Source organism: Hydractinia symbiolongicarpus, chromosome 3 (genome assembly GCF_029227915.1).
Source record: "Hydractinia symbiolongicarpus strain clone_291-10 chromosome 3, HSymV2.1, whole genome shotgun sequence".
Taxonomy (NCBI): domain Eukaryota; kingdom Metazoa; phylum Cnidaria; class Hydrozoa; order Anthoathecata; family Hydractiniidae; genus Hydractinia; species Hydractinia symbiolongicarpus.
In genome coordinates, this window is record NC_079877.1 from 12,335,569 (window position 1) to 12,396,516 (window position 60,948).

Here is a 60,948-nt window from a genome sequence, read left to right on the forward strand (position 1 = left end):
GCTACGTCCCGTACAGGAATCAAGAAATATTTATAACTAGTTATTTAAACCCGTGGAATAATCCACTTAAATATATTTTATTCGTTCGTTTTAAACGAAATCCCGCACAGATATCCACTCAAAAATATTAAAATTTATTCTATGTTTTTTATCACAAAATCATTGGTTGTCAGTTTCATTTTAAAGACGCAAACAATGAAAACTTTTAAACAAAATTGACAACTATAATAACAACGTTGGTTGCCTGTGACTTTACTCGTATAACAATTTATAACAAAGGACCCGTCACGGTAAATTTAAATCGCATGCAATAAAATTCCCAGCTAATAAAATCACTTTATTTTATCACATGAGTTGTTTTAGCTAAACAGCGAATTCATTGTTCTTTCGTCAAAACGTTTTTTGTTAATTCCATTCAAGCGGGAATAAATGAAACCAATATGTTATAACAGTAGACAATAGACACGTGCGTAAGGGAATAATAAAAATTAATTACCCGTGACTTTGTGTATTGAAGTTTACATCGTCACAGAAAGGTTTTTTATGAGAACAATAAAATAAATTAACCGTGACCTTTTTAAATCAAAAATTTTAAATCAATATGAAAAAGCACAAAAAAGACAGAATAAAAAAAAGTTTAGCAAAAGTGACATGTTACTGCGGCTGTTTCTTTAGAAAAAACAACACGTCCACTTTGCCTGTTACAGACACACGGAACTGGCGTATTATTATATAGATGCACACCAATACCAAATGCGATATATTTTTGTCCACTTTATTGTGACGGGTAAATTTAAAGGACGGGCGAGCCCGTGAATTATTCGGGTGTCTGTCACGCCAAATGGTAGCTTAGCTGCGCAAGTAGCGAGACGCATGCAATGTGGTATAAAAAGGCCGGACGAACCCGTGGATTTTTCCACGGGCTAACGACTAGTGATTAATAAGCGCCAATAAATCTGCAACAATGAATTCTCATATCAGGCCGATATTCAGCAAGGCAAAGTCGGAATCCGTAATTATTTAGTCGAGCTTGTGATTTTCGAATCGAAGCGGAGTCAAGTATAAACAAAGCAAGACTTAATAATTACGATATCCGATTTTACCGCGCTGAATATCTGTTTTATCATACACTATTGAAAAAGAACCATTATCTAAAGTGGCGAACCTCTCCATTTTTTATTATATTAATTTTGCTTTGTTTTTGTCTTCTTCGTCGTTCTTGTTTCTTGTTATTTAAGCTTCTTGTTATTTTAAGCTCTCAATCTAATTGCTTATCCTTTGTGTACTACAATCGAGAACAATTAAGAGTGGAGTGCGATATAATACATCTTTTGTTTGATAACTTTTTTTATTTAGTTTTAACTCTTTATCTGACTGACTTGCGTGTAGTTTTTTAAAGGAACTGTATATATAAACAAAATAAAGTGCCACAGAGACTATCAAATATCTCGAGCAGATATTCGATATCGGATCTGCTCAGACATTTGACTTTCGGCTAACGACTGCACGAATATCCAAAAATATTCTGTCAGACGCTCCAGCCTGAGGTGCATGAAAATAGAGATTAGTACAATCTCCTATCAAACATTAACCTCGACGGAATGGCGAAAATCATACTAAAAATGTTTCATTAATGTCGTCTCGACCGTTGACTGACAGTTTTCAGTGAAGATAATTTTAACAGTTATCTGGTTTTGGTAAAAGTATGAAATATGCACGAGTGCGAGACTTTTTATCAAGGGAAACACAATTGATGATGTGTTAATTATAATTTTTAGAATTTGATTCAAAACTTTTCACAGTTTTCATTTATAACACAACTCCTACATTCATTTTCAGCATCTTTTTTTAGCATTGGGCAAAGACCTTGAAGATTTGGACTTATAAAACTGCATTTTTCTACTTTTAATTTTAGCCAGAGCTAGCTAAAGAGCTAGCTAGATAGTCACAACACCATTATGAAGAAAATAATAAATACCAAACTGAATAAAGAATTTTAAAGGAATAAGAATATATAGCTCGCTTGTGTAAGTAGGATGCTACCTCGAAATATACGTTTGTAACTAGCCAAAATCATAAAATTGGTTTGTTTAAAATTTATACACACATACGTATTTAGAAAGAAGCCTACAAACCTCACACCATCACTTCCAAACCAAAACGGCCTTTGTAAGCGTAGCCTGTTTTGTTTTCCGAATCTGTTTGGGAAATTCGTGAAAATTTGTTTCTGTGCAATTTGATTTTTTCCCCTGTTCGGAAAACCATTTACACTGTTGATTTCTTCTGATTTTTTTTCCGACCTAAAATCATAATAAAATCTATGTAAATTTTAATGTCAAAGCCTTTCCCAAAACAGAACAAATTGAGAAACGGACTGTCATCAAATCCTTTTTCGCGAAATTTAACTCTCGCGGGACATGCCAAGTTTAGCAACGTGAAAACATATCTTGCGAAAATCAAATTTAAGTTTCACAAAATTCTTGTTAAAATATCTTCCCGAAATATATTTCTGGATATCGCGAAAGTAAAGTCTTTCACATATTTACCCCTTCCCCTTGTCGCTTGTGTATTTGAAATATTTTTTAAGATATATGAGAAAGTTTTGTTTACTTTTGTAACGTTATCACATCTGTTATTAAGATTGAATATAATATTTATGTGTGTGTATCATCAATTTCATATTACGCAATTAACAGATGAAAAAAAAGGGAAGAAACTTCGGTAAAAGTTTTTCATTTCTGGTTATGATTTTTAAAACAATTCATCAATTTGTTTAGTAATAGCTTACCAGTCTCTTTAATAATAGCCGTATTTTGTCTGTGTGTCCGCGAAAGCTACGTCCCGTACAGGAATCAAGAAATATTTATAACTAGTTATTTAAACCCGTGGAATAATCCACTTAAATATATTTTATTCGTTCGTTTTAAACGAAGTCCCGCACAGATATCCACTCAAAAATATTAAAATTTATTCTATGTTTTTTATCACAAAATCATTGGTTGTCAGTTTCATTTTAAAGACGCAAACAATGAAAACTTTTAAACAAAATTGACAACTATAATAACAACGTTGGTTGCCTGTGACTTTACTCGTATAACAATTTATAACAAAGGACCCGTCACGGTAAATTTAAATCGCATGCAATAAAATTCCCAGCTAATAAAATCACTTTATTTTATCACATGAGTTGTTTTAGCTAAACAGCGAATTCATTGTTCTTTTCGTCAAAACGTTTTTTGTTAATTCCAATCAAGCGGGAATAAATGAAACCAATATGTTATAACAGTAGACAATAGACACGTGCGTAAGGGAATAATAAAAATTAATTACCCGTGACTTTGTGTATTGAAGTTTACATCGTCACAGAAAGGTTTTTTATGAGAACAATAAAATAAATTAACCGTGACCTTTTTAAATCAAAAATTTTAAATCAATATGAAAAAGCACAAAAAAGACAGAATAAAAAAAAGTTTAGCAAAAGTGACATGTTACTGCGGCTGTTTCTTTAGAAAAAACAACACGTCCACTTTGCCTGTTACAGACACACGGAACTGGCGTATTATTATATAGATGCACACCAATACCAAATGCGATATATTTTTGTCCACTTTATTGTGACGGGTAAATTTAAAGGACGGGCGAGCCCGTGAATTATTCGGGTGTCTGTCACGCAAAATGGTAGCTTAGCTGCGCAAGTAGCGAGACGCATGCAATGTGGTATAAAAAGGCCGGACGAACCCGTGGATTTTTCCACGGGCTAACGACTAGTGATTAATAAGCGCCAATAAATCTGCAACAATGAATTCTCATATCAGGCCGATATTCAGCAAGGCAAAGTCGGAATCCGTAATTATTTAGTCGAGCTTGTGATTTTCGAATCGAAGCGGAGTCAAGTATAAACAAAGCAAGACTTAATAATTACGATATCCGATTTTACCGCGCTGAATATCTGTTTTATCATACACTATTGAAAAAGAACCATTATCTAAAGTGGCGAACCTCTCCATTTTTTATTATATTAATTTTGCTTTGTTTTTGTCTTCTTCGTCGTTCTTGTTTCTTGTTATTTAAGCTTCTTGTTATTTTAAGCTCTCAATCTAATTGCTTATCCTTTGTGTACTACAATCGAGAACAATTAAGAGTGGAGTGCGATATAATACATCCTTTGTTTGATAACTTTTTTTATTTAGTTTTAACTCTTTATCTGACTGACTTGCGTGTAGTTTTTTAAAGGAACTGTATATATAAACAAAATAAAGTGCCGCAGAGACTATCAAATATCTCGAGCAGATATTCGATATCGGATCTGCTCAGACATTTGACTTTCGGCTAACGACTGCACGAATATCCAAAAATATTCTGTCAGACGCTCCAGCCTGAGGTGCATGAAAATAGAGATTAGTACAATCTCCTATCAAACATTAACCTCGACGGAATGGCGAAAATCATACTAAAAATGTTTCATTAATGTCGTCTCGACCGTTGACTGACAGTTTTCAGTGAAGATAATTTTAACAGTTATCTGGTTTTGGTAAAAGTATGAAATATGCACGAGTGCGAGACTTTTTATCAAGGGAAACACAATTGATGATGTGTTAATTATAATTTTTAGAATTTGATTCAAAACTTTTCACAGTTTTCATTTATAACACAACTCCTACATTCATTTTCAGCATCTTTTTTTAGCATTGGGCAAAGACCTTGAAGATTTGGACTTATAAAACTGCATTTTTCTACTTTTAATTTTAGCCAGAGCTAGCTAAAGAGCTAGCTAGATAGTCACAACACCATTATGAAGAAAATAATAAATACCAAACTGAATAAAGAATTTTAAAGGAATAAGAATATATAGCTCGCTTGTGTAAGTAGGATGCTACCTCGAAATATACGTTTGTAACTAGCCAAAATCATAAAATTGGTTTGTTTAAAATTTATACACACATACGTATTTAGAAAGAAGCCTACAAACCTCACACCATCACTTCCAAACCAAAACAGCCTTTGTAAGCGTAGCCTGTTTTGTTTTCCGAATCTGTTTGGGAAATTCGTGAAAATTTGTTTCTGTGCAATTTGATTTTTTCCCCTGTTCGGAAAACCATTTACACTGTTGATTTCTTCTGATTTTTTTTCCGACCTAAAATCATAATAAAATCTATGTAAATTTTAATGTCAAAGCCTTTCCCAAAACTGAACAAATTGAGAAACGGACTGTCATCAAATCCTTTTTCGCGAAATTTAACTCTCGCGGGACATGCCAAGTTTAGCAACGTGAAAACATATCTTGCGAAAATCAAATTTAAGTTTCACAAAATTCTTGTTAAAATATCTTCCCGAAATATATTTCTGGATATCGCGAAAGTAAAGTCTTTCACATATTTACCCCTTCCCCTTGTCGCTTGTGTATTTGAAATATTTTTTAAGATATATGAGAAAGTTTTGTTTACTTTTGTAACGTTATCACATCTGTTATTAAGATTGAATATAATATTTATGTGTGTGTATCATCAATTTCATATTACGCAATTAACAGATGAAAAAAAAGGGAAGAAACTTCGGTAAAAGTTTTTCATTTCTGGTTATGATTTTTAAAACAATTCATCAATTTGTTTAGTAATAGCTTACCAGTCTCTTTAATAATAGCCGTATTTTGTCTGTGTGTCCGCGAAAGCTACGTCCCGTACAGGAATCAAGAAATATTTATAACTAGTTATTTAAACCCGTGGAATAATCCACTTAAATATATTTTATTCGTTCGTTTTAAACGAAATCCCGCACAGATATCCACTCAAAAATATTAAAATTTATTCTATGTTTTTTATCACAAAATCATTGGTTGTCAGTTTCATTTTAAAGACGCAAACAATGAAAACTTTTAAACAAAATTGACAACTATAATAACAACGTTGGTTGCCTGTGACTTTACTCGTATAACAATTTATAACAAAGGACCCGTCACGGTAAATTTAAATCGCATGCAATAAAATTCCCAGCTAATAAAATCACTTTATTTTATCACATGAGTTGTTTTAGCTAAACAGCGAATTCATTGTTCTTTTCGTCAAAACGTTTTTTGTTAATTCCAATCAAGCGGGAATAAATGAAACCAATATGTTATAACAGTAGACAATAGACACGTGCGTAAGGGAATAATAAAAATTAATTACCCGTGACTTTGTGTATTGAAGTTTACATCGTCACAGAAAGGTTTTTTATGAGAACAATAAAATAAATTAACCGTGACCTTTTTAAATCAAAAATTTTAAATCAATATGAAAAAGCACACAAAAGACAGAATAAAAAAAAGTTTAGCAAAAGTGACATGTTACTGCGGCTGTTTCTTTAGAAAAAACAACACGTCCACTTTGCCTGTTACAGACACACGGAACTGGCGTATTATTATATAGATGCACACCAATACCAAATGCGATATATTTTTGTCCACTTTATTGTGACGGGTAAATTTAAAGGACGGGCGAGCCCGTGAATTATTCGGGTGTCTGTCACGCAAAATGGTAGCTTAGCTGCGCAAGTAGCGAGACGCATGCAATGTGGTATAAAAAGGCCGGACGAACCCGTGGATTTTTCCGCGGGCTAACGACTAGTGATTAATAAGCGCCAATAAATCTGCAACAATGAATTCTCATATCAGGCCGATATTTAGCAAGGCAAAGTCGGAATCCGTAATTATTTAGTCGAGCTTGTGATTTTCGAATCGAAGCGGAGTCAAGTATAAACAAAGCAAGACTTAATAATTACGATATCCGATTTTACCGCGCTGAATATCTGTTTTATCATACACTATTGAAAAAGAACCATTATCTAAAGTGGCGAACCTCTCCATTTTTTATTATATTAATTTTGCTTTGTTTTTGTCTTCTTCGTCGTTCTTGTTTCTTGTTATTTAAGCTTCTTGTTATTTTAAGCTCTCAATCTAATTGCTTATCCTTTGTGTACTACAATCGAGAACAATTAAGAGTGGAGTGCGATATAATACATCCTTTGTTTGATAACTTTTTTTATTTAGTTTTAACTCTTTATCTGACTGACTTGCGTGTAGTTTTTTAAAGGAACTGTATATATAAACAAAATAAAGTGCCGCAGAGACTATCAAGTATCTCGAGCAGATATTCGATATCGGATCTGCTCAGACATTTGACTTTCGGCTAACGACTGCACGAATATCCAAAAATATTCTGTCAGACGTTCCAGCCTGAGGTGCATGATAATAGAGATTAGTACAATCTCCTATCAAACATTAACCTCGACGGAATGGCGAAAATCATACTAAAAATGTTTCATTAATGTCGTCTCGACCGTTGACTGACAGTTTTCAGTGAAGATAATTGTAACAGTTATCTGGTTTTGGTAAAAGTATGAAATATGCACGAGTGCGAGACTTTTTATCAAGGGAAACACAATTGATGATGTGTTAATTATAATTTTTAGAATTTGATTCAAAACTTTTCACAGTTTTCATTTATAACACAACTCCTACATTCATTTTCAGCATCTTTTTTTAGCATTGGGCAAAGACCTTGAAGATTTGGACTTATAGTTGTAAATGCACGAAATAAAAGTTTACGCAAACTTTAATTTATTTAACATGTTTTTATTTGGAGATTTGGTATGTCTAATTAGATTTTCGTTTGTTTGTTTTCTTTTTTGATACCCATTTACCAAAACGTCGAAATCATGTTCTGACAAGAGCTTGAATGAAACTGGAGTTACAATGTCAGCTATGGCAACGTATTTTTACCGTTGGTTCAACATTGAAATGCCCACCCGACGGTAAAGAATCTTGCTTTCTTAACTATGGTGAATCTATCTAGCATTTTGAAATTGATTAGAACCTACTCTATTCTAAAATAGTTTGAATATTCTAGTTGAGAAACAAAAGCGTTAAACAATGTTTAACTTTATTTCTTCCTAGGCCGAAACAGTCTAAATCACAACGTTCGTTTTTTAAAGAACCGAACCAATTAAAATTCAATTCAACTCGATGGAAAAGTTTGTCAAAATTGAATTTCAGTTTTTTATCGCGTTTTTCAAACTGAAATAGAGATATAGCTACCACCTCTTCGCTATCGTTTTGATTAAAATCGAAATATATCAAACACTGGTTGAATAAACCAAACGTGATTTTTAATTCTTCATTATTTCAATCTCACGTGAGATATAGATAAAAATCACGTTTTTATATTGAGACTCATTGAGGAGTTTTATTAATAACGATTTTTTGAGGTGTGACCGCATTAACATTATTTAACAGAAACAAATTTTCACGAAATTCCCAAACGATGATATATTGTGCTATAAACCTTCGCAGTGTTATACGGTTAAGTTAAAAACAACAGAAGGAAAAATGCAAAGCAATTATCTGCTTGGTTATTGTTTGGTTTTTGTTAGTTTCAGAGGTTGCTTTTCATTCGAAGGTAATGAAAAAGTTCGTTCTGCATATCCTACTCCCTGGGTTAAATTGGTATCTGAAACATCCGTTTTTGTTTCGATATAAATGTGATAAATCAAATGCCAATAAATTTGGAAAAGGCAGGAAATAATTGTTGGCAAGTATTAGGTTGATTTTTTGGCTTGATCACAAAGATAACTTGAGTGATTGAAACATGCTACTTATAATCCTAGTGAAAATATTACTATTGCTTTGTACCTCTTTTTTTTGACAATTTTATTTATTTACTTTATTTATAGTTTTATTTTATTTTTTCCGTTTATGCTGTCCTAAAACTAATTTTTTTTTTATTTACATGTATAAAAAATAGGTTTTAAATCAAATAGCTACCTGTCTTGAATTGTCTATAAAGTTTTTATTAAATCTCATTTACAACTTTCTTACAGAGCATTTCAAGCAACTTGAGGATCGATGTGATGACGTCAGTCTGTCTAAGGAATGTCCTTACCAACCATGCTGCGATTTCATTAAATTCTTTCCGTCTTCTGTTCGGCGTAGGATTCAAACAGTTACGGGTTGCACATGCAACAATGATTGTCAAAGGTTTGGTACTTTTTCCTTTTTATCCCCTGTTTAATTCATAGGCCAGAAAAATATTTTTAAAATTTGCTTTTGAATTTTCTAAAGTTAATTGTCGCCCTTTTAAACAGCCAGGTGTAGCTAAACGCCTATATATCAGTCATCTAGAGCTATATAAGAATCCATAAGAAGTCCTTAGCTGTAGAAAATTTATTAAAATCCACTCGTGGTACGATCATTTTTTTCGCAGACCGAGGATTTAAGATTTAAAAAAAATCCCTGTTAACGTGATATCCAGCTCAAATTTACATAATCCACGCTGTTTATAGATTCCTGTTTCATTCAAAGCTATCTATTGAATCATTAATTGCCATTAAGATCGTGGCAATATATTTCTAACAATGTTATCACCTTCAGTCACAATTGTTTGAATATTTAATATGCTGTAAAGATACCGACGTTTTCTGATGCACAAGCAAAGAATCGAAATGATTTGACACAAGAATTAAATTTTAAAGTATATGTTATGAATTCTGAGCGATTTATACTTGTGAAAATCAAAGTTTATTCATTGTGTTCAACTTCATTGAAAAGCAAAGGTGAATCATATAAAAATCACTAAATGATTGAACTCGCATATAAAAAACAAAAAAATTTTTCTGTAAATAAAACTGTTTGTTGACTAATTTTTGAAGTCATTTTTTTTCCAAGACAAGCGCTATTTGATATCAAAAAATAAATGCAAAAAAAAAATATGCATGCAAAGAAGATTACAATTTTACTGCCAAATTTAAACTAATAATAATCAGATATTGTATCTTCTTATATTTGAAGCATTTTGGTTCTTAATATAAAGCAAAAAAGCTAGAATCGGTAACAAATCTTAGCCGGCAAAAATGGTCATTAGATATTTTGGTCATTAGAATAAATTAAGTAAAATTTTAATCAATAAAAAATATTAGTAAATGAGCCAAAACTTAGTCAATTTTTACCGATCTATTTTACCAATAAATTATCGAACATTTTCCCTTAAAATGTTACCCACTTCTGGTTCCCACAGTATGTACAATTACAGAACACGATTGCTTTGAAAATACGGTCGGTGTGTACAGAAAAAAGTATTAGGAAACGCTTTACAACAGAGGCATTCTTAAAGCTGATTTTTTTAAATGAATTTTACTAATTGAGATATTCACCTGAAACTTACAGTGTAGTCTTTTCTTGTATAGAAAACGCATTTTGTGCAAACATGGCCGATGCGACAAGATCAGTGGTAAATGCATATGTGAAAATTGTTGGAGTGGTTCGCAGTGCGATCAATATAGTAAGTTCAGTTCACATTAAACTATTGTTTATCTTAATTTTAACATTTAAATTTATAAACCTATATGTATTTTAACACAGAATAGCGAATGGTTTTGTAATAAGCCTATAATAGGCCCTCTTTGTATTCAAAACATCAACTAGATCGCACAAATGTGTAGGTTCCATGAACATCTTCTGACAAGTTTAATCACTCAATCTCCGAAATATGATCCCTAATTTGACTTGACTTCTCCTAAAATGACTCCTCAGTTATAAAACGCTATGAATAACTGATAGCTATTTTCAACCTGTTTATACGAGAAATACGTAGCACTGATTGGCTAACACATTTTAACGATGGGCATTATAAAGCACGGTATAACTCATAGCAACCAAAATTGTAGCTAAAATGTAAACAAATAACATTGCCGGAGAATCGTTAAAATATGGCTACATACATACAGACACAAAAATCAAGCTACAGTAAGTCCACAGTCTCGAGTCACTTCGCCAAAAAAACAGCAAGAAATGTGTTGATATTTTAAATTCACTGCGTTTTTAATATCAAATCGTAACGAAGAAGAATCTTCGTTTCTAAAACTTTTAAAACAATTCTATATATGGTCATTCTTATTTCCTTTTTTAAAAAATGAACCAATAAAATTTGAATCTAACGTTTTCTTTTTTTTAACAAAACCTGTTTTTTACAACCTTGTCACAAGTTAATCTCTATATAATAATCCTGGTTTTAACAAACAGTTAGTTGTTAGTTAATATCTATCTTTTCCGAGAAATTTTCCGTTGGTCAGCGCATGAGCCTTGGGCGATATCATATTTAGTTTGTTAACGCACAGTACCGGGTAAAGTGCATATTTCAGGATCGAAATATATTTCAGCGAGTGAAATATATTTCAGCCAGTGAAATATATTTCAGCCAGTGAAATATATTTCAGCCAGTGAAATATATTTCAGCCAGTGAAATATACGAGAACAAAAAAAAAAAAATAAAAAAAATATGACAATGCATTTCGAGAACAAGTGTGATAACTAGTTTGTCATATAAACCGAGCATAAATCATTGTAATTTGATATACTCGGATAATATTCATGTTAATTCAATACAAATTTGTTAAAGTGAAGTTAAACAATCGAATAAAACATTAAACTCTTGAAACGCGCCATAGACATATCCTGACTAATCTAAAGTCACAGTTAAACTTAAAGCCTCTATGGTAAATAGCGAACTTCTTCTTAATGATTATATTGAAACAAAAGAATAATTGAAATGTGAATATTTATGATTGATTGTCATAGTTTGTTTCGCAAAATTAACTTGTGTTTTTATGAAGAGAAGATTACCAAAAATTTCTTGTTTTTCAAGAGAACAATAACTTTATGAGCTTTTTTCACGCTATTTCAGTCAATCAGAAAAATATATAAGCTGTTTGCACTGAAGAATTGAAAAATAAGTAAAAATTGCACTCCGTAGAAAACAAAAATATAGCATATATTTTGTGTAGATTAGCCAAGCACGATGTGAGAAGAACTCTAACCATATGATAACAAGCAATACCACATGATATCGATTATATCAGAATACTGGTTATATTCACAAACTACTAAATAAAAGTACATATTTTCTGAAAGCTAAATAAATATACTATCAATTAGTGTTTTTTTCTTTTTTACTTAAAATAATGAACAGGGAAGACGGTAAAAATCATCGAACATCGTTTGTTCCATTTGCGAAATCTCCAGCATAAAAACCATAAAATTTTCTCACAATGTGTAGATCTACTTGAGCAATTTTTAAGGTTGAGCTAGTTTAGAATTTATATCGAACAATTGCATTTCATGCTGCTCTGTTTTTTATACTGTGATAATATCCTAACAACAGTTTGAAAGCTTCACAGAACCAAAATATCTTAGTATTGTCTCCATTTTCATAAGTGTTTTTACCTTTTAGCCAAAAAGACAGGGTTGTAGCTAGCAAAAATTTGTAATTAACATAAATTAAGTTTTATTGCAAAAAAAGTTTGAAAAGTGTTTGTTGTTTCGTATTTACGTTTTTTTTATCTTATTGCTTTCATAGTATTTTTTATTTAAAATAAATACTCTATGTTTTTTAAGTTTGCCAATGATATACGCAACGATTACGGTCCATTATTACTACTAACATAAAAAAAATGACGAAAAATTAGTTAGAATGTTTTTAAACGCTCTAGTAACAGTATTTTCATTAATTTTAAAATGACTAAAGACGTCACACAAAGAGGTTGAAGCATTTGTTTTTGGGAAGCAATCGGGGAGATTTATTTACACTGAGGGACTTACTATTGACCAGTAAAGTTTCCAAAGGTGGAAGAGTTAGAATTTCCAGGAAATCAGAATACGCTACTACACAGGCATAACTAAAAATATACACGAATATTCCATAATTTTTAACATGCATTTGTATTTCTTTTTCACTAAAGCAGGATCTCAATAGAATGTTTATATATAGTTACGTATTTCCTTTTTCCTTTTTCCAAATTCATGAATTACAAACACTAATGAAGGCGTCATTTACTAAAAGTTTGATATAGTATAGTTCAAAATTACAGTCATTTTCTCCCGGCTCTTGTATGTTTTTCCACTAGATAGTCTTAAAAGAGATATAAAGGGTCACGTGCTACATAATATGTCACATTTTCAAATGGGTTTTATTTATACTAGATCAAGGATCTATTGACACATAAGAAAAAAAGGCAGATGTGCAACAATCATTCGTTCTTTTGTTTTTATAGCTTTTTTTTACATAAAGATGTCCGAGATGTAACTGACAATGTGTGTTAATTTCAGCAAACAAAAACAAGCCTAAACTTTTCACTAAGAAGCTACGCGTCCACATTGAAAATGTGCAGCCACTCTACAAGCTATTCACGAATGTGAATGCATATGACGAGGATAAGAGACTATGCTCAACACAAAAACACTGCCCTTGTGGAGACCTGGGGTATCGTTTACTTGAACCTTCAAATGTGTTTCACATCGACCGAAGAAATGGTTAGTATAAGATCAACATTTTCGTTTTCAGATAATTTCTATATTCTTAGCTTTTTGACAAGATTAGAATTTTTCACCGTTATATGTTTTCAGGTGGATTGTCATTGAAGCAGCCGCCACAACTTCCTAAATATAATTTGATAGTCGGTGTTGCAAACGTAGGTGATAAATATCCTGACAATGAAACGAAAGCATCATTGGAAGTTATTATAAATAACGTTTCGCTTGATCACTTAGCTGTGGTGCACCACCGGTCAAGAAGAACGGTAAGGATATTTTCCTCTTAAACTCTCTCATCTTCTTTCCAATTTAATAGCACCTTCACATCACATCATACGGTGGTACTACAATCTTGGACAAAAATATAGAGAAAATCAGTTTTTCCTTTTTTTTTCATATATGGACAAAAGTGTCAAACAATCAGTCCTACAGCCGGCAGGCTGCAAATTTGTACTTTTGCACGCACATAGGCCAGGCAGACAGCGTTAAGAAGTTACTACTCACTTTCTATAGCACGCCCTCAAACCGAAATAATCCACATCCACAGCAACAATTAGCACATTTTAAAGGAGAGGCGAACAAAAAATTATTTCGTGGCAGCCAGAAAATAAATTTCAAGCGAGAGAAAAAAAATATAGATTTCTAAATCCTAAAATCTGCTGAGGTAGCTCCTAAAATCAAAAATAAGATCTTTGACTTGAGATAAACAAGAATATTTTACGTTCTATAATAGCAACAGCATCTTGTAACCTTCGTTTAAACTTCTCTAAACTTAATAAATATCTGTTATTACCAACAACAATAGTGTTTTTCTCTGCTCCATAAGTCTATCTGATCTTCAAAACAAACACAGTCATCATGAACTTTAATTTGGCTGCTGTGCCGTGCACAGTTTGCCTCTCCGTTAAAAGATTGGATTTCGCCAGATAGCCTAAGTCGGATCTGAACATTGACAAGTGGACTTTACAAGTTCAAAATGTGCGAAATTCACAATTCGTTGTCTTGTCTGAACATATTTTAACCAGGATTGTAGGTCTATTCTATTTATAGGTTGCTTTGATAAGCCAAATAATTTTATTAATAGGTCACAGATGGTATATATGTTGCAATCACTCCATATTTGAATATGCCTTCATCTTACATTGATACAAACGACGAAGTTAAATTTCATATGCAACTTGTGTACAACATCACAATGGGTGCAACTCTTTCAGCTACATTAACTGTCTCCAGTTCATTGCTTAAAGTAATCGATTGCAATGCAAAAGGTTGGCCCGTTTATCTACATTTTGATGGGATCATGATAAAATCTAGTATTGAAGCTGGTTCGACATATAACGCTAATTTTACAACTAGGATAAAAGAAAACGTTCAGCCATACAGCCGTTTAATTGTAGATATTGAAGCTGTCTTCATTTATGACTTTAACTATGAAACTAAATTCTATAAGTCAACTCCGATTGTTCGCGCAGCTGTTCCATCGATAAAATTCAGAGAACTTATAGGGAACAGTAAGTATATATGCAATGCTCATTTCAATTATTCTATTCACGTTTGTACTTTAAACAACTGTCTAAACTTAGCGACCAGTTTTGAACACCTTAACCATATTCCTAATGGGCCTTTTAGGGGCTCCTCAATGATGGGGGGGGGGCTGATTCGACCCCCTGCATAATTTCTACAATTGTTGTCCGTTGGACTTGAAACTTACCACAAGTGTTGTCCAGGTATTAATAAACAATTTGGTGAGAAAAATTGATGATGCTAGCCTTTTTTTAGTGTTAATATTCGGTGACATGAAGAAAAAAGCACTAATTTTGAATTTCGTTAGTTGTTGTATAATTGCGATGAATTAAGTAAAGTATAAAGCATTTAAAAACATGTAAAAACATTGCTTAGCAAAAAAAAATTATTTAGAATTTTCCTCAACATAAAAAAGTGTTGCCATGGCAACACTTTAGCATAATTTCAAAAAATCTTTTTGGAAAGCTAAATAAAAGTTAGAAAAAGTCACCACATTTGAAGGTTAACTAAAGTAACTAAAAGTTATTAAATAAAGTTGGAGAGGGGGCTGAATCAGCCCCCCCCCCCCCAGCACAAATAAGGTTAAATCACATAGTTATGTAAAAAGCTTTAATCAAACATGTTTCAATGAAATTCTAACCATTTGATCTACTGTAGTTAGTCAAGGGTGACAGAAATTGCATATCTTCAATGACAACTAGACAATTCATAAACAATGTATGAAAAAGTAAGCTTATATAAAAAGCAAAGATACTGCGGATCTATTATTTTATTAGGGGCGAGCGCCCATTATAAAGTTCAAATACTATTTCGTTAATGTAAAAAAAATCAAGAAGAATATCGAAAAGGATAACAAAAATTAGAATAGGCATAGATACGTACGAAAATAAATAAATAATTTAATAATACTGTTTGCTTTAACCCTTTTCCGTCCGGGGGTGAGGGGAGGATTCCGTTCTTCCTCTCATTTCTTTATAAAAACTCTATTTTGCTATGCTGCAAGGTTATCAAACTTACTGATTTTTCATATTTATTTATTAGGCACCTGCGTGTCAAAAGTTTAGGTTCAATACGCCCCCACGCAACTTTATTTTAATAAAAGGAGTTAAATTCTTAACACATGATAAATCCGAGGTCCTATTATTCTTGGGCAACTTGAGACTTTAAAAAGAATGTGAAAATTCGCTCTACATCTAAAGTAATTGAATTTTAAGCAAATAGTGGTATTCCGGCCAAATTTCAAGCTTTCTATGACTGCCATAACAAAAATTTATTGGCACCATTTGGTTCCTTTTATGACGTATTATAAGTGTGGTAAGTTTGATTCAAATTGGACAAGCCTATAAATCCCGGACCGAATAAGCCTTAAACATATTTTACGTTCCGTGTTTTTTAATTTTTTAGATGTTAGCGTTAATGCTCAGTTTGTTATGACGATAGAAATCATATTGCCTTTGTTACCTGCCTTTACTTTGCGCTCTGAAATCACCACGGATAATGAAGATTATGTTTTCATGAGTATAGACAATGTTACAGTAAGCTTCATTGGCTCTGGTATAAAGTTAAATGGAAGTCAAGTAGTAAAGAATAGTTCAATTCAAGGATATGGAAATATAGATATTGTCAAAGGAGCTACAATTGATTTTGGCAACGTACAGGTAAGAAAGAAGTTTCAAACGCTACTTTTTAAACCTTGTAACTACACTTTGAATTAATATTATAGATTTCAAATGAATCAACTATTTCTCAAAGAACTATTCTTGTGTCGTGTGTTATCAAAGTCAATCCTCACCCAATGTTAATGGAAGGAAGTAGCCATTATATCGGTTTTGGTGTCCAAGCGGGACCAATATTTTTAGTAGCAAAGAATAAATCTGTTATAATTCAGGCAGTAAGTTGTTAATCTTAAAGTAATATTTTGTTAGCAGTCATTAAGCCCGCAGGTCCTTATATTTTCTTGCATCACTAATTTTTTGCATCTTTCTCCGCCTTTTAGCACGATGTAATGATTTTTTCTGGATGGGGGTTATTACTATAATTATTATATTATAATGCTGTTTTTAATTTAATGACACCTTGATTTCTTAAAAAATTCGCGGAAAGAATATAATATAAACTACCATTTTAAACAGACGGACAAAATAAGAAAGTATTAATATAGAGGCGTTTTTTTGTCAGAATGCGGAACGAGATTTGTATTTGATGATGGAAAAACCTGCAAATAGATCCTCTTGGTTATTTAGTGGTGACAATGTGAATATAACATACAAAATTGGTTATACAACAAATTCAATAGTTGCAGACAATCTTTTAGCAATTTTTTCAACGAAATATTTTCTTCTTACAAATGTATATCAATCTGGTGTTATTCCACCGTTTGGTTCAATCAATGCAACAGCGTACAAAGTTGATCTAGGCACCACACTAAAACAAGGTACACCTACGAAACGTTACATTAAATACTTTAAGAGTAGTTCTGTACTAAATATTTAACTTTTCTAACAGGTGATGCATTTCAAGGTGAATTAGAGTTGACATTAAAAAGTAACATTAGCCCGCTTCTTAAACTTTCAACTACAATGACTTTATTTTACGATAACAACAAAACCGCCCAAGATCCGATAGTTACTACAGCCGACTTATTTACCTCTGGCACACCCGTGGTTACGTATGAGATGAAAGATCAATCAAACATAACTTCTGGAATGAAAAGGACATTGTTTATCACAATTTTACTCATTAAAATGAGCTCACCAATAAAAGTAGAGGTATAGCCGGATTGTTTTTTACTGCTTTCGATTTATTTAAACCTGATTGTAACAAAAAGCCGCTTAACCTGCTATGCAACTAAGTTAATTAGTTTAGCATAATGGACTTATAATCATAAGGTTGCAAGTCCAGCTACTTCAGACGCACTTATGTCAGTCCATAAGGAGACATCTACGCGGCGTACTTGCTCACATAGCAGGCATTAATTAGAGCAATGCTATACATATCCCCAACTGTATTAAAATCTAAAACTCTATAAACATTTGTGAAAAAGTCATTTTTTTTACCTATTACTTAATATATCCAAGCAAAACTAACTGGATAGCACTTTGAAAAAGTTTTTCTGAAATGGGTACAGGCTAATGAAACCAACGTCGAAAAATCTTAAATCCTAAGCCCACAGTGGCAATTCACAAGTAAAAATTGACAAGGGATTTACGAAATCCAATTTACTTAAATGTTGTGTTTAGCTCGTGACTTCTGTAGCCAACCGTCTTCCAGTGATGCATATCCTGTCTTTTGATGTTGTACACGTAGGAAAAAACATCAAAGGACTGAACAATTCTGCAACTGCGACCTTTTTTACCACAACAAACGATACATCATCAAGAGATCAAGCTGCTCTCAATTTGGGAATTGGAGTAAACGAGTCTCCCTCAACAGCCAATTCAACGCATAACCAAATCCAGCTTAGTTGTGAAGTAATTGCGGTTGAAAACAGAAATATGACAAATAGTTCTTCATATTCAATCGCATCAGGTCTCATTGCTGAACCAAGATTGATGTGGGTTGGCCGGTTTTTAATAAACTCTTACATATCAAGTGACAGGCGTCCAAAGTTGTTTCTTAAGTATGATTTTACAGAGAATGGGTGAGTACAATATTTTTGAAACAGAGTAGACATATTCACGATTTAAAACATATTTTGTGCATGTTTTATATTCAACCGTTTTCTGGGCAATAAATTGTAAAATGTTTGCTGATACAATTTAGAGATACATATACGTTCAATGTGTTTATCAATCATACTGAACATTCCGATCAGGTTGCGTATAATGTTACATTGGAATATTACCTTCCACCATACTTGGAGTTTGTAAACTGGACTGGTGATAATTCTGTGCAGAAACAAGCAAAAGACACACGTTTTCTGGTAATTTTTAGTGCATAAAATTTTAGTTTGGAGACTTTAACGCAAATATGCGAATAAAAGTCGTTAGATTATTCGCGTTTTCTCTTTCACAAAAATATAAAATACTTGAACAATTATGGCTAAAGAAACTCAAATATAATAGTCTTAACGCTAAAACAATTATATCTAGCTGTAATTCAATGAAAAAAATACAGTTGTGGAAGTTACAAAAAAAAGAACATTTGAATTATTTATTGACATTAAAAACAGTTGAGTGAGTTTCGATTAAGTGAATGTGGAATATATATTTTTACATAAGAATTCCCATATATATCCCATATAAATTTGACCCTTTTTAGTTAACACGCATTAACGTCTCATGATTTCTTATTTCGTTACATTCGCGTCAAACCGTATTCTATGATAGTTGTTCTTTCGCTGCCTTTAATAATTGAGCGTAAGTTTTCAGCGTTTCTTTTAAATATATACTTCAAACTCTTGTAAATTCCAACTGCAAAAGTGTCACCTGCTTCAGAAACAAACTTCTTTTATCTGCGTCTCACCATTTCTTATCAGGTAAAGAAACTTTTTTTCACCTCGGAGATTTCAAACTCAATTACCGCAATATTGAGAAAGAAGAAATCTCCTCAAACTGGCGAGGTGGATTTTGTCGTGCCTATTCGATTGCAATATACTGATGTTGAAAACACGAAAAAATGGCGGTACTGGAAATCTGTGAAGCTTTCAGTTGAAGTACCGGAAAGTCCACCGATCATTGGAAGATCAGTAAAAGCAAAACCTAGTAAGATTGTTCACTCACTTCTACTTCTTTTTTATCATCGTAGACCTTATTTACATGCCCACAACCCTTTTCAGAAATGATTGTGGGGACGAGGGCTTGTTTGAAGTCGTCTTTATAAGAAGGGAGTTGTAACACATTGGTAATTTGTAATCAGAAAAAAATAATTTAAATATTACTAATACAATAACAACCGATTACCCCAGGCTGTACGGCAAAATATCGCCCGAGGTCTAAGTGCCGACCGAGCTTGCAAGGTCGGTGCAATGACTGAGGGCGATATTTTCGGTACAGCACATGGTGATCGGTTATTATTTTATTTTTTAACTGTCTAAGTTAGATAAAAATATAAAATAAGAATTTTAGTTTAGTGTTCTTATAGTAATACAATTCACTACTTTTGTTACACTACTTTTGTTAACACTCGAGGTCAAAATTCGAAACAGCCCTGTCTAAAAACAGACATTCTATTTGGAATTCGAAAGTCCCTATAGAATAAAACTTTGTAAACAAAACATTACGATGTTAGACACGTACAGAATATTGTGTAAAGTTGAATGCGCAGCTAAAATATAGTTACAACGAATGTTGAAGTAATTTTTTAACTAGCTAGCTAGCCAATAATAACATGGACTTCAACGAGTTTTTTATTGACTCGGCAACCACAAAGCTAAAGGAACGAATCTGAAAATGAGAGATGTATTTTTTATGATTTCCGTTGTTGGATATCAGATCATTGTTTTTTTATGGACAATGTAGCTAGTTACCTTCCCATGTTGAAGAAGCATCCAGACGAAATGTTGGTGAATCTGGTTATTTTAACTGTTAAACTTGACATTGTTTTGTTTCTATTCTATGAAAATGTTTTTATCGATTAATGTATTGTAGGTGTTAGATATATAATCATTTCCAATGCTTCTTAAATATTTTTTTCGTGCTTGTTTACATATTTAGCTACCATTTTTCTTGACGACGGACAAAACCGCAAAACATCGGCCCGTCGTCAAGAGAGCTAAACCAATCAGAATGCCTAAAAACCCGTGTTGCCCGCTTGAAAAATCTAGAAGGTTAACAAAAAGCAATAACATACATAAAGCAAATTCAATACAAGTTCTAACAATGGAAACCTTTTCCTTAAAACGTGAAAACGCTTTTTCATGTTAGCTTTATTGTTTGAGGAAGTTGTTACTTAACTGCTAGGTCAGCCACATGCATGAGGAAATATCCAAGCTTTACCAGAGAATTTGTTCTTTTTATCTCTAAAACAATTAATTGCACTAAATTGTAGACTAGTTGGTAGCCTGTGAAAATATCCACGTGTTCGTCTGTTCTCTACATATCGCATTTGTTGTGTCCACAACATAGCTATAGATAATACATTGTAAATCGAAAATCGTGAAGTAAATGTTTTAACGATGGCACAGAGACAACATGGGGAGCTGTATTTGTTAAAAAATTTTACAAGCTTTAAAAAGGTAATTAATACCGCTAAAAAGCTTGTAAAGTGGTTCTTGCTGCTTCGACTGGCTTTATGTGCAATAAACTTGTATATTTCTATGCGAAACTTCGTAGTATGCTAGTTAGTTAGTTCCAAAATTTTGAGGTTTATTTATTAGGAAACTTGAGTTAAAAGCAAGGTAACTGCTTATAGCGAATAAATTTTGGGCATTCAATATATACTGAGAACTTTTATCATTTCAGTTAAACTTGTATGCCCAATATTAAAGATGATTTAAGATGTTATTTTTGCTCTCGGTGTTTAAAACTTTCCAACCCCGTTAGCTCGACTTTCGTGTAAGTCACTACAGTCAAAAACCAACAATGGCTTTGCTGCCCTCTAACCATAAATGCTTAAACGATTTCCAAATCTTATGTCCTCCAGGTAACCATGACGAAAAAAAGTACAGTAGAACCTCTTTAAAGAGGAGACTTAAGGGACCAGAGATTTTTTCCAATTTAGAGAGGTGTTGCCCCTCTGTAAAACAATTTGGTCTGAAGAAATAAAATTTTGCTAAACAGAGACGTTTTTTGGACATTTCAGGTAGTAGGATAGAAGAATTATTTATTGTCCGATTGATGGAGGTAAAATCTGAGAGTAAAAATCCTGCAGGACCTGGAAAGAGAGTTGTAATAAAGAAAAATAACCTAATAAGAAAATATATCCTTGGTCCCAAGTTAACGAACGAAATGTTTAATGTTACGAGGGTATAGGAAATCGTCCGGGAAAATTTTTCTGTCCGTCTATAGGAGGTGTCCGCTTTAGAGTAGGTCCGCTTTAAGATTAGAACTGTTTTCGTTTCTAGTAAATTCCACTATTTTTACCTATAGATGGTTTTTTTTTATTTCAGATTTTTATGGAAGAGGCTTTTACATTGATAATACATCTGGGTTTGTCTATGTCTGCATGAGTCAGCATGTAACAAGGTCAGTCATTTCTCAACATTTTTCCGCCATATTTATCATTAGTATGAATTAAAATACAAAGTAACTATTTATTTTTCGTTTTAGTCAAATACCAGCATGTTACTTCACAGATGATGATGGTGCAGGATGGATACGTAAGTAATTTAAGTGTTAAAAGCCCTTTTTGATTGGTAAGTGGCATAGCCAAATTAAAATATCTATCGGTGGCTTATGTGGGCACTTGAAACGACTTTTTAAGCCGCCGCTTATTTTTTTTATGAAATGAAATTTCACGGCCTCCTTTTAAATCAGTTTATTTTCCAATTGTTTTTTGAAAGTTCTTTTTATTAATTCCAAAGTGTCTTGCAGCTGCATCGAGCAGAGAACAACTTTCCCGTAGGAGTCAATTTTCCAATAGATACAAATGATTTTATTCGAACAGTTGTTTGACTGGCTTCACTGTCTCTCAGCTAATTCTCGGGCAAAGATGAGAAATGGAGCAAAAAAGTCGTCACCAAGTACACTGTTAATTTGATTATGTAAATACTAATTAAGTATAACATTTTGTATAGGGTTGGACAGCAGAATCGGGTGTGTGCTGGGACATGATAATAGTCGTGTTTTGTATGCAATAGCGCGCAATCAGATCACGTATATGAAACATAACAGCACAGAAGATGAGTGGTACCCAGTAACTGACAACGCTTTTCCAATGAATAATTTTCAATTCAAAAATGTTGAAAATGCAGAAGGGATTAAGGCAAGGCATTTGCCACCTGCCCAGTACACTAAACAACTGATCTCTGGAAAACAGTGGACCGGTAAGGCTTCTCCTTTTTCGTATATTTTTCGTATCTACAGATTGCTTAGTAAGAAACATTAATTAAGTTCACTCTGGATGTTTCCTAACTTTAAAAGAGATTTCCAAAACATTTACTGGGTTGGTATCCCGTTTTTTATCTTTATAGTGCTGTTTTAGCAGAAAATCGACAAATCTTAAATGAAGTTTTTTTTTAAATTTCTCAATATTTAGCAAGTGCGCTTTTAATCTGAGCCTGAGAAAAATTATATACTTCAATAATATAAATACGACTCGTGCATGTTTTCATCAACTGGATCATAGAAATTTTCATTACATTACAATCTGCAATGTGAAACAATCAATAATGTTTTTACTTTATCTACAGTATCCTTTATTTACTCGAAGCAAACACCGGTTAGACACGATTTTTTTTCCAAGCGAAATATGTCGTTCAATTTTCAATTTTTTGTTACCAATAAGCTTTTTTCCGAAAAAATCGATTTAATTTTGAATACCACATTGTGTAGCAAGTAAAAATCGACACTAAGAAACAAAATAGTATTTTTAGGAGATGGTAATAACTATTCCCTGTCAAAATCTTCTTCGTGTCACGGTAGCTTTAACCCGGTCTAGGAGGAGATAAGTGATTTATCAAGGAAGGAAATGCCCAACCCCCAGAACTTCCCTAACGGTTGTAAGTCATAAGACGAGGCGCTATTTCGATAAAATTATTTCGACAAAATAAGGTTAAAAAGGAACAATTCTGTATACCGCTTATGAAACTGAGGCAGTTGAATTAATTAACTTTTCTTCCTGTGACACAAATTTTACCACTTGACAGAGGCGTTGAGACACGTTAAAGATAGCTTCTTTATTGTTGCTTTAATCAGTTGCACCTTTTTTGTTGTTGCAGGTACAGACCATGGTCTGTTTTACCGCCGAACAAGTGGACACGATTGGGTGCTGCGAGCAAGATGGAGATTGTAGAACTGTGTGCTGAATAAAATGAATTACGAGTGATCACTATTTTAAGTTTTTTGCTTATCCGCGTGTTTATAGGGACATTCCAAAACATTCACCTCACGATATACATGCAAAAATGGTTATAAATTTACGTCACTTTTTTTGTAAATACCACTGTAGTGTTTTTTTTACAGTTATATATGTAATTTTTATTTAAAAGGGATGCGTAAAAATAGCTTTGTATTTGTTTTGTTTAAGTATATATGTTTTTATGTATGTAATTATGCATATAAATTGATTTTTGTGAGAGATTACAATAGCCTTAAACCTTATACGCATTCCCCGGGGAAATATGCATAATTTTGAATTGATCATCTTTCCCGTATTGTATATATCGCTAATTTTATTAATTCACTTTAACCCTTCTTTTTATTGGTAGAGCGGCGGCGGGAGGGGAGGGAGGGGGGTTAATGGGGATAATTTTGTCACATCCGTCCAGACGAGGTATAGGCTAGAGATTTTAAGATTATGTCTTTCCCATATTGCCAGAAGATGTGGCAAATTTTATTCTCATTATTAAAACAATAGTGAGTTTTTTTAGCATTTTGTCGGAAGTTGGGAAATTTTGGAGATTTTCTTTATAAAACTTCCAACAAAGATTTGTTTTGTGTAAAAGTTATGACGTCAGAAAATTTATGTCCAATCACTTCTTTCATAGTCGTCGCATTTTACATTCCCTTCATTTACCTTACGTCGCCATCCCTGGAGAGAAAGAACAAGAATTAATATTATATATATTTCTATGTATGTAGCATGTATATAGCTGTGTAGCACTTATTCTTATTAAAAGAGACCATTTTTGCTCTTTTTGATGTCACATTTCTTTACTTCTTTTGCGGTAAGTGAATAACGTATTGAAGATGGTCATCATAAAGTTTAAAAATATGCTTTTATTAGTTTGTCTGTTTGTCAGTAAAATCAGGCCATGTTTAACGCGCGAAATTTAAGCAACAAATGCAATATTTCTCGACTTTGCGCAAAAGTTGAAAGCCAACCGCTCTAAATTTAGTCTTATTTAGGAGGGAGGTGGTGTCCCATTTTTTTTGTAGTAACATCTGGAGTTTACCATTTTAGGGGTTGAAATTCATAATGAAATATATAATTACGTCATTCTTGGTCGCTTGTGTTATCCAAACTGTTTTATTCCCAACCTCGTTCCCAGCGCCTGTTTTCTCTTTTTTATATCGGAACGAACATAACCCTGGAGATGGCTGGTCCGATACGAAACCTGATTGGCGCCGTTGTGTCACATAAATATTGCGATATAAAAAATATTTTGGCGAGGCGGCGCCAGAAGAAAGCTGTTCGTATTAAAATGGCGGAGGAGCTGTATCATGTTTTTTCGAAGTGAAAAATCTAATACAAAGCAATAAATAGGCAATGAAAGTACAAGAAAATACATCATAAATTGATACTGATTACATTGAAATATTTCAATAGCTGGCAAATTTCAATAAATAAAAAAAATCCTTTTTTTCTATAAAATGTAGCTATATATATATATAGCTATCACATGTTTCAACTTATTCATATCAGGTTGTGGTTAGCAAGAATGTTTTGTTACTTATATGTTTTGGTTACCATAAAAAGAATTAAAAATTCAGTAGGTTTTTTGATCATTGCATGCACTTTTAATTCAATAAAAATTAAACAAAGTTATTTACTTGAAAGTTTTTATGGAGTACTTTTAGACCAATCTGATAAAAGATAATTTTGCACGAGGTAAAAAATAATACACAAGCGATTTAAGAAGAAGTAAAAAACTTTAATTTTTGAGCAAATAATGAAAACGGTAGAAAGATTTTTGCTAGGTCTGGACACATGGCAAAATTTTAGACAAATCAAACGTAATCATATTTTAAGTTACACCATGGTTGAGCGCTTAACCTGGCAGATAGTTAAATTTAGGATTCACTAAAAGTGGTAGATATTAAATAGCTCACCACTGTGATATATTATCTCAAGACTTTTAATACTAATTACAAGTCAGTGAGCATAAAAATTCACAAAATAAGTCTAAACATCGTCAAGGTTATAAACTATTAACCAGCGTAGATTGATGCCTTCTGATTTATTTGAATTCGTTTAAAGTCCTAAAAATGCCTTCGTGTGACGAAATGGACTGATAATAACTTTGCTTCACCTAGCACCCATCTATTTTCCTGCCATGCAAATGCCAAAGCTGAAAGAGCTTACCGCTAGAAATGTAAACAATAGAATTCATCTATTGAGAATTAAGAAAAGGAAGGAAAAACTATTGTGAATTAAGAAGGCTCTTTTTAATGCAGAGAATAAGCAAAAAAATTAAACGTCTTTATCTTCTAATGACCTTTTGTGAAAAATAATAATAAGGAAGCAATTTCATGTAGCAAAATCTTTATTATCGTAAAAAAGCTGCAGCAATGCAGGCACATATATAAACTTACAGAAAATACGAATTCTAAAGTTCAGCCAAAATGAATGAAATATATAAAAAATGTTAATATGAAGTTAAATTTCTGCTTAGCTACCTTCACTTACACACCTAGACTCACATGAATATTTGAAGTGGCTAGCTATTTTTGCATTTTAAAGAACCAAATTTCAAGTTTCCCCTATATACAAGTTTTTAACCAACCAATTCAGTAAATTACACAGAATTAAACTGCTTGAATTTCCAGCAAATAGCAGCCTAAATAACTTGTTTGTATATTTCTACTGCGCTGGTATAAGAGGAATAAAATCACGCGTCTGTATTGTTATATATATAACTTTGGTTTATTGAGACAAATCTTATTAAATATCACACCCAGAAAAACTGTGCATTTGAGGGTCACCTGGACGAAGCCTCCTCCAGTATCGCTGCCGGGGAGGGTCAGAAAATATACAAAATGCCCTGGGACGAGGTTGAGTTATCCCAACAACATGGATGGAAACATAATGAAAGAGATTGGATTTTTTTTTGTTTCTATTAAAATCATCAGTGATGCGATCAGTTGCAAACCTATTCACGGGGTATTTTTTAAATTCTGGCAGGTGTCAGTTTCAGTTATTTTTATTGGTCGAAAAACAAGCGGTATGCTAATAATATAATATTTCGTAATTAATTAGTGAATCAAACAATATTTCAGTTCAAAATGGCTGATATGTCTTTTTAAAAATAGGCCAAGCGAAAAAAAAAATTAATAACATTCGCATCTATTTATCAAATCACAACATTTAAAATAGAAATTATTATTAATTCTTCTACTTTTTTAAAATTTTTAACTTCCTCTTAACTCTGAATAAAACTTGTCCTAAATAATTTATCATTCTAAATTCTAGTTTATTTAGTATTCCAGAACATTAAAATCTTTTATGACAATTCACTCTTCCCTTGTGACAAATAAAAACACGACAGCCCCGGGATAGTCGCGCTTTGTCTAAATATAACAATGTTTTACATATAAACAAACGGAACTTGCAGGATTGATTTTTCATAAACGTTAAATACCCTAATAAGAAAATGTGTTCATTGTCATCGCCAAAGCGTATCATAATGTCCAGTTCCACCTTCAAAGTTAGAGATGACGGGGTCTTATCCTTCTATTATTGCATGCTTCTTTTAAATTAAAGTATCATTGTCAACAATATATGATTCACCCATCCTTGTCCCCAGGGTTTGTTGCCTAAGGGCCGCTAGCGCTTACTTGACGGCTAAAGAAGATCCTGGTACAGGCTGCTTTTTAAAACCCATATAGTAGGTTACTATAAATAATTAATGATTTGTCTTGCTGTTACAGTTTCTGCAGCTAGTAAAAGCAATTTGATGGAGGTCTTCACACATGGCGAAGACGATGTCTTCTAATTGTTTATTTTTTTTAACGCTCGACTTTAGAAAGTTTTATTTTAAACCAAGTTATTATTTATTTACCCCGAAACAAAATTTTATAGTGATAAAATCTTTTAAGAAGCATTATTTATCAATTATCAATAATATGTGGTACCGTGTGTTTAGATTAAGCTGATTTTGATAGGATGTACTGATACAAGACAACCTAGCTAACTCTTAGATTGTGGCATGTAGCTAGTTTTATGTTTAATAAGTAAACAAAATTAAAGCTAGCTTAAATAACTGGCTATGAAATATGTTTTCAATGTCAATGTCTTATAATTGTTTGCTGAAAAATTTTTATAAGCAACCCAGTTGAAAATATCACGTTTAAAATTGAATCAAAATTAACATGATGCTTAGCACCCTTCAGTCCTTATATCTACGCTACGATATGATCCCTTCCGTTCACTTTCCCCAGCTAGCAACTTTCCCAGTTGAACTACGGTTTCCTAGAAGCAATATATACTACGCTTCAACAGAAATATAACGTGATCCGAAGTTTCAAGTTCTGGTTCACATTTCTAGAAATGTGTTGATAAAAGAAAGGTGCTAGGCGCTAAAAATAATTAGCTAAGAAATTTGTATTCAGAAAGGCATTAGCAATTTGATGCTTGACCCAAGAGAGAGATTAAGCTACTATTACTTACGTAGCACCCAAATTAGTCCTTTTTTACGACTGCTCACGTGTTGTAACTCATCGTAACAAATCTAATACCACACTTTTTACATAGTATTTCAAATTTTAGGACCTTGTCTATATATAATAACTTAAAATAGTTTCGAAACCTGAAATTTTCTACCTATGACTGGTGTGTCTAAATTTTGCACAAATATGACGTCTTTGCTTGCTAAGCAGTCGCATCAGTTGTTCATAATTGGAAGACAAATTTTAACTGATCTGACTAATACTATATTTGTGGAAGACCACTTGTTTTTTTTAAAAATAAATAAAAAAATATTTTTGTTTTTTAGTAACGGCTTATTATGCCTGCCTATGTAGCAAGATTAGTTAGCTACATGTATTTTCTCATCCAGCTAAACTGCCGAAGTGATGTTTTTAATGAGTTTAAAGAATTATCATTCAAAATGTCAACAATAGAAATCTGCCAAAATAACATCTTTCATAAGAATATTTACTGTTTAGCTCACCCTTTTTTAGTCAATCTTTTTTAACATTTTTTATAATCTTTTATATTTCTAACAAAATCCGCCATCTTTATAACAAAATGTTGCATACATTATGACGCGCGAATAAATTATTTATGTCCGATGTAAGCCAATCGCATTACAGAACTCACCAGCCTGTACCAGGGGTAATTTCGCCGCCCGCCTTAATGTTAAAAAGGCAAAAAGCCCTGGGGACAAGGTTGGTGATTCACCTACATAAACCAAAAAAAGGTATCAACTGGATGCGAGGTTAATTTGATAAAGTAGTTATTACGCTTCAACACACTTTCAATATTTTAAAAATGTTTCTCCATATAATTTAAAATATCTTTATTATTATTCTTAGTCATAATCTATCAATTTCATAAAGACTAGTTTTATTCGACAAAACAATTTTGAAAAGTATTCTGTGAGTATCAAACGGTTTTTCCTTGAATGTTACAAAAAACCGGTAATAGAAAATTTTAAGATTTGATTTTTTGACCGCTCATTAAACAAGGTTTTGTATTGAGCTACACTAACTGGTTTGGAAAGCCATAATTTAAAAGGCACCATAAAATAAACAAAAACAAACAGATTTTTATAGCGCAAAAAAATATAAAAGTAGCTCATCTAAAACCATCTGTTCATCTTAATTCGTTTCAATTCATGTAAAACGATTTGAATTTTGTTACCTTACAAAAAATTTAAATTAGCCGTAGGCGAAGAGGCGTAAACTTTTAGGCTCCTACTTTAAATCTCGGGACAAGTGTATCGCAATTGATCACCATTTAAAATGTTACCAAAGGCAAAAACCCGTAGATTTTATAAATTTGAAAAAAGTATGTCACTTTTTTACTTTCTTATCGTTCACTACCAATTCCGCCCTTTTTAATAAAAAGGATGAACACCGCTATGATTATTTTGCCGAACATCTTCGTACTGTGAAAAATTGCTTGTATGAATGTTCTGTTCAACGTCAAGCTTTGGGGAAGAAAGTACGAGCCGTAAATAAATCTGGGGCCAATTTGGGTAAGTTACCTAACCCTGGGTCCCCGAATCCGTTGCGGAATGGACCGGTTGATGACGTCATCAAAAACCTTTAAACCCCAATATCTCTGCAACCGTTTGTCAAAGATACATGAATACATTTCCTAATCAACGTTTCAAGATCTATACGATGAGGTCTCTGCTGATGTCAGCAAAAGTTTTAAACCTTTATATCTCCTTAGGTGATCGTCGAAAACATATAATCCTATACATTATTTTGATCAGAGTTTTAACCTCATTGCAGGCAAAGAGTAAACTAAATTTCGCCAACATTTTTTTGTATCTGCACTGCTGACGTCAGCAGGTATAAATTGCTTTTCCACTCTCGCTGGTGAAAAGTAATTTGATTTTTAGCGTGGCAAAAAATTGCTTTTGATTTTTTGTACATAGCTTATGGATATAAAGTAGGGTGAATTATTGATGTCTCGTTAATAGGCGATTTTAATTATTTTTTGTAGGAAGGATTTTTTACTACAGCCTAAAATTATACATTGTGGTTGTAAGACTATTAGATATTAGATATGTAACTATCTATATATTTAAATAGGATATAAATCTATTTTAGTTATTTTTTTGTATTTCACATATTTAAAATGAAATTTTGTTTCGTGTTGGATTGTCAGTCCATTGTAACTGCTATTTTAAAACATTAAAAAGAGCAAATAGATTGCTAATTTTACTATAAAGAGCTAAGAAAATATATCATTAAGATCAGTAATACATTCACATAGCAAGCACGTGTCATAAAAATCTTTTCCTCTTTGTAATACAACACATGGGAGGTCAGGAACTAAGAATTATCACAGTTGATGTTAGGAAAACAAGAATTGTTATTAATGATTTGAATGAAACATCAAATTTAAATAATTGGGGATATTTTTGTCAAGCAATCAATCAATGATTATGTATCTTCAATGTTTCTTCATTTAACTTAGTTATCATACAATTGCTTTGATTTATTCTAGCCATTTGAAGTGATCCCTCCAGCTGGATCTCGTTTTTTTTCAATCTGTGTTTTAAATTCATTCGGAACTTTAAAACCCGCGGACGTTTTAGGCGAATCGACATTTTACCTGAGATCGCGCCGGGTTTGCTTGCTATATAAGCAATATCAATGAATTAATCCATAAAACGCTGCATCGAAAGTCGAAATCGGCGGATACCAAAACCAATTTACAAAAATATTTCTGCTTTTTTACAAATTATTCTATCTATGGCTTATTTTATTATTGTAACTTATTTTCGTAGTAATCGAGGCAAGTTACGCATGCGCCTGATAGCACATGCTTGAATAAAACTTTCCCACCCTTTTTTACTCACAAGTCAATTCTATTCGTACGGGTTAGACGATTCACAGAGAAGAAATCATGTCTAGTGGCGAAAGTGTATCAAGAGGTCAGAAAAGACGGAGAGAAGACAGATCTGCTCAGGAAAGTCTTTCTCTTTCTAGTATTAAAAATTATTTTGACAAAAAGTTTGAAGATATCCAAACAAAGTTTGAAAAGGATAATCACAAACTAGCAAAGAAATTCAAAAAGGAACCAGAACTTTCTTTTAAGTTTAAGGGGAACAAAAAACAATACGAGTTTAATGAATCTATTCGACGTGACCTTGAGACGTTGGGAGATCTGATAAGACAAGGCTCAAAGCACAGATCTACAAAAATGTTACAGGAGATAGTTTCGAATATTGAAAAAAGGAACAAATTAATTAAAATTGCTGACAGATCTATTGTAGGGTGGAGTACCGTCGACGAATACATCTCAGATGACCTGGCTAGCGACTCCGCAGACGAGCGAAAAATTAAAGCTGCTGAAAATCGTGCCATCAGAAAAAAGCAAAACACATTTAATCGCACCAGAAAATCAAAGTTTTCGGATGTATCGTCAACAATCTCCAAAGCTCCAGATAAAATCCAGTTTCGGAATGCTGAATCAGACTTCAGACGAGTTGTTCACCCCAGTGCGACTAGCTTCAAGCCAACAGGAACTTGCTTCAGCTGCGGAAAAAACGGACACTGGCGAAAATACTGCCCCGAAGCTAAAAGATAAAAGTACATTTAAAGATAAGTTAATATTTCCTTTAATTTCGTCTAAAACATGTAAATCAAAATCCAATAATAAATTTGAAAGTGTAAAAGGCAATTTAAAAAACAAAATTCCCTTTTGGGAATCCATAAAAGCGAACAGAACAATTATAGATATCCTAAAACATGGCTATAAAATTCCATTTTTCTCAACCCCGGAAAAAGCGCATTTTGAAAATAATAGATCAGCTCTCATGGAAAAAGAATTCGTTACTGCTTCAATAAAAGAACTGCTTGAGAGTGGAAGGATTCGGGAAACTGCATTCACTCCTCACGTGGTAAACCCATTATCCGTTTCTACTCAAGGTAATGGTAAAAAACGCCTTATCTTGGATTTAAGACATGTAAATAAGCATATATATAAAGACAAAGTAAAATTTGATGACTGGAGAGTCATGGAAGATACTTAAAGAGGGATAGCTTCATGTTTCAGTTTGATCTGAAGCAAGGTTATCACCATATTAATATATTTGAAGAACATCAAACTTATCTTGGATTTTCTTGGAAATTTGAAGGTGATAATTTTGAAATGTTTAACAAAAGAGAAATCATTCCCTACAGAATTCCAAAAATTGATGTTTATTCGGACGCTAGTGATTACGCTATAGGAGCGCACCTAAGAACGGACAGCAAAACATACACCTGTTTTAAGAATTTTAAAGTTCATGAGAAAAACTTTAGTTCCACATGGCGGGAATTATATGCAATTCTGTTCACATTAGAAACATTCAAAACCATATTAAAAGGAAAAATTATAAATTGGAAATCGGACAATTTTGCAGCTACTATAATAACAAAATCAGGTAGTGCAAAATCCCAGCTACAAGAAATAGCTGAACGTATTTTCAAAATCGGTTTTGATTATTCTATCGATATCAATATATCATGGATACCTAGAAAAGAAAATCGTTTGGCAGATAAAATAAGTAAATATTTTGACTACGATGATTGGCAAACTACAGAAAAGTGTTTCAATACACTGAACAGATTATGGGGCCCCCTGACAATTGACCGATTTGCAGACCACGAGAATGCGAAAACGCCAATATTTAATTCACGATTTTGGTGTCCCAGAGCAGCGATCGTCAATGCGTTCACTGTCGCGTGGGGAAATGAAAATAATTACTTAGTCCCGCCTACGTCATTAGTGAGCAGAACTTTAAGTCACATGGAGGCGTCGAAAGCCATAGGTGTGCTAGTTGTTCCATACTGGAAATCTGCAAAATTCTGGCCATTATTAATCAACTCAGATTCGAAATTTAAGACGTTTGTGAAAGAATACCGTGTTTTTAAAAACACTAGCGAATATGTTAGATTGGGAAATAACCGTGATGCGCTTATTGGCTCTGCTGCTTTTAAAAGCCCAATGATTGCGCTAAGAATAGCATTTTCGTAAAACCGAGACAGTAATTTTATGACGGATACAAAATCTTACATTATGAATTGTTACGAAATATGTAGGTCAGCAGGATTGCAGATCCCTACTGCTGTGGAAACACAATCGTGAAAAGTGTAAACAGACGGGTAGTCAAGCCCCAGTTTAAGAGGAAGGTAGCATTAGCAGGAGTGCAGATGGCTACTGGATATAAACTTTGGGTAGCTTAACCCACTATTTTAAGGAAGGTAGAATCAGCAGGATTGCAGATGTCTACTGGGCATTGAAGCGACTGTATTAGAATTATATGTTGCCGGTTGTGCAAAACGTAATAAAATTAGCAGGATTGCTTAGGTTAACAAAGTAGGTTAGCAGAATTGCAAAAAACAGGTGTTGTACTAAAAGATGAGTGTAAATGCATAATAATTATATTTATCCTCTGAATTTAGACTTTGTCAAATCTTACGTTGAAAAACAAACTCCTGGAAATGCGAATAAAGAGCTTAAAGTACTAGCTGATCAAATTCCAAGTGTTTTGGACAAATGTCGAGAACCAACTACTCTAAAGAAGTATACTTGTTATTTTAACCTTTGGAAAGATTGGGCCGAGCGATACTCATTAAAATGTTTCCCGGCCGACGAATTCCAGGTGGCATTATTTCTGTTGAGTTTAATTCAAGGTGATGCGTCTATTAGTATAATCGAAAGCTGTTTCTATGCCATAAAGTTTCACCACAACATCATTTCATGTCATGATCCTTGCGAAGCTCCTATCGTTAAAAACATGCTTGAGGCGGCAAAAAGAATAAAGAAGCAACAAGTGAAGAAGAAAGATCCTATAACAGTAGACCACCTTAATTCGATTTTTAATTATTTGGGAGGTGAAAATGCCGATTTGAAGAATTTAAGAACACTAGTGATATGCTTGATAGGATTTAGTGGCTTCTTAAGATTTAATGAAATTGTGAACTTAAGTCGATCTGACATCATTTTCTTTGACACGTACATGACACTTTTCATCAGCAAAAGCAAAACCGACGTTTATAGGAAAGGTTCAACGGTGTTTATTGCAGAAAATAATTCCGACTTGTGTCCCGTTAAGAATCTTAAGCAGTATTTAGTAAAAGCAGAAATTGCTGAAAATTCGGAAAAATTTATATTTCGAGCAATAACCGCAGGAAATAAATAGTCCCTGAGAAAAACAAACAAACCTATCTCGTACACGAGAGCAAGAGAAATGTTTTTAGATGTGATTAAGGATATAGGGTTAGATCCAAGAAATTTCGGATTACACAGCCTTCGTTCAGGCGGTGCATCTGCAGCGGCTAACAGTGGAGTTAATGATCGGTTGTTCAAACGACATGGACGTTGGAAGTCAGACCAGGCAAAAGACGGGTATGTTGAGGATAACATAAGTGCTTTACTCTCTGTATCTCAGACATTAGGACTTTGAAATCACCCCTACTTTTAAGCACAGAATACCGAAAATGACTCCACTCACTAAGTTTTATTTCTCGAATAGCGTCCTAAGTCTTGAAGAGATTACGTAGACAATAAGGCTCTTATTTTCGGTTGAACAAAGTGAATAAGAAAATAATGTAACTTATTTTCGTAGTAATCGAGGCAAGTTACGCATGCGCCTGATAGCACATGCTTGAATAAAACTTTCCCACCCTTTTTTACTCACAAGTCAATTCTATTCGTACGGGTTAGACGACCCGCCCACCCTCCCTGTAAGTTGAGGAAATTACTCAGAAAGTAATATTAAGATTGGCTGAGTGACATAGAATCTTATACCTATCTATACGGTTTCTTCTGGAAAAATAGACGAAGTCAATCCCCTTTGGCTCGGGATAACCGGAAGTTTTTATCCTGGAATCGGTATAAGACTCAAAGGTATAATCTCAGCAAGGTAACAAGTCTTAAAATGCTTACACGAGCTAAGAATAATTGTGGTACTATTAAGAAGTATTACCGAAAATGACTCCACTCACTAAGTTTTATTTCTCGAATAGCGTCCTAAGTCTTGAAGAGATTACGTAGACAATAAGGCTCTTATTTTCGGTTGAACAAAGTGAATAAGAAAATAACTGGGAAAAATCATGCTTAGACTGCCTAACCCTAGATTCAGCCCTGAACATCTGGTACTTAACTTTCAAACAATAATTTACCTAAAGAAATTTGTTTACGTCCCCAGAATTTTTTAGAATATAGCCTACGAAGTCAGATACCTTACCGATCTAAAACGTCTGTGAAAATAAGCAAAATTTTATGCTGATCTTTTTTCACCGACTTTACTTTATTTTTTTTAACCAATAAAATTTTTCTCGATTTTTTACTATCTTTTTAGTACAATAAGACCTAAATTGCATAACAAATAAGAGGATACAATAAACGGATATTTTTAATTTCATTGTTAGGTAGAATTGTTATGTCAAAAATACAGTATACTCTCCAATTAGCGGACACCGTCGGTGTATGACCAAAGTGTCCGCTAATTGAAAGTGTCCGCCTTTTGGAAAGTTTTACATTTTAAGCCGCAAATTAGAAAATAAAGCCGATTTTTGTATCACAAAGGAAAAATAACAAATGATAATATAATATTAACATAATGATAACGAACTAAATTTTCAATGTTTATAGATCTTTAAAGTTTTTCAAACAAAAATTACCAAATGATGGATAAATGATTAAAAATTTTATTCTAAAAGTCTTTAATTAATTTTTGTTTTCTGATGTTCATCTTGACGATCTTTAGTCTTCCCTTAATGAAGAGTTTCTTTTCTCTCTTTATTGAGATCGTTTATTTCTATAAGCTCGTCAAGCATTGTTAACGTTGTGGCAATAGAAACTATTCATTCTTGTCTTTTTTTCTTTGCTTGCTTTTGATTTTTTGGACTAATCGGAGAGAAAAAAAGCCATATTTGCTCTTTGGTGCAAAAAATATTGTGCGTTGATTAGAGCGTCCGCCAATTAAGTGTCCGTTTTCTGGACAGTTTTTTATTAGACTTTGACTAGAAAGCGGCCGGCGTATGACCCAAGTGCCTGCTAATCATAGATATCCGTTATCATAGTGTCCGTTAATTGGAGAGAATACTATATGTGAAATTCCTTTAAATGTATTTTATATTAAAATAAAAATTTAAAAGTAAGTTTAGTAAATCACCAAACTTAGTTGAAAGCAACTAAATTTGGTGTATTGTGGCCCAATATTTTATTCTAGAGCGTCAGATAACGTTGGGTTAGTGCGTTGTTTAACTTACCAAACTAGCCCCCTTCCCCAATGTCTTTGAAAAAGGGCGTCCAAAAATAAATAATATATATTTTCAAAAAAAAAATCATAAAAAGTTCTATATTTGTAAATGTTACATTATTTTCCCTATTTCAAAATTCAAATGAAAGCCGTAAAATGGTTTCATTGTCTTTTTAATATTTGAAAAAAGATGTCCTACTTCTCTCGACTAAAGTACCTATATTGCACAACTGTCACAGAACACATTTAAGTAATACAGTAGAAGATAAAGCGAGTTTAAATCTCTTAAAGATAACTCACTTTAAATCCATCAGATATCGAATTATTTTAATAGCAAAACTTTCAATACGATTGACCGTTTATCAAAAATCAAAAAATTCAGTTTTATATAAATTTTTACTTGCTAAGCCAATTAAAATGATGACATAAACAATATTATTTTTCTTCCTTTCTTTTCTCTTTAATCGTCAGCCAGCACACTACAATATTCGAACTTTTAAAAGAACATTTCTGTAAATTCTCGCTTACTTTGAGATTTTACTTATTTAAAATTAATCATATACTGATATATTTCATATAGGCACCGTGGTCCCTCAGTTTTGAAAAATAAATCCTTGTCTTTCTATCCCTGTAAAATTGCTTAAATCAGAACCGCCCTGTTAACTAAAGAAGAAGAGCGTTTATTAGTCTCGGGCGTCTCGCATTTAAACTACCAACACTTTCATGCAAAACAGCAGCAACTAAATTCTAGCTTTCAGCCTAAAGCAATTATAAATCAACGCTTTACAGTAAAGATAATGGCGAAGAAATATGATGGCATTATCTTAGTATGAATCATTAACATTACCTTAAATTACAATAAATTACAATAACACGTAGTTTCATATTTATTGTAATTTGAATGATAAAGACATGAATGACACATATTTAGAATTTACCTATTATAATACATTTCCGTAATCGTGAAAGTGACAGCTGACATGTCACGATTTTCAAATACACGTGCCCGCATACAATGTCATTTATATCTGCTAGCATACAATTAGTACATTAGAACACAGCATTTATCAAACATTCTATCTGCAAGGCATCGACACCGCCCTTACCGGAGTATTGTTTCCACAGATCACGTCGCTGTAAAACCATTTGCTGTTTTCGGGATTATTACAAAGGAAAAATAGGATGTCAAGAAAGTATAAAAAGCCCAAACCAGCAGAGAAGAGGCACCTCATTTAATGGATTTTAAGATGACGACACGTAACGTCATAATTTTCGTGGTTTTACTCTCGCTTACTTCGTGCAGTAATGCTACTGTAAATTTAAAGATTGGCTTGTACAATTACATCCCAGATGTTGCTGGCAATCAATTGCAATCGTATGCAAATTATATTAAGACAAAGTGGGATGCGCTAGGAACTGGTACAACAATTCAACTGGTCGTTGATAGTAGTGTATACGACCCTTATGGCGATCTTAACACCTACCTTGGTTCTGGCGCAGGAAGTTTTGATATAATTGAGACGGACATGGTAAGATCAAGTGAATTAATTGGAAAGGTGGTGGAAATACAAGCTGGTGCAGCTTCTGATCAGATCAATGTTACTAGATTTGTTCAAGCTACTGTTGATGCAGTAAAACATAACACTGCTTACTTGGGCTTTCCTACTTTTGCCTGTGGCAATTTCATCATCCAAACCGTTCTTTCTGGACAAGCGGGAGTTTCTCTAGATGGAACAAATTACACGCGATTTATTCAAAGTGCTGATCAGGCTCAGAACACAATGGTCTATGATGGACCTTGTATATCAGCCAAACCCAGTAATAAACGTGCAAGATTGCTAGGTGGAAAGATAGACAGTTCATCAGGCTGGTATCTCCCCTTTATCTATCTCGACAGCGTTGCAGACATACTCGGACCAGCCAGTGTTCAGGCAGAGATCAACAACGTTTTGGCTGGCAACCCGAATAATGAAACCATTCAAAAGCTTCGAAAATTCTTTGGATACTTCAAAGACAATTGCAATGCAATCGATCAAACTGACATTGAAGATGATGTAGTCAATGGAAAAGACGGGTACTTTTATGGATTCTCTGAGAGATTGAGCATAATTTACAAGAAAGCAAATTATCAAAACATAAGAGTATTGGGATCTATAGCACCACCGTTTGGCCAACAAAATCACCTTTTAATGTACACAGATGCTTTAGTGTTGAATAAAGCCAAATATGACCAGCAAGATGATGAATATAAAGCAGCTGTGATGAGATTTTCAAAATTTCTTTCAAGTAAGTAAATGCTGTTGTTTTTTAAAACCAGATTTTTATTTATGATGCTTGGAACCTAATTATATTTTTCATTTTGTAGGCGAAGAACTCCGTAAGGAATTAGTGATGGGTAAAGATCTTCAACCAGAAAGAATTCGATACTTACTACCTCCGGTAAAAGAATTTTTTGAAACAACGCAGAATACACTGTATCAACAGTACTATCAAATTATCCGAAATGGTTTTCCCTCGCCTTCTCTTTCCGAAGCCACCAGACAGGGAATGCAAGCTATTTTGAAGCCATTGGTGAATATTTAAAATATTGCACTGTTCCGTTGTAACTGCATCGCTGCTTCTAAGGAAATAAAAATTGAAACAGCAATTTAGTGTATTTTCTTTTATAGAAGTGCGCAACCGCCTTGCGACTGGCATTTTCTCCCTTCGACTGTAACTATTTTTTTAAAGTCACAGACAGATATTGGACGCTCTAACTTGCTTGCCTACAACAAAACCCGGTTCGTTCGTAGTAAATGACTTCAAATGGGCTGACAAGGCCACATCGTAGGTGCGCCGGAGTAGGGAATGGAACCTTATGAATACGATTCGAATGCGCTATCACTACACTATCTCCGCATATCCCTTTGTGTAAAAAAATACCTCGATTTTTTATTTCAATTTCAGTAAAAGTCAATGTGATCGTAACAACTGGTTTTCTGATTTCCGAAACTTTTTTTCTTTTAAAAAAATGAATTTCCACGCACAGCAGATTTCTCTAAATTTTAAAACCTCACGAAATTTACGTCTGGGGTGTTTTGTCGTTAATGTTATTGAAAAATAAGTTCATGTAAAATGTTTTATTTGCGATTTACCATATGAACAAAAATTAGTACACGCAAATATTTGTACGAATAAAGTGATGTCTTTTTAAAGTGCTACTCTCTTTTTGCAATAAGTGGTTTCTTCGAATTATTGGATGCGCGGCATGGTTTACCGGCGGTTGAGCGCTCAATGTCTGAAGGACATTATCGCTGTCGTAAACCTAGTGGAGCTCTTCTCCAATGGATTTGCGACAAGCTGTACATCTGTACTAAAGTGCTAAAACTAGATACGTCGAGCAGATCAAGACGTAAATAACACAGTGGCTAAAATCAGTATTGACCACGGCACTCACTATAATTATTACTCCACAAGTACTTTTGTTGTGACCCCGCCATAGCAAAAACCGTGTTGGACATCTGTATAGGTTTAATATCCTCTTCAAAAATAAAAACACGGGCAACAATCCGTTGTTAACACCAGGCTGAGCGCTTAGTACAGGTGAACCGTGTTGCACATCCGTATAGGCGTAACAACTTTCTCCAAAAAAACTTGATCGCAACTTCGTTTTAAGTAAAGCCACAAATAGCCCGTCCAGCTAAAACAGTCACTCATCAATTTTTTGTAAATAAGTGAAATATGTTTAAATCAAAACACATCCTAAAACCTGTTGTTAAATTAATTGTAGGTAACTGTAAACATTGTACCTACGTATCACGGGTTAATCGAGATTGTTCTCTTCTTGAATTAATAAATTTAGACTTTCGCCAAAGTTTATATTATAGATAGCTATATATAGTAAAAGTTGTATCTATCTACCTGCATTTGGCATAAGAGTTATTGATTAATAGTTTTTTGTAGTCAATCGTATTTGGCTACTTTCATTTTTTTAGCCAGATGTAGCTAACACAGCAGCCACAACCCCAGGCCAGGTGTAGCTAGCCAGCTGAGTAGAAATCAGATTATTAAAGATAAAACAAAAATAAATAATGTTGGCTAGGATGAAAAGCTCTGATATAAAACTGAAGAGAAGCCTGAAAAGAGTACCAATAAAAAAGGCTAGCTAGCTATCTGACTTTGGGATGCTCCCTTAAAATTTTTAAAATATTAAAATTGGGTTGTTTAAGATTTTTAAATAGCTAGAAAACGTGACAATATATTCATTTTTTTCTAACTAACATTATTCTGTATTATGTATGTATCACAAGCCAGGCGAGCATTACTGATTTAGTTACAATATATTCAAACCTAAATTTTGTGTTTTGTTCCCTTTTAAATGCGTTCAAATCAAATTTTTTCTTTAATGAAATCTTTTCTACATTTGCTAAATTGTAGTGTCATTATTCTTAAATCAATAATTTTTTTTTCAACTTATATTAAAAGTGTTATCCCGTCATGGTGAAGAATGACCATAGAATAACATGGAAATATCTAGAATAGTTTTCACAGTATTTATTTCCATTTGCTTTAATACATTATTTATCACACAAGAGCAAATACACTTGCATGATTATGCACTTAAAATTTTGCTACGTTCTTTTGGGGCAAATCGATATTACACCTCAACAAGATTTTAGTGGCAACAATCGACAATGATGGGTTAATATGTGCAAACGACTACAACATCGTTTGACAATTTTTTTTATAAAATTATATTTATATATAATCAATTAAAATATTAATTTTGCTTTTGTTGGGCGGTAACTGGTCTGCTTTCTTCGGAAATAATTAATGGCTAAAGGTAATAATAGTATGTCGTAAGAGAAACAAAATAGTATCAAATATTTTTGCTTATGTCAGTACTTTCTCCGTGGACTCAGATTTTAAATTTCTCCCAAATACCACGATCTTCTGTTTGAAGCCAAATGTTTTATCCAGTCTAGAGAAATTAAAAGCGTTGTGATGGAATATTTCACTACACGTTATACAGGTAAAACAGGGCTAGTACCATATAAAAAAGTACTATAAATTTAACATACGTATGAGCATAGTTGATAGACGACCGATTTACTATGATATAACTAATTCAGAACATTCAGACAAAAAAAGTTACAAGAATTGGGTTTTGCTGATTGGCCCATCGTACTCCAGCCGTATTCTTAATCTTTTCATCACAATACTCTCACAATGCCGGCAAGTTTTGAAACCAACAAGTGAAAAATGATAAGTAGAAAAAAATACGTTTTATAACTAATACAATAAAAATGTATTATCAAAACGTATTTATACAGAACAGTTTAAGTATATAAACATTGCTAAGAGCACGTACTCTTTTAAATTTAAAATTAGCAACTTTTTAAATGCTAAACCATATATAGTAATCCTGTGGGATTTCGGGTTCAAATTGTACATAACTGATAAAAAAGTAAAATAAAACTGAAGGCCATCCCCTGATTTATTGCAATTTATTATTAATTTACAGAATATTAAATATTAAATGCATAACAAATCGGTTGTGATTACTTGCAACCAACAAAAAAAAACTTGAATATGAATACAGAATAGGGTGTGAAGATAACAGAAAGTGCAATGTTTCATACATACATTATAGAAATGAACCATGGGATCATGTAAAACAAATTTTAAACCTTTAGATTGTTTTACAAGAAGTAGAAGAAAAAAATCGTGTCTGATGGTCGCACAACGTTACGAAGATGTCGCCTATGTTATTGTTTCTTCTTTTAATGAAGAGTGTCAAAGCAAGGGTCGACACAAACATTGTGAATCTTCCAAATAATGTAACAATTACAACAAAGTCAGCAAGCTTTAAAAGACACATGAATATTCGTGTTTACGCGTACAAAACTGTCAGTTCTACCTCTACTGCAAATTCAGTAGTTGAATGAGGGACAAAATGCATCAGTATACCGCGATGCCATGGCTTTACTGTATTTGAGAAAAACTCTAAATTTACCTGTGAATACCTAGAGGGAAATTTAGATACAATGCACTATTATGTTAAGACGATTATTCCAGGTTGGGACTTTTATGAACTACAGGTGAACAATTAACTTTTCATCCCTTTTATTTTCGATTCTTTTTTTTGTTTGTCTAATTGTAGTTTATCTTACTTTATTCTTATAATTTTTGCTAAATTATTGTTTTGTTTACTTTTTATTTCACTTATTTAACTTCTTGTATTGTTGTTCTTCTACCGTGAGAAGTTTGATTATGATAATCACGCATTAATAAAAGAAATCCTTGAGATACTTGAGATACTTGAGATACAGAGTAAGTAATTTGCCGACAGGTGAATGATGTGAATCTCCACGGATTTACGACCAGTATTTTAAACACTAAACATTTCGTATTTTTAGAACATATGTACATTAAATCCATTCATATGTAAGCATAGAAGTGTGTGTATTCCAAACTTTAACAATAACACCTATCACTGTGATTTGTGCTTTCCACCTTACCATGGTCAACATTGCAATTTAACAGGTGTGTCTGCTTGTTGGTAAGATTTTAATCTTTTTTTTCAAATTTTACGATAATATTTGACGACTTAATTTTTTTTTTAGATGGCGTGGTTAGTAACATACCAATACCAACAGGTTTGACAAATAAGTTTCAGCAATTTTCGTTTTCGTCATTTCTTTTCCAACCTATATACAAACATTGCGTATTAATTCATAGACATCCTGTCTGGAAAAAGATCATCTTGTCGCGCTTTGAAAAAACATTTTGGTCCACTCATAGACAATAAAAAATACGAAATTCATCCTTGGCGTGATCAGAGGAAAATAAATGTTGTATGCTCTAAAAGTATGTTAAAAATATGTTTTTGTTATTTTTATTAATTGATCTGTGTTCGTTATTTGCAATTTGCATTCTTAATAAGATGCTTCAATATTTTTTTACATTATATGTATTGTTTTAGATGGAGGAACGTTGTTAATGAGTCTTAGATCTCCACAAATTGGATACAACTTCGCAACGATTTCAACACTTAAGGATCTTGTTCCCAATCAAAGAATTACAACTTCTGTGTTGAATATGCTTTACAAGCTAACTCGGTTTGAACAATTAGATTTCGCATGCCAAAGAAATCTTGGAGTGTGGAAAAATGTTACAACTCGTTTCGACAAAACTCCTATGCTCACTGATGTTTTGAAATACTTCATTGGTGAATCCAACGCCTTGCCATTTCTTTGTTACACGCAAACAAATAATCTACAAAATTTTTCATGCACTATGGCATTAAAAGAGAAATGGTCAACACAAAATGTTTCATACGAGTCTAGGAACTTTAAAGACGTAGTTCAATTCGGAAACAACGCTTTAAGTTTTGCTGAAGGGAGTTATGGATGTTTTGATCAGCCAACAGATTATTTGGCTAATGACCAATATTCCATTTGGGCAAATTAGACGGCTAAGCTTTAGATTTACGATAAAAAATGAAATCTAACAGTAATCCATTAACGTGTTTTGTGGAATAGGAACTTAAATTAAAAACCCACATAACCATTTTTATTTTAATGTTTGTCATGATTAGGTCCAAATTAGGTTTCTTTTTGAAAATCGATTGAATTTTTCTTTAATATTGGAAATATTTCTGCTCTAACAACATGTTATAATACACATTCAGTTTCGTGATTAAAATCAATTTTTTCAAGTTTTTTGTAGCAGGGAAACAATACATCTTTTCTTGAGTCTGTATTGTACAGTTCCATTTGTCCACCAATTGTCAATCAATTTTCCACCAATAGTTTTTTTGTTAGTGTGTGCTCAATTTGACAAAATAAGAGATTTTGTCTAACTGCGCACGCGCTATTTTGCGCTATACCGGGAGATGCAATCCAATAAAAATTTACAATAATGAGTCACAATGAGCTTATTTTAAAAAAAAATATTCATTTTGTAAGACAAACTAGTGCTCTACTAACTAGTGCTCTACTATAAGAAAAAGATATAACAGGGCCATTTATGATAATTTTGGTACTTTTGCGTATGTTCAAAGGCAAGAAACAAATTCAAAATGTAGATCATACACTGAAATAATTAAAAATATCCGTATTTCATAGTGCACAGTAGAAGATGGCACTTATTGCAAACTGGACCACGAAATTCTCCAAATATTCAAAATAATTTTGTAATTTTCTACGTATGTGAAAAGAATTCCAAAATGGATGACGAAAAAAAAATGGGGAAGTAATTATTAGAGACTCTTCTTAAGCATTTTTCTAAAAAAATTTGAAGTTTTAATAAAAGCTCAACCATAACGTAATTACAAGACATGGTCTCGCAATTACCTTAAGGTAATTACCTTCCAAAACAAAAATGCTCTGTTACTTAACAGACGAATTTTTCGTAATATTTCGTAAAAATTATTATACAGACAAAACTCCTTCGATGTATTATAAACTAAACTCTACCATCTAAAGTCACATTTAACCTCATTTATCCTGAGCTCGTTGGTTTCATAAAAATTTCTCCTTTTATATGAAAAGATGATGGAATAAATTTGACTCAAATTTCTTGTTTTTCAGAAAAGCAATACCGAACTATTAACCAACCAGATTGTAGAATTAAAAAATAAATAAAAAATTGCACTCGTTTCTTGCAACAAAAAAAAGAACAATACTTCATTTAGATAAAAAATGCGAGAAAAATGCAACAACATCATAAGCTAATATACTAATGTAGTAATATTATTGTGTAAATGTGTGGCAAAAAAATTTTCAAAAGACAACATTCTAAACGGTTATATTCTTAAAGGGTTATTACTTATTAAACAATGATATTACAGTTAACTCATCGCTTTATCTTGTTTTATTGTCTCTACAATGTTATATATTTATGCAAAGTATGCCTAAAAGCATTAAAAACATTATTAAAAATATGCAGGGTTTTACATGTTTGCAATGTACGTAACACACGAGTATATATGAAGTAGCGAGTTGTATATAACACACGAATATGTATAATGTAGCCAGTTGTTATATATTTATGCAAAAAATAATTCACGTGCTTGTATGGCACTGACGATGATATGATTATATCGAAAAGTTTTAGTTTAAATTTTTAAATATTTGTTATGTTTAATAGATTTTGCACATATGAAAAGTATGTTTCAAGGCATTGGAAAGATTATTGAAAATGTACACGAATTTACATGTTTCCTATGTACATAAAACACGAATATATATGAAGTACCCAGTTGTGCATAAAACAGGAATATATGTGATGTAGCCAGTTGTTATATAATTATGCAAAGCATGGCCTTGGAGAGGCTATTAAAAATGTACACGATTTTACATGTTTGCAATGTACATAAACATGAATATATTTGAAGTATCCAGCTGTATATAACACGGGAATATATGTGATGTAGCCAGTTGTATATAATACGCGAATATATATGATGTAGCCAGTTGCACATCAAACACAAACATATATAAGATGTAACCAGTTGTACATCACACACGAATATATTTCAAGTTGCCAGTTGTACATAATACGCGAATATATATAAAGTAGCCAGCTGTACAACAAACACGAATATATTTGAAGTAGCCAGTTGTATGTAATACACAAATATATATATGATGTAACCAGTTGTTAAAAAAATAGTCTTCCCAGTGCCTTTTAACACGCTTTTCATAAATTTATGAAAAGCGTGTTTAAAGGCACTGGGAAGACTATTGAAAACGAATACGATTGTATCTACTTGCCATGTGCATAATACACAAATATATATGAAGAAGTCAGTTAAAGAATTACTTGTAAATTGATAAGAAAAATATTCGTGTTTTGTACAAAGAAATTTTATTTCTCGTTTATATCTACAGACTAAGATCAAGTTTAATCTAAGTATTATGTTTTTTTCAACTTAATTTTATTCAACGGGAAAGACTTTTTACACTCAAGCACTTTTTTATCCACATAGAGAAATGTGCCATCTGTAGGCAAAATTAATGAAAAAAGTCAGTTGTTCGTCATTTTTCAAACGCAATCAAAAGGATTAAATGGTCAATACTCTTTGCACGTAGGGCAGGTAAATAACGTTTATAATTTATTATAGCTATTCTTAGCGGAGCAAAATAATCCACGTCAAGGCCGCAAAAAGGTTGTGCTGACGTCAACAACAATTGATATAAGACCGCTTAAGTGAACATTGACAAGCTCAAAATGAGCGATGTAATGTAATCAATTTGAAGTATTCAAAACTAGCCTTTCCATTACCTTTTGTCCATGATTGTAAAAAAGATTTACCAAGTTAGCAATATTGTATATTTCTTTCCACAACCCTATTTCCTGTCAGTGTTTAAATGAAAATTGTCTGTACAATGCAAACAATTAAAATCGTTTCTAGGAATATGTTATTTGTTCAGATAAGTCGCGTCAACTTTAAAGACGTAGTTCAATTCGGAAACAACGCTTTAAGTTTTGCTGAAGGGAGTTATGGATGTTTTGATCAGCCAACAGATTATTTGGCTAATGACCAATATTCCATTTGGGCAAATTAGACGGCTAAGCTTTAGATTTACGATAAAAAATGAAATCTAACAGTAATCCATTAACGTGTTTTGTGGAATAGGAACTTAAATCAAAAACCCACATAACCATTTTTATTTTAATGTTTGTCACGATTAGGTCCAAATTAGGTTTGTTTTGAAAATCGAATGAATTTTCCTTCAATATTGGACATACTTCTGCTCTAACAACATGTTATAATACACATTCAGTTTCGTGATTAAAATCAATTTTTTCAAATTTTTCGTAGCAGGAAAACAATACATCTTTTCTTGAGTCTGTATTGTACAGGTTGTACCATTTGTCCTTATTTTCCACCAATAGTTTTATTTCTTAGTGTGTGCTCATTTTGACAAAATAAGAGATTTTGTCTAACTGCGCACGCGCTATTTTGCGCTATACCGGGAGATGCAATCCAATAAAACTTTACAATAATGAGTCACACTGAGCTTAAAAAAAAATTATTCATTTCGTAAGACAAACTAGTGCTCTACTATAAGAAAAAGATATAACATGGTCATTTATGATAATTTTGGTACTTTTGGTACAAAGGCAAGAAACTAATTCAAAATGTAGATCATACACTGAAATAATTAAAAATATCCGTATTTCATAGTGCACAGTAGAAGATGGCACTTATTGCAAACTGGATCACGAAATTCTCCAAATATTCAAAATAATTTTGTAATTTTCTACGTATGTGAAAAGAATTCCAAAATGGATGACGAAAAAAAAATGGGGAAGTAATTATTAGAGACTCTTCTTAAGCATTTTTCTAAAAAAATTTGAAGTTTTAATAAAAGCTCAACCATAACGTAATTACAAGACATGGTCTCGCAATTACCTTAAGGTAATTATCTTCCAAAAGATAAAAATGCTCTGTTACTTAACAGACGACCTTTAATTTTTCGTAATATTTCGTAAAAATTATTATACAGACAAAACTCCTTCGATGTATTATAAACTAAACTCTACCATCTAAAGTCACATTTAACCTCATTTATCCTGAGCTCGTTGGTTTCATAAAAATTTCTCCTTTTATATGAAAAGATGATGGAATAAATTTGACTCAAATTTCTTGTTTTTCAGAAAAACAATATCGAACTATTAACCAACCAGATTGTAGAATTAAAAAATAAATAAGAAATTGCACTCGTTTCTCGCAACAAAAAAAATAACAATACTTCATTTAGATAAAAAATGCGAGAAAAATGCAACAACATCACAAGCTAATATACTAATGTAGTAATATTATTGTGTAAATGTGTGTCAAAAACGTTTTCAAAAGACAACATTCTAAACGGTTAAATTCTTAAAGGGTTACTACTTATTAAACAATGATATTACAGTTAACTCATCGCTTTATCTTGTTTTATTGTCTCTACAATGTTATATATTTATGCAAAGTATGCCTAAAAGCATTAAAAACATTATTAAAAATATGCAGGATTTTACATGTTTGCAATGTACGTAACACACGAGTATATATGAAGTAGCGAGTTGTATATAACACACGAATATGTATAATGTAGCCAGTTGTTATGCAAAAAATAATTCACGTGCTTGTATGGCACTGACGATGATATGATTATATCGAAAAGTTTTTGTTTAAATTTTTAAATATTTGTTATGTTTAATAGATTTTGCACATATAAAAAGTATGTTTAAAGGCATTGGAAAGATTATTGAAAATGTACACGACTTTACATGTTTCCTATGTACATAAAACACGAATATATTTGAAAGAAATATGAAAAGCATGGCCTTGGAGAGGCTATTAAAAATGTACACGATCTTACATGTACATAAACATGAATATATATAAGTATCCAGCTGTATATAACACGGGAATATATGTGATGTAGCCAGTTGTATATAATACGCGAATATATATGATGTAGCCAGTTGCACATCAAACACGAATATATATATATATGATGTAACCAGTTGTACATCACACACGAATATATTTCAAGTAGCCAGTTGTACATAATACGCGAATATATATGAAGTAGCCAGTTGTACATCAAACACGAATATATTTGAAGTAGCCAGTTGTACATAAAACAGGAATATACACGAAGTAGCCAGTTGTACATAAAACAGGAATATATGTGATGTAGCCAGTTGTACATAAAACAGGAATATATGTGATGTAGCCAGTTGTACATAAAACAGGAATATATATAAGATGTAACTAGTTGTTATATATTTATGAAAAGCGTGTTTAAAGGCACTGGAAAGACTATTGAAAACGTATACGATTGTATCTACGTGCCATGTGTATAATACACAAAAATATATGAAGAAATCAGATAAAGAATTACTTGTAAATTGATAAGAAAAATATTCGTGTTTTGTACAAAGAAATTTTATTTCTCGTTTATATCTACAGACTAAGGTCAAGTTTAATCTAAGTATTATGTTTTTTTCAACTTAATTTTATTCAACGGAAAAGACTTTTTACACTCAAGCACTTTTTTATCCACATAGAGAAATGTGCCATCTGTAGGCAAAATTAATGAAACAAGTCAGTTGTTCGTCATTTTTCAAACGCAATCAAAAGGATTAAATGGTCAATACTCTTTGCACGTAGGGCAGGTAAATAACGTTTATAATTTATTATAGCTATTCTTAGCGGAGAAAAATAATCCACGTCAAGGCCGCAAAAAGGTAGTGCTGACATCAACAACAATTGATATAAGACCGCTTAAGTGAACATTGACAAGCTCAAAATGAGCGATGTAATGTAATCAATTTGAAGTATTCAAAACTAGCCTTTTCATTACCTTTTGTCCATGATTGTAAAAAAGATTTACCAGGTTAGCAATATTGTATATTTCTTTCCACAAGCCTATTTTCCGTCAGTGTTTACCCTAAATGAAGATTGTCTGTGCAATGCTAGCAATTAAAATCATTTCTAGGAAGACGTATGTTATTTGTTCAGATAAGTCGCGTCAACTAAGTTGCTCTGTATGATTATTTTCATGCTTACCATTCAGAAAAAGAAATCGTAGATGAAAATCTTTCTTGTGGTTTTCCTTCACATTTCATGCCATCTAAAGATTATGATCACCAAAGTGCGCACTAAATTGGGATGAGGGGAAGAGAGTAGGGTTGGAATTACATGGGGGGTATGACAATGTGTTACAAATTATAATTGGGAAGGATAGTTAGGATAATTTGGGATAGTGAAAAAGACATTTATTGTTGGTTTAATCAAAGTTATTGTAAATCCCCTCCATGTTATGCGGAATCGTTAACAAACATTTGTAAATGTGAAATGTGTACCTTTGCAACTGTCTTTAATGTTAAATCTATTTTCTTTTATAGCAAGACATTCTAAATAAGGTCACATTATGTTCTGTAAATCCGTCAATGGAAAAACGAAAAATATACATATCCTCGATCATGATTCCAACATCATGGTCTAAAAAAGCATTTCTGAATTATCAAGTCACTATTTATCCTTGTAGACTTTAATTCATTCCACAGGAAAAAACCACAATTATCCAAAATAAATAAAAATAAATATTCAATTTCTTGTAGATTTTTTGTAGATTGTTTATTTCACAGGCCTTCGGTATTTCTCGATTAACTTCCTACTAATAACAACAAACTAATCTTAAATGGTAAGCAACAAATTTCTGTGGCAATCTATGATTACTAGTCGTTAGCCCGTGGAAAATCCGCGGTTTCGCCCGTCGCAGCAAAGCTACCATTTTGCGTGACAGACAGACAGACAAACAGACAAATTGCTATTTTAACACTATTTTAAAAGGCCTAAAAAACGAGCTGTCAATCTTTTACTTTACTTACTAACACGAGAGTCAAGCTTATGGTAGGAGAAAAGTAAGCAATAAGCACTAAAACAAAATCTTAAATCATCTTCAGTATCGTAGTGAACGCCCAAATATAACTAAAAACGACAAAAAAAGTACCTTCCAAATATTTAACATACATAATTTACCCTATATAAACTCTTACCTTACTTTTAAATCGAGTTTTCTGACAAAAAAGTTTTTTGACTTGGCTACCCATACTAGATTATTGTGTAGAAAGCCAGTTGAAACAACAACAAAGACTTATCTTTTTAGGTCTATTAATTACCTTCTTCATTCGGTCCGGGGTTTTACGAACCCCCCCTCAATAACTTTTCATAGGCTCGTTTAAATTGAATCAAACTTAGCACACTTATAGTACATCACAAAAGGAACTGACGGCAATAAATTTTTGCTTGCGTCAGCACATTTTCTGTGACGTCATCAAAAGCTTGAAATTTCATCAAAATACCACCAACTGCTTAAAAGCCAATTACTTTTGTTCTAGAGCGAATTTTTGCATTCTGTTTGAAGTTTCTAAAAGCTAAATTAAAGTTACGTAACACATTTTCTGGTTTTTACATAGATGAAAAGTTACCAAAAATTGCTTGAAAATCCATTTTTTTTATTTTCAGGTAAAAATCCCAAAAAATCAGGATTCGCACTAATCACGTGAGCACTGTACTGCACTGTACAGTATATTTTCTACAAGCTTTTTTCAGAGAAATATATCTGTTGAAATATAACTCCATGATTGTAAAGAATTATTCAGTGTTAGAGGCGTACTGATGAAACACTTTGGATTAGTCAGCCTTAATAAGTTACTCTACAATGAAAAAATCTAATTCAAACATGTGTCGCAAAGAAGCAACCGAATTACAGAGCAACAGCAATGAAGTTATTGGATCTTTTGTTGAAAATAACAATTTTCAGATGGGTCAATCTCTTAAACCAAGTAAAGTCAAAGATTATGTATAAAAAATTATGCATTGTTGGTGTCATATCTAACTATGGTTACACTACAACGAAAATATATCGCAGCAGAAGATGATAGTGAAAGAGAAAACAAAAATTGCTGATGCTCATATTCAAGTCATTTCATACAGAGAACAAGTAGGCATTGAAATGTTTGTGTCGATAGCACAAATTAGTGCCTATCAACGCCATGTTTTTTTAAAACGCCACGTATTTCTGCACAACTCAAGTGGGTTTATGGAAATGTGTGGGGACATGTGTTATGGTTAGATCAGTGAAGATGATTTAGCTGAAGATTTTTGAAACAACATTAGTAAGAATGCAGTGAAAAGATTAGATGCAAATAAATCCTTAAATTCCTTAAACGCAATTTGCAAGGCGACAACAGAAATAAAGAAAGACTAAATGTACGGTTTAGCACGCATAAGTGCAACATGATAAATTACAAATGATCAAGGTTTTGCTACAATTCGATTCGTTGAGCATACACCTACACGCTTCCATCCATCATTATTTTATAACACAAAAAAGCCCTTAGTTGTACCTTGACACTTATTATTTTCACTGATAGGCTGCAAAGAATAATAAACAAGTTTCTAGCATGTAAAATCATCTCTGTATTCTTCGCAAACAGGTGTGTTCCATGGTTTACATTTATTTCTTTATTTTATTGCTACTTTCCCTCTTTTATGAGTAACCTGGAAAAGAAAAAACAAATTATGCGTTCGAGAAAAGATGAACTTTAAACAGAAAAGTGGATTACTCTGGCACTGTCTTTTAATGGGCTTTGTCGATTTCTATTAATTAAAGAAGCACTTGGTACTAAGTGAAGTGGTGCAGTCATTTATATTTTGTTGTTAGACATATTACTTTCAATTGATATACCTGTCAATTGTTTCCAAGTGAGTCCATAAGGGCAGTTCGGAGGTTTGGAAATCTCTGATATACATTCCAGCCAGAAAACGGTTTTATCTGGGGGTCAAACCCACAACTTCTACGAACTGCGCTACCAAGGAAAGACGAAGAGTTGCAATATTGCACACATTATGCGCCTTGCATTTTCACTTAATATATAGTAAGTGACATTTTTAATTATTTTGTTATTATCATTTTTTTATTTAAAAATTTTAACAAGAAGATGAAACATCTAGCCGGTAAAGGTTGAAATACAAACACACAAAACTTCCTTATTATTTTTCTCGTATAAAGACAGCTACCTGAATTTCCATGGGTCATGTTAGGATCTAACTAAGTTTCATTGTTTATTTCTGACAAATAATAATATATTTTCACAACATTTTCATAACTGCAAGAATGTTATTATAATATGACTAGTCGATAAAGCCCGTGGAAAAATCCACTGAGGTAGGATAAATATGAGAAAGAAGCGTCATTCGAATTTTGATGACGTCAGCAACCTATCCACAAAAAAAATTAGAACCTTGTTTTCACGTCACCTCTATAGCATAGAGCTTAAACTGCTGATCAATAAAATGTTTATGATCATGTGCTTTTGATGAGCACTTAATGAGATATAAGGGCTTAAAAATTTTGCTGACGTCAGCAATGACCCGTCAAAACTGTAAAAAAAATTTAAAAATTTGTATACCTGTTGTCTTCATCGTATAGACCTTGAACCGCTGATCAAGAAAATGTATAGGATTATGTACTTTTGACAAACAGTTTTTTTAAAGACGTCATTAACCCGTCCATTCCAAAACGGATTTGGGGCCTCAGGTTTGGCAATCTTGCCTAAATTGATCCTAGGTGGTCCCTAGTTACCCACGCGGTGAAATATTGACGTCACCATGTCGTTTCCAAGTTAATTATCCTCAAAGTTTTAAGTGCACTGTAATGGCGTCATTAATTTAATATAAGATATTGATGTTAATGTAGTGATATTGACGTCGCGCCGTAACGTCAGAAAATTTACCATATTATACATGTATTTTTCGGCAACATTAAAGGAAAATAAGCACATCCACTTTGCCTTTAACAGACAGAAAGACAGACACACTTAGCGTATTATTATACTAGTCGATAAGGCCCGTGGAAAAATCCACTTAGGCAAAAGCCCAATGAAAAAATAGGTTGCTTTAGATGTTCTGCTGACGTCAGCAGTGCATATACAAAAAAAATGTTCTTAAAATCTTACACCAAATATCAAATGTCAAATCGCATTTAATCCTCCATAAAAATCTTACACAAAATAAAAAAGAACAGCATGCAAGGTGCACAATCCAGTTGATAAAATGTTACAACAACGACACTCACAACATCGACACACACAACATCCACTAAACCGACAGTAAGAACACCAACAGTTACAACACCGACAGTTACAACACCGACAGTTACAACACCGACAGTTACAACACCGACAGTTACAACATGGATAATAACAATGTCAGAAATAACGCATCTCAAATATGTACATCTTATTAGTGATTATGTTGAAAACCCTTAGTATTATATTCTGAAATGTCAAAAAGGAGGCCTGAAAGAGTTAGCACAAATCAACAAATATAAGTTCTTTACACATTTTGAATATTGTCTTTCCCTTAAAAACTTATACAAAAATATGAAAAAGCCATAATTTGGAAAACATCAAATTTAAATCTACAAAAATCAATCATTTCAGTTGCATACCATCCTCTCCCACAAAAATTTACACAAAATGTAAAAATCAACCAGTTAAAAACACAATTTTTTTTCTTTTTTTAATATAATGCCCTTTACCAACAATTTTGAACCTAAATGTCAAAAAATCAATGAGCAAAGAATAAACTTAAATAAAAAAAGATAATTATTTTGGAAACATTGTATACGGTTCGTGAACAAAATTTTTCACAAAATGTAAAACAGATTGGTTTTTGAGAAACACATCTAAATCAACAAAAATAATGTATGTCCTATATTGCCATTCCGCATTAACTTTCCACAAAAAGGTTATGAAACACTTCAAAATTTAGAAAAATTAGTCATTTCAGTGTATACAGTCCTCTCCAATTAGATTACAAAATATAAAAAAACAAACAATTTCAGTCAGAACATTAAGCATTTTTCTATCATCATCAAACATTTATCCCTACAAAATTTTGTAAAATTCTCAAGAAAAACAAAACCGTGAAACCATGGAATTTTCTTCCAGCAAGAATGACATCACATACAGTTAGTTCTCCCCAACAATAGTTTATATTAGGAAATATAAAGACATCAGCTTATACAACAGCTTACAGTGAAGTCCGATTCTACAAAAATTTGTTCTTTCAGTATATATTGCATGTGGTCTATTTCCACAAAAGTTTACACAAAATTTCAAAAAACAGCATTTTGCAAGAATATAAACTGACTTAACCATACCATACTCTCATAATTTTTTTAAACCAAAGTCATAAACCCACGTAAATTTCCAATAAAATGTAAAAAAAATCTGTACAAAAACCTGGCATTTTACATGTATGCTGACAAAAGTTTACCGGGATGTCAGAAACAAAACAATAAAAAATAACTTAACACACACACTTTTGTCCCACTTGTGATTTTTCATGTGGCGACCTAGGTTTGGGAAACTTACCTAAATTAGTCCCAGGTGGTCCCTAGTTACCCACGCGGTGAAAAATCATTGACGTCACCACCTCGTTTCCAAGTTATTTGGCCTTGAAGTTTTAAGTGCACTGTAACGGCTTCATTAATTTAATATAGGATATTGACCTTAAAGTAGTGTTATTGACGTTGCGCCGTAACGTCAGAAAATTTAACATATTAGACATGCATTTTTCGCTTACTTTAGAGAAAAATTCGGTAAGATCAAAGGAAAATGAACATATCCACTTTGCCTGTTACAGAAACACAGAACTGGCGTATTATTATATAGACTATTCGATAAGGCCCGTGGAAGAATCCACTCAGACAGAAAATTAGGTTGTTTTGCAGATTTTGCTAACGTCAGCAGTGCATACAAAACAATTGGTGAAATGTGGTTTATCTGTTGCCTGTAATGCGTGCAGATTGAAACGCTGATGAAGATCAGGGTTCGCAAACGCATAAGGAGATATATATGAGTGTTTTAAAATTTTAAAATTTTGCTGACGTCAGTAAAGTCCTCTAAAGTTAGGGAAAAAGCCATTGAAAAAATAGGTTGCTTTAGATGTTTTGCTGACGTCAGCAGTGCATATACAAAAACAATGTTCTTAAAATCTTAAATTTATTTCAGCAAATTAAATTGAGTCGTTTACATCACATGATGTACACAAAGTAAACCCGCTAACAAAATAGACATATTTTTTTCGGTAACATCAAAGATTTTTCGGCTACATCAAAGGGAAATAAACACATCCACTTTGCCTGTTACGGACACACAGACACACAGACACGCTCTCCGTATTATTATAAAAGATGTAACGTCAAGAACAAAACAGAAGTTGTTTTCTTCGTCCTCGCAGGCTGTTGCATACACGCTACACCAACTTTCAATGTTCATATATTTATCTCCTGGCAATAGTGTCGTCACCCGGCAATGTACAATTGCGGAAACCGTATGCTACTGGAAGCGGCTGTACGATGAAAAAATTGGAATGAACATATTTTGAGCTAGAGTTCAATTTAGAGTTCGTTGAAAATAAATTAATTGTGACGTGAATTAATTTGAAGTATTCTTAAACTGATTAAATACGCCAAATTTTTTTGTTCAGCAAAATTCCTTTAACTTGCACCTTTTTTAATGGAAAACCAGTCCATACGAAAGATTAAAGAAATTTTAGAACGCTTTAGCAAGCTAAAAAATATAAATAAAGGGTAATTGTTTGACATTTTTTCTCCAATTTCAACCAAATATACGCTTTCCTTAACCGTTAAATTTTTGAATTTTTTTTCTGTGTGTACTGGACAATCTTTTGGTGTATTGCATACAAATGATAGTTACTGAGTTTTACATTTGTTCAACATAAATGACATAACTTTCGTCACCTTCAATTTTGTTACTTTTTCTTTCTTATTTATACCTTATTTATATCTTTTAGCGGGTGAAACTGAGCAGAATATTTTTTCTGAAAAAAATTTATAAAGCAACTACATAAATCTTTTACGAGTCTTAAGCTTCTCAAAATAATCTTAAAGTAATTTCTCTTCTTTTCTCCAGATTTGATGACGTTATTGGCAAATATTCTGACATCAGCGGCTGTGGCAACACTCGTGGAAAGTTTTATCTCGTACAGGTATCACATGAGCTGCTTTTTCTCAGCATTGCAGTTCCCCCAAATAGACCAGCAGAAATGGGGATGGAAACTGACTTATGAGCTATAATCCTGATTTTTTTGGCCATTTCTTGAGATGTAAATAAAGCATCGCTTAACCAATGATTTGCAGCCTGTGAAAGTTCAATCTTGGTGGATGTGCAGGGCGAATATAGAACTTTGAAAATTTATTAGTTGCAGTTTCTGCAATGTCCGCCTTATGGAACAATTAATGCAACGGCCCAAAAAGGTCTTCACAAGGTCGGCAATCATTTATGACAGCCAGAGGTTCTAATCTAATCAAATAACATTAAGTACATTGTGAACATTGACAAGTGTAAGGTGCGTGGGTCTAACATCAAAAGAAAATCATTGCTTGTGAGTATGACCTTTGAAATTAAGCTTTAATTTTTGAAGCAAAATTATAGAGTTCTTATTTGTTCCAGAAATTTCGAGATATATTTGTGATAGGACTGGGCAGAGCCATTATTTACTATTCCAACATTTAGCACGTGCCATTCTTTTAATAGTTTTATTTGTGCACAAAAGTTGTGGATATGTAAGTTACTTTTTTGCGTCATTAGTCTTATTTTTGTCACACTAATAACTACGCATTGTGGCGAATAATTAGTTTAATACCATTAGAAACTAAATGCATTAGCATTATCGATTTATTGACAAATTCTCCGACACAAATCTTATTGACACGAGCGCGGACAAAATATAGGTGGATAGAATTAAGACCAAATATTTGGCTCTCATACATGAGCATATTTGTCTGACTTGCTGACATTGAGCAAACGCAACTATATTTGCTAGAAAGATTATTAAGCTTTACATCGTACGACCTAAAAATCTATGTGTCCCTCTTTGCTATGGTAATTTGTTATTACACTGCCTATTTAATCTCGAGTTCCTTGTCTCAGGAATTAATAAAAATAGCTAACTTATCTTATTTACTTCATCTGTTTAGAACAGCTGCACGGTAATGTTGGGAGAAGGCAATTGTTGAGCTATTATACATCTTTACAGACGATTATAAGTCTAGTCATACTGATCAACCCTAAGAAAAGGTTGATACCCCACATTCGTCGGTTTCTTTGTGAAGACAATGATAATGATGACGATATAAGGTTTCAGGATGACACAGAATTTTTTTGTTTTTTTGATTCTATTTTGACCATTATGTTTTATTCTATTTAAAAATTAGGCTATTTTTAGTCTGACTCCATTAGAACTCCATAATCATAAATATCATTTCCAACAGGCTGGGCTGAAGGTACGATTGTTTATCATGAAACAATAAAGTCTTATTAAAAAAAATCGATTCCCACGAATCTCAATGGTGCTCCAGGCACTGCTCAGTACCTTTAAACATTCATATTTTGTATCTGTCGGTTTGTTATATTTTTTTCTTGTTAAAAAACTTAAGCGAGACAAACAACACATATTTAGTTTTACCATTTGGAAAACCCTTTGTGTGAAGGTGCAAACATTGTAAAATGTATATTGTTTCAGCCGAAATACAACATTTTAGTTAATAGTCTTCTCTGTGATATGTTTTCATTATTTATTGAAAAGACACCCAATATTATATCCTCCCCATTAAAAATTGTAATCAACGCCTGAGTTTTTTACTATATGCAACTTTTTTTTAATTACCATATGGTAAATCATTTTTTGCGTAAAGCGTTGATACAACCTTAAAAACGATAATAAGATGTTGTTTACTTTTTTATAATAATAGATAAGGTTTTTTTTTAACTCTCCCGTCGAGGCTTATTCTTATTTTTGAATTAAGTAAGATCGTAAGAAATCTGCTTCTCTATTTTTTACCTTTAGACGTAACGTAAGGTATTAAAACACTCCCTAATTGGCAATTAAATTTGACCCAATGTTGTGTTTTAAATTAGTTAATTCATAGATTATTACGTCGTGATGACGAGTCTTGTAGTACAGAATTGAATCTGATACAAGTTTCTAAACAAATGTCCTTGCGCTTATATAGATTCGTCAGGTAACTTGTCATCAACATATTATTCATTTAAAGTCCTCACATTCTGCATTCTGCATGTGAGCCCAATTTATTTGCCCACATTTTTGCCGCCCTAGGGTACATAAAATTTTTGCAATATAAGTCTATGTTGAACTATCAATTCTTCATATTTTTCGCATTTGTCAAATTATTGTATACATTTCATTATAGAATGAAAGGGAAGACCATTTTCCAACAACATCCTTAGCGTCTTCTCATCCATTTTACTTATTACGATAAAGGCTGCTCCGACGCCTGCGAGAAATGTAATTTTAAAAAGCTTTACAACAGTTAATATTCAACTACTATAACATTTTACAATGAAAAAACACATGGAACAGGAGATATTAAGCGTGGGAGGAAGACCAATGAACATATAATGTTTTTATTCGATTGTGTTGAAGCAATCGTCTTGCTGATAGTAAGTTTTACTGTCGATAGATTCTTCCATTAATTGCTTTTAGGACTTACAATTGTTATCCTGATCTCATTTTTTTTTCCAAAATTAGCTTCGTAGTCGTGCAAAAAGTTTTTGACATTTGCCACTCGTAGTGGAAGAAAATATAAGTGGTGTAAATCATCCAAGTTCTATTTGGAGGATCGATTCATTATAGGCTTTCTTTTTTTCTCTTTCTCTTTGCTCGTGAGCTTTCGTCGTGAGCTTTCGTCAATGTCTTTTAGCTAATTGGTTAAATATCCGTATGCCTAAATTGTTAATTAATCTGCTTGTTAAGAACCTCTCGCACAAAAATCCAATCAAACATTATTTACGGTAATGGTATTTTTTAAAATTTCGTGATTGTTACAGAAGTTTGCAGCTAGCGAAAACTTAATCACGTTACTGTGAGAGATATTAAAAATAATGATCAGTGAGGCCCTGATTTGTAGAAAGAAAGCGCTATTGCATACTATCCTGATGACGCAAGTGTAGTTTGTGAGCATTAAATATGAAATAAAGAGAGAGGGCCATGCTAAATAGTCTGCATGAGAAACACAATCAGCCGATGCATTGCGCATATAGAAATAAAGGGTCTCACCCTCTCTCAGACAAATTGCGCTATGAGACGTGGATTCATTGAACACGACAACCGTAAGGCTTGAAAATGTGGTCAAGGCGTTTACTAAATTTAGCGATTTAAAAAAACACACAAAGTAAGATTTTAAACTAAGACCCTACTGGGGAAGTGATAAGTCAGGAATGCAGCAAGCCTATACCTCTTAAAAGTTACTTTTGTGTGTCATATAGAGCAAAAAAAAATAAGTCTAAAAAAAGTATGTACATAAAGCAGACGAGCTTTGCTTTGAAAGTGACATCGAAAGACAAAATATTGTTATTAAAGATTGTGAGTGAAGAAAAATATCTAAACACGCCAGAAAATCAAAAAAATTGATTTGGTTCTTTACCGGAAGGTGGCGAACTAATTTATAAAGAAATACATGAGCACATTAATAGTTTTTATCGAACATGAATTTTAATTTGTGACAACGTTGAGACAGAGTTACAAGTGAGGTCATGTATTGTTTCTGCACAAATAGTAGTATGCCTAACTAAAAAACCAAGTTAACTACGTCCTTACTATCGTGTATGTGATACCATATCAACCTAACCATGTTAATTTATTGTTACCTGTCGAGTGAAGTAATTTTTGATTCCAAACAACAGGTATTTATTTTCCTCGATCGAAATCAAACTTCACTTCGCCTGTTATTATTTAGCGTGACTAGACGTGGTTTTAAAGTAAACTGGCATCTTGTTTACCGTTAAGTCGCGT

General features: G+C 32.7%; 6 protein-coding genes across 6 annotated transcripts; all 6 read left to right on the forward strand.

Annotated features, from left to right (window-relative positions):
• The first annotated feature begins 15,476 nt into the window (after positions 1 to 15,476).
• On the forward strand, positions 15,477 to 17,434 carry LOC130635421 (uncharacterized). The gene is made up of 3 exons (XM_057444752.1): positions 15,477 to 16,518; positions 16,584 to 16,751; positions 17,039 to 17,434. Exons 1-3 carry the CDS (start codon positions 16,291 to 16,293, stop codon positions 17,351 to 17,353), a joined length of 711 nt encoding a protein of 236 aa, XP_057300735.1. The 5' UTR covers positions 15,477 to 16,290; the 3' UTR covers positions 17,354 to 17,434.
• Positions 17,376 to 19,680, forward strand: LOC130635418 (uncharacterized). Its single transcript, XM_057444751.1, has 4 exons — positions 17,376 to 17,628; positions 18,100 to 18,500; positions 18,623 to 18,782; positions 19,338 to 19,680. Exons 1-4 carry the CDS (start codon positions 17,440 to 17,442, stop codon positions 19,641 to 19,643), a joined length of 1,056 nt encoding a protein of 351 aa, XP_057300734.1. The 5' UTR covers positions 17,376 to 17,439; the 3' UTR covers positions 19,644 to 19,680.
• A 2,053-nt stretch (positions 19,681 to 21,733) lies between these two features.
• Positions 21,734 to 24,143, forward strand: LOC130635422 (uncharacterized). The gene is made up of 4 exons (XM_057444753.1): positions 21,734 to 21,984; positions 22,069 to 22,118; positions 22,536 to 22,784; positions 23,679 to 24,143. Exons 1-4 carry the CDS (start codon positions 21,965 to 21,967, stop codon positions 23,750 to 23,752), a joined length of 393 nt encoding a protein of 130 aa, XP_057300736.1. The 5' UTR covers positions 21,734 to 21,964; the 3' UTR covers positions 23,753 to 24,143.
• Positions 24,144 to 31,204: 7,061 nt separating this feature from the next.
• On the forward strand, positions 31,205 to 32,333 carry LOC130636842 (uncharacterized). The gene is made up of 2 exons (XM_057446691.1): positions 31,205 to 31,516; positions 31,575 to 32,333. The coding sequence occupies exons 1-2, from the start codon at positions 31,205 to 31,207 to the stop codon at positions 32,331 to 32,333; spliced, it is 1,071 nt and encodes a 356-aa protein (XP_057302674.1).
• A 1,380-nt stretch (positions 32,334 to 33,713) lies between these two features.
• LOC130636843 (integrase/recombinase xerD homolog) lies at positions 33,714 to 34,487 on the forward strand. The gene has a single exon (XM_057446692.1). The coding sequence runs from the start codon at positions 33,714 to 33,716 to the stop codon at positions 34,485 to 34,487; it is 774 nt and encodes a 257-aa protein (XP_057302675.1).
• Positions 34,488 to 37,798: 3,311 nt separating this feature from the next.
• On the forward strand, positions 37,799 to 40,421 carry LOC130636844 (uncharacterized). The gene is made up of 4 exons (XM_057446694.1): positions 37,799 to 38,837; positions 38,917 to 39,122; positions 39,747 to 39,942; positions 40,321 to 40,421. Exons 1-4 carry the CDS (start codon positions 37,799 to 37,801, stop codon positions 40,419 to 40,421), a joined length of 1,542 nt encoding a protein of 513 aa, XP_057302677.1.
• Positions 40,422 to 60,948: the final 20,527 nt, after the last annotated feature.

What these genes read in the sequence shown, in the direction of transcription:
- LOC130636842 (XM_057446691.1), top strand. Translation starts at nt 31,205, where the DNA reads ATGTCTAGTGGCGAAAGTGTATCAAGAGGTCAGAAAAGACGGAGAGAA. An exon ending in CAAAAATGTTACAGGAGATA is followed by an intron (nt 31,517 to 31,574) that starts GTTTCGAATATT and finishes GATCTATTGTAG; the next exon opens with GGTGGAGTACCGTCGACGAA.
- LOC130635421 (XM_057444752.1), top strand. Translation starts at nt 16,291, where the DNA reads ATGACGATAGAAATCATATTGCCTTTGTTACCTGCCTTTACTTTGCGC. An exon ending in TTGATTTTGGCAACGTACAG is followed by an intron (nt 16,519 to 16,583) that starts GTAAGAAAGAAG and finishes TTAATATTATAG; the next exon opens with ATTTCAAATGAATCAACTAT. An exon ending in AATCTGTTATAATTCAGGCA is followed by an intron (nt 16,752 to 17,038) that starts GTAAGTTGTTAA and finishes TTTTTTTGTCAG; the next exon opens with AATGCGGAACGAGATTTGTA.
- LOC130635418 (XM_057444751.1), top strand. Translation starts at nt 17,440, where the DNA reads ATGACTTTATTTTACGATAACAACAAAACCGCCCAAGATCCGATAGTT. An exon ending in TATGATTTTACAGAGAATGG is followed by an intron (nt 18,501 to 18,622) that starts GTGAGTACAATA and finishes GATACAATTTAG; the next exon opens with AGATACATATACGTTCAATG. An exon ending in CAAAAGACACACGTTTTCTG is followed by an intron (nt 18,783 to 19,337) that starts GTAATTTTTAGT and finishes ATTTCTTATCAG; the next exon opens with GTAAAGAAACTTTTTTTCAC.
- LOC130635422 (XM_057444753.1), top strand. Translation starts at nt 21,965, where the DNA reads ATGAGTCAGCATGTAACAAG. An exon ending in TGATGGTGCAGGATGGATAC is followed by an intron (nt 22,119 to 22,535) that starts GTAAGTAATTTA and finishes CATTTTGTATAG; the next exon opens with GGTTGGACAGCAGAATCGGG. An exon ending in CTCTGGAAAACAGTGGACCG is followed by an intron (nt 22,785 to 23,678) that starts GTAAGGCTTCTC and finishes TTGTTGTTGCAG; the next exon opens with GTACAGACCATGGTCTGTTT.
- LOC130636843 (XM_057446692.1), top strand. Translation starts at nt 33,714, where the DNA reads ATGCATAATAATTATATTTATCCTCTGAATTTAGACTTTGTCAAATCT.
- LOC130636844 (XM_057446694.1), top strand. Translation starts at nt 37,799, where the DNA reads ATGACGACACGTAACGTCATAATTTTCGTGGTTTTACTCTCGCTTACT. An exon ending in ATTTTCAAAATTTCTTTCAA is followed by an intron (nt 38,838 to 38,916) that starts GTAAGTAAATGC and finishes TTCATTTTGTAG; the next exon opens with GCGAAGAACTCCGTAAGGAA. An exon ending in TACGTCGAGCAGATCAAGAC is followed by an intron (nt 39,943 to 40,320) that starts GTAAATAACACA and finishes AATTAATTGTAG; the next exon opens with GTAACTGTAAACATTGTACC.